This window comes from Argiope bruennichi, chromosome 10 (genome assembly GCF_947563725.1).
Source record: "Argiope bruennichi chromosome 10, qqArgBrue1.1, whole genome shotgun sequence".
Lineage (NCBI taxonomy): Eukaryota > Metazoa > Arthropoda > Arachnida > Araneae > Araneidae > Argiope > Argiope bruennichi.
This window is the reverse complement of record NC_079160.1, coordinates 112,732,110-112,804,198: the sequence shown is the minus strand read 5'-3', so window position 1 is coordinate 112,804,198 and position 72,089 is coordinate 112,732,110. Positions and strand designations below refer to the sequence as shown.

At 28.8% G+C, this 72,089-nt stretch overlaps 2 long non-coding RNA genes across 2 annotated transcripts; both read left to right on the top strand.

The window, feature by feature from the left end:
• The first annotated feature begins 19,817 nt into the window (after positions 1-19,817).
• LOC129988915 (uncharacterized) lies at positions 19,818-25,115 on the top strand. The gene is made up of 3 exons (XR_008785700.1): positions 19,818-19,968; positions 22,224-22,393; positions 24,963-25,115. It is a non-coding gene; the product is annotated as an uncharacterized LOC129988915 (long non-coding RNA).
• A 13,993-nt stretch (positions 25,116-39,108) lies between these two features.
• On the top strand, positions 39,109-47,476 carry LOC129989215 (uncharacterized). The gene is made up of 3 exons (XR_008785738.1): positions 39,109-39,156; positions 43,758-43,936; positions 47,301-47,476. It is a non-coding gene; the product is annotated as an uncharacterized LOC129989215 (long non-coding RNA).
• Positions 47,477-72,089: the final 24,613 nt, after the last annotated feature.

Sequence of the window (72,089 nt, the reverse complement as noted above, 5' to 3'; positions counted from 1 at the left end):
TGGTTATTAATATATATTACACTAGCTGATATATCAGACGTTTCCCGGAATAAAAATACTTTCTTGTACAATCTTTTTTGATATAGAAAATCCCTTTTGTATAAAATACAATATACAAATCACTTTTTTTAAACTTTTTATTGAAATAAAAAATAAATTTTAAGAAATAGTAGTTTAAATAAGGATAGTGGTTAAGTTCAAAATCTTAACGTTGTACACCAAAAGAAAACTGACCTACAAATTTTCTGATTTCAAAATCGCCTGCGTTAAACTTTCTAAGTATAAAAGAAATATTGAGAGAAAAATTACATAAAAATAAAACTGATGTCGTTGAGAAGATAATTAAAAAAAAAAATATGACGGTGAACCTTTTGTTTGAATTAACTTCCTCCGATATTTTTTCGGGGGAAAAAAGCAAAATATTGCTTAATTTCTGGCAAATTTAGGCGATTGCTGTCTATTTCAAATGCTTGCAATATCTTTACATTTCTTGCCTCCATTTGAGAGACTGACTTATGCTTACTTTCTAACCCTATAAGTTGAAATAAATGAAAACCAGGCAAAATGTTACTTATTAAAATGAAACAGAAATTAAAATAATTATTTAAATAAAAAAATAAGTCCCATTTTTGAGTGGAACAAAAAGTATGAGATTATAAATCTGTATGGGATTAGGAGAAATTACTTTTTACTTTTCAATAAGTTTTTAAAATGAGGATATTATTATTATTTTTTTTTTACTCAAATAAATATTTTCTGTTTTTTAGCCTTGTGTGAGGGAAATTTTGCAATCGATTTTAAACTAACTTCCCAATATACTAATGACTTGGCGTAATGCTATTTGTCGATGATGAAAATTTTTAATCGATTGTAAAATGTGTACTGAACAGACACGGAAGAAATCAAGTTGGTACTGCATTGCCATCAGATCAAGAAATATCCTTAAAATTTCCAGTGCATCGGGAATTTGGTTTAAAATAGTGTGTGAAATCTGCACCTCACAGAGAGACAGAATAGAAAATGAATGAATAAAAACGTGTTACTTAATAATAAAAATAGAGGTAGAATATTTCAAAATGAACCTTAATTTTAAAGCTTTTAACTTGTTTTAAAATTTAACAACAATAGTAAGAAATATTGTCTAAACAGGAAATCGATATCATTGAACTGATAAAATTTTTACCTTTAAGATGGTATTAATATATTTCTTGCAATTTTTTTTTTATAGTTATTAGAGAAAAATGGTAAAATTTCGGTTAAGTTCTATTCATTGAATATTTACTAAAACTTTGCTCTTTTTTGGTTTGCTTTAAAATAGACTTAATCTTAAGGAAGAGGTGTGGAACAAACATAAATACATTCATATGTGGTCACAATGGCTTTTATTACTTTTTTTGTATGTGAATATATAAGAGAAATCGTAATTGTTGAAAAATTCAAGATTTTTACAAATTTCCAAGTTTTAGAGTTTTTCCTGAGTCCGAAAGTTTTGATCTCCCCGAGTTTTGAACATTATGTCTGTCTGTCTATGAACACAATCATTCAAAAATGATTTGAATTAGATGGCTCAAATTTAGTTTAGGCAACTATATAGATTTTTATCAAATTCTGGACAAATTCCGTTCACAGAAAGTCTGTACTTGCCTTATCGAGTACAAGTGAATTCTATAATTGCAAAACGCAAAGATATAGGGAGATAAAATTAGATACACAGGTGTTACATCAAAAATACAGATATCAGATCTTGACTGTCTATCAGTCTGCGCATTCGCGTGGATGTAAACGCAGTAACTCAATAAAGCATGCCTTAAATCAATGAAAATCGATACGTTATCATGTGACTACAGCTGTGGTTTGGTGTCAATTGACCTTCAAAAAGGAGTCCAAAATACATATTATCTCTATAGATTCAATAAAAAATGCTAAATTCAAGCCAAAGATCTATATTTTGTAACTATTGTATACTCCATGTATAGTATCCATGTACTCCATGTATAGTATCCATGTACTCCATGTATAGTATCCATGTATACGCCATGTATAGTATTCGCGGCCTCTACCCAAAGTCCCCATAAGACCTTTATAGAAAAATATGCGAGAAAATTTCAGAGAGACTACTCCCTCTGGTTTATATTAAGATTAATAAGTGATGAAATAAAATGAATATTTGTGATTGAATATCTATTGTTTTTATAAAAACAATGTAAAGAAAGTTATTTTTAGGTGCATTGTTTGCTCAATTTATGGAAATTTTTAACCTTTCAGTAAATTATACTTCTAATTTTGGAGTTATTTCTCACTGGAAACCCTACATTGTTGGAATATGTTGATATATACATTGCATTTCAGAATAAATGAAATTTTTTACCTGACTGATACGAACATTTTAGAATGCCGAACAGCTTATGTCAATTTGATTGATAGCTCATACGATTTTTAAAACCAAGAATTACCAAGAATCAAGAGTGTTTTTTCACAGCATTGTATCCTTTATTCTGAATTTTTCCTAAGTTTTTAGCATCCCAACATTTATTAACACACAAAATTTTCTCTTCTTACTTTTTAGTATACGTAGTATAGATAAGTATAATAATCATTTTTAAAAAATTGGAACTCGAGATTTTGACAAATCTGCACATTTTAGACCTTCCTGAGTTCGAAGCACATATTTGTGGAAAATGTCCGTCTGTCTGTCTGGGAAAAAGGTAACTCAAAAAAAGTTTGAGCTAGACAGTTGAGATTTGGTATACGGTCTTTACACCGCATTTTCAGACTTCAGTGAAATGTTAAGTAAAATCTTCCAGAGGCAGTCCGGCTGTTCGAATATAATTTAACACGATAGCTACCAAACGAATAGAACTAGATAGATAAGATACGATACACAGATTTACCATCTGCAATATAGACATCTGGTAAATTTTGAGCCAAATCGAGCAAAGGTTTGATTGTCTGTTCATCTGTACTTTCAGAAACATGTAACAGAAGCCGACATGTTCAGAAACATGTAAGCCGGGATAGCCTGGTTGGTAGAGCGTCGGATTCGCGTCCCTTAGGTTGCGAGTTCGAACCCCACCGGCCGAAGATTCCAAGCGTGCTTTGTGGCTGACGCGCGTTAAATCTACCGTGGTCACGAAGTCCCCCATGTCTAGAGTAATACCACTGGGGGTGCTGGATCAGGGGTGATCGTTCTCTGATTCAGGTCTAAATGACGATATGTGGTTGAGTGAATGTAATGTGTGAATGAAGTCCACCACGTAAAAAGGGTTGTGACATGTTTGTAGCTAAGTCGTTCTCTTGGCCCTAGATGGCGCTACTATAGAAACAAGAGGCGCTCCCCCTCAAGCTTAAATCGGCTGTCTTCGAACAGCGGGCTTGTCCATGGCAACTGCCATAAGAAACAATAACAACAGAAACATGTAAACGTGGCAGTTCAGAAATGCAAGTACTTAAATATCTCAAATTTTGTGAGTATAAGCGCAAATTTTTGTTCTAATCGGTTCTGAAAAGCGTGTCCAAAACACAAATTCGATTTTTGGATACTATTAATCGCGCAGCAAAGATTAATCGCCAAGGAACTCGCCAAGGATGACACGGCAGATTCAGTAAAAATGATAAATCCACACCAAAAGTCAATATTTCTAAAAGTTAATACTGTTGTACTCCAGTGCCATGTGTAAGATGTTCTCTGCGATGATAAGTTTATTAGAGGGTATGCGAGAAAGTTTCGGGAAGACAAGACCCACTGGTTTATGTAGTGAAAACCTGATTCAGTCGCTTATATAAATCAAAACGTATCCACATGCCCAGACTAGTTAAGACCAAACAAATTTAGCAATACGCAATTGAGCCTATCAAATTAAGAGAAGTGAGAATCATCCACGAATTGTAATATAAAGGTATAATTATTGAAAGGGACATTTCATTTCAAAATAAAGATTTACATCAATTCATAATTAAATAAGTTTTATATTGGAATGCTAAGAAAATCTCAACATATCCTTGTAAAATGGGGATTTTAATGGATGAAAAAAGGCACGTTAACTGTATTTGAAGTAAAAAAGAAACGTTACTTTTTGTGTACTATCTACAAGGTCGTTTATTCTCTTATCTGCTAAACAAAAGAGAAATTTAGCTGTCACATTTGGGATAACCGTGCTACCTTTTTTTCTTTTCTCTTAACTGCTTTCTGAACTAAAGATGTATAAAAACATTTTAAAACTTTCTTAAACCATTAGTCTTGATCTCTAATTTTACATTCTTTGGAAACATTACGCTTTAAATAAATATTTGCACATCTGAAAAAAATGTGTCGCCGGTCGGTTAAAAATCCCAAAATATATATATAAAAAATTTTAACTATGAAAATACTTTACAATTAATATCTATATGTAACTGTATACGCCCCATTTTATAATTAAAATCTGAAGTTGGAATTTCTATGGATTTTCACGTTTCAAAACTCCCCTAGTCCGAAGAATACGTTTTTGAAATAGTGTTTGTCTGTACCTTTCAACCCAAATTGTAGATTTCTACCCACGTTTGGACGAAGTTCTTTCGGAGAAAATCTGTTTGTCCCGCTGTTCAGGTACAAGTGAACTCTATAACAACAAAAACGTAAAAGAGTTTGATAAATTAAGTTTGGCAGACAAGTTAAGCATCTAAAGAAAAGATTCTCATTTAATTTACATTTTTTTCGCATGATAAAAACTATTATTTTGCATTTGATAAAGTCAAGGAATGCAAAAACATTCAATTTTTTATTTGGGAGGAGGTGAGGCAATATGAAAAAAAGCGAGGTACTTATGTATTTTCTCTTTTTTACTACGCATGACAGTAAAAATTACATGTTGAATTTAATTTTAAACTCCTCTTAAAATTATCTTAGTTCTTATGTGATATATTTCAGTAACTCTACAAATAAATTCCAAAACAAAAATATTTATATTTGAAAAAGTAATTGAAACTCGAATAGAATGGAATGGATTCTTTTTATATTAAAATTTTATCAAAGAAGTTTAATGAATTAATTTTCTTTTCTTTTCAAGATGATTTAATTTAATTGTCAATTCAAATATTTTCAAAAAATTTTAATTATACTTATAACTGAAAAAAAAACGTTGAAAAACATGCCGGATCCTTTTAAGAATAAATAGTTCGTTACGTCAGAATCGAATTGTAATCAGTATCCAAAACGATTCCTTACAATAAATAATCAATGTTGCCCAAACACAGCTGAATTTTTTATTTATTTATTTATCGTTTGGCGAAAACAGCTGCATCTCAAAATATTGTTTCATAATTGGATCCTTCGCCAAACGATAAATAAATAAATAAAAAATTCAGCTGTGTTTGGGCAACATTGATCTCAAAATAGTGTTTCATAATTGGATCCTTATTGCATGACTCTCTGTCGAAATTAGACTCTTTTCATTCTCATCACATTAAGACTGAAAGAATCCTCAACATTAAAGGCGAAGAATATTCATCATGAAACTCACATAAACAAAAATGATATTTCTTCGTTACTCAGTTCAAAGAGGCGTATTATCATTACTTAGTTTGGCATGCATTCGGTTCTCTTTCGGTTACTTAATATGCCTCGGCAATCGAAATGGACAAGGGACTGTTTTGTCACCTCGGAAAGATCTCGCATTCTTTTCCACTCGTCTTACAGATCAAGGTGAAGGCGACAGAAAGAAAAAGAAGCTTCTTCTCAATCTTCAAGGTCTTCCGCCCCAGGACGAAGAAGCCAGTTATTTCGCATGCTAATTTGGTTACTTTCGGATGGGAGTTCTGATGAAGGTAGCGTCACGTGGTTACACACGTGGCTGCCCTTTGCGGAAGATAATTGTGCTCCCCCCCCCCCTTTTTTTTTTTTTTTTTGAATTGTGAAACGTAAGGTTACGGCCTGGTACCGATATTTTTGTCAGGGACATCAAATGCTTATCATCATGTGATATGAATTTAATTTATGTATAGATTTCTATTATATCTGTTCCATCCATTGGTGTGAATAGTTACTTTCTCGCGTATGAAGAACAGAGAAATGATTGTAATTAACAAAAAAAAGTGTGATTTTGATGAAACTCTACATTTCTGATCTCCCAGAGTTCGGAAAATATATTTTTGGAAAATGTCAGTTTGTCTGTGACAACAATAACTCAAATTTACTTTGAGCTAGATAAATGAAATTTGGTGTATGGTTTTTACATCAAATTTGTACATTTCGGTCAAATTGTGAGCAAAATATATTCAGAGAAAGTCCGTCTGTCCGACTGCTCGAATATAAGCTATAATTATCAAATTTAGAACAAATCCGTCACGCGGTTGACCATCTATCTATCTGCATTTTCACAAAGAATAAACGCGATGACTTAAATATATCAACTTCGACCTGTTTTTGGAGAGGGAACTGGTTACAAATCACTCAAATAATTTTATTAAAATAGTTTGAAGATAAGGTCAAGTGAATATTTTTTAGTTGTTATCTAAAGTTACTCATTCTATGTTATTGTTATCATATTTATTTATATTCGAACATCCGGACAGACAAACTTCCTCTGAACGGATTTCGTTCAAAATCTGATAAAAAGCTACAAATTTAGTTCATATATGAAAGTACTAAATTTCATCTGGCCACGTCAAAGCATTATTGGGTTACCGTGTCCATAGAGATAGGCATAGTTCCAAAAATATTTTTTTTTTTTTTTTAGAATCAGGCAGATCTGAAACAACGTGGAGATTCGTCAAAATCTCACGTTCAAATTTTTTAACGATTACAATACTTTCTATATACTTAAACCGACAATAATAAACTACAGGAAAATAACCGACATTTTAAGAAAAATAATTGGATTTGCTTATTAAGAAGGAATAAAAATCATTTCAACTCTCACTAAATTCATTATTCCCTATTAAAAAAGTAATATGTAAACTTTGAAAATTTGCAAAAACTTTTCTATTATGAATTATAACAGAGAACATTTATTTTGCGTAACGCTATTTTTTATGTTTACTCATTGTATTACTGACAGAATTTTTGCTTTCATTAAGAATATTACAGAGTCTAAACAGCGAGGGTGATCTCATCGAAACTTTCCTACATTAAATTTTCTTTACCCTCATCCCTCGGGGGGAGCACCTCGAAATGAAGATGAGATGCTTCCGGCATGGTGGTTGGATCTGGCACCCTGGAGGGTACACAAATAGGGGGGAAATCTGACTCCTCCCATCGATGACGGGACGTACTCCCTTCGGGAAGGGTTGTACCGTGGCCGGTGATGGCCCTTAGGACTCAACCACAGTTCCCGCCAGTGTTGCTGCGGTCCGGTCATTCAGCCTTATGGTTTAAATCCGTGTGCCTTCGTGGCGGGTCGGAGTGTCAGTTGGTTGACTTACCCTCATCCCTATATAAAAGTACACAAGTTTGTGATTTCAGAGTTCCACAAATAAGCATTTTATGATTCGTAGAATAATAAAGATAAGCAAACATGGATCCGTTTTGGATTTTTTTTTCTATCAAATAAGGCATAAATTTGACTGAGAGCTACAAATTTAGAAAAAAATCACGTAACAAATTTAATGTATCCATATCATTGAGGTTTTAAGATATAGCGTTTGGAATGAAAATGAAAAATCAGACCCACATAAAGCCTTTGAGAGATTTGGCTGAAAATTTGATAAAAATATATATTTCAGAGGCTGAAACTGTATATCAAATTTCATTTATCGAAAGTAGTTCGCTTTGAGTTGCATCTTTGCGTGCGCTCGGAAGTACAAACGAACCTGCAGTCAATTCATTGATTTGATTCAAACTTTGATTTGGATTTGTGGTTTAATACAGGAGTGGGCATTAAGTTGATAATCAAGACAATATGAGGTGACTGCCTTTACTAAAACCTAAGACGCGTATATTAAAAGAAACTAATTGTTATATTCATGTGCTACCCATTTGGCAATGTTGATGTGGAAGAAATAACTGAAAATATGAATTATATATTCACTTTATCTCTTGAGGAAAACGAAGTTTTTCTCCTTCAAAATGACATAATTTTAAAAGCACGTAGTTCAGAACCCAAGAATAACATTTCGAATCTAATAGACAAAGTAAAATATCCTAATTTGAAAAAATTTGCACATCATTTAACATTAGTCTTGGGCTCTAACTAAATGTGTGAATCTGCATTTTCAACGATGAATGGAATTAAGACAGTATATCATTTCCGTCTCACAAGTGATCACTTAGAATCCAGTGCAAGATTAGCAGTTAATAATTGTATACCAAGATATCCAAGGTTGGCGAACAGTACGCAAACTATGTCTTCTACTAACTATATCTATAAGAGTTAACTTTAGATGAAAATGATTTATTTTTTAATGTACCTTGAATTGATTGATATTAAATGCGTCATTTAATATAATTATGTTTGTGGCTATTATTATTAAGTTTGTATCTTGCTAATATTATTATGTTTGTAGTTGTTTAGGTTAATACACATTCCGTATTTATTATTAAGTTATAATACATATTGTAGACCATTTTTATTAGCTCACCATATCTACGCCACTGGGTGGACCGTAACACCCCAAATAATCAGAAGTAGCCCGTACTCTGAAAAAGTCTGCCCACCCCTGCTTTAATACTAAATTGTATCTTTCTAGCTCTTTACATTTTGTAGTTATTATGCTGACTTGCACACAGATTGACAGACAACCTTCTAGCGAATATATTTCGTTCAAAACTTGATATTCACACCAAATTTCCGTTCTTTAGTTCAAAGTATTTTTTTTTCTTTTAATTGCTGTGTTTTCAAACAGACATAGCACCAAAAATGTGTCTTTTTGGACACAAAGATCTGAAATGTGGAGATTCCTCAAAATATCGAGGTCTAATTTTTTGAAGATTGCAGTACTCTGTATACTTAAGGTATGAGAAAATAAAAATGAATCGAATTCTTTGCTTTTGAAAATTGCACAAATTTTATTTATTCAAACAATTTGAAATAATATTCTTGACGATTCTAAAATGCCAATAGCAATGAATACGGTGAAAATATGCATGAATTAAATTTAGAACCAAAAATTATGTTGCCAGACATAAAAGATAAAATCGAAATTTTAACAGTTGTTAAATTATTTATGGAAATGTTCCATTCTCTCGATGTGAGAGATTCGAGTGCCTGTTAATAAAGAAAAGTGTGTTTTAATATTGCTTAAGCGAAACATGTCTGGAAAATATGGAAATCAAAGCCACCGTCTCCGAACTGGAGAAGATGTTTCTAGATCATTTTAAACAAATTCATCTGCATTATTTTCTTACATGCTTCTTTATAAACCACCAGTAAATGCAGTCTAATGAAGGTCACGATAGCAGAAAAACATGATGCCATTTGGCTTACTGAAAAGATAGCAATAGGGTCAGGGATCTTTAAAACAGAATCTAATAAATAAATAAACCGATGTCTTATAGGAAGCCGTAAATTCAATATTCTTTTATTTCAAACTAGAAACTTAATTTATAAGTTAAAACATTGGCATTATTATAAAGATAATTTTTTGAATTTTAACTTAATATAAAAATCCTTTTTGTACGATAATATTTTCGAAAGTTATCGTTAAAAAATGTCAAAATCTCGCTTAGCCCTTTAAAAGGCCATTTTTTTCTAGTCATGGTATATTAAAATATTTTTAGGATTGAGATTAAGAAAAGTGATTCGTTTAGCTTATTAGATAAATTTAATTTGAATAATTAATTAATTTTGGTTAATTAATAACTAATTAACAAATCAAGAAGATCATTTTGTGTGAGATAAGAAACTGAAGCATCTAGGACTTTGTCTTTTTGAAAAAATTGTGAGAACTTATGCCAACCTACATAACTTCATTCAAAGGTTGATGAATTTGGTGGGAAGCATACTTCCCATCGCCCTAGAAAGGCTTAATTTTAATCAATTAAAATTCAATTGAAAATTTAAAATAAATCTCTCCAATATGCACATTCTCGACCTGTAAGATATACTTGTACCATAATTGTTAACTGTAGATCAATAGAGTTAACTAGAGATCTATAGAAAGCCAACACACACATATTCATATTTATTATTAATATAAAAAATACAAAGGAAAATTCCAATAATATTAAATATTGGCATTCAAACAAAAATCTTCTTGTAAAAAATATTTTAAATTGTCTCTATTTGAAATTTTTATCTGAAATAAAAATCTAGTATTTCTTTGAAATATTGCTACTTTTATCGAACGATTTATTTCAAATTGAAAGGAAATTTCTTAACATTTTTGTTCGCAATATGTAAGAGTCTTGAAATTTTAACTGCATCCGTATTCTTGATGACTGTTCACTATTTTAATGTTTTCTTAATTCGGTTACCAATAAATCTTTAAAATTTAATACATTCTGACACTCCATTCGTAACATCATCTGGTATCATGTTTGAGAAAGCATTGATAACAGGGGAAATAATATTTATTACTATAAATTTAAATAAAAAAATTAAATACTGAAATTTTTTAAACTTTTAAAAATTATGGGTTTTAATATATTTAAAAAGTGTTTTTAAAATCATTTTCTTCGTAATTTTTCAGTAAGCCTTAAATATATATTATATGAGATTATGCATGTATTTAAAGTTGCATCTCATATATAATTTTTGTTCCTATTTTATGATAAAAATGTGATATTTTAAGATTTAATTTCCTTTTTCGTATGTGAAAAATCATTTAACTGACTGCTTATTTATACATCGTTTTATCATTGATTCAATGATAAAAGATGTTCAAAATATTTTAATATTCATCTTAAAAAGAAGAAATACTAGTGGATAATAAAATTGAATGTGAAGGGTAAAAATGTTTGAAGTTTTCATTTGTTGCTCTAAATTTTGAAATGTAAGTAAGGTCAGAAAGTGTCATTTGGAGCAAGGATTCACTGATAACAGTGACCTACAGAATGCGTCGGTGAAGGTTTAGCATTCTGGAAAACTTATATTTCCTTTAGTTTAGATTTAGTTATATTAACGTCCTGTTTAAAGCAACACTAGGGCTATTTTGGGACGGATCTCGTAATTTTGAACCGCGGTCAGATGGTGAAGAGGACACCTGAACCGACACCCCCTTCTCCACACCACACCAGCGGGAGAGCGTTGGGTCAGGACCGATTTAGCGTGCAACAGGCCCTCTTACACGACGGTTCTTCGGTGGAATCCGGTCTCGAACCTGGAACCCTCCGGTTCCGAAGTCGAGACCGTACCACCAGGCCACCGCGGCCCCCTTACATTTCCTTTAAACCCCTCTAGAGAAAAATAATGCTTTCCCTCTTTTATCTCAGTTATTTTCTATCATTTGTATTTTTTAAAAATTTCTATCATTCATTTGATCATTTTTCTATCATTTGTATTTTTTAAAAGATTGGAATCAAAATGTTCCTCTCATTATTCATTCCTTATTTATTCGTTATTCACACCTTTATTACCAAATTTGGTATATTTAAGTCAACGCGTTTTTAAATTATCGCGTTCACAGCTTTTGCAAGTAAAAACTGACAGATGAGCGAACACTTGTTGGATATTGCTTAAAACCAAAATTCATGTTTCTAGCTCCCTTCATTTTGTTGTTATCATGTTAACTTACATTCGAACAGCTGGACAGATACATTTTCTCTGAATAGATTTTGATTAAAATTTGTAAAAATCTACAAATATGATGTAATGACCGTATACCAAATTTCATCCGTCTAGCTCGAGGCGTTTTTGAGTTATCATTGTCATAGATAGACAATTTCTAAAACTGTGTTTTTGCGAATTCAGGGAGAACTGAAAAGTGGAGATTTGTCAGAATCTCGATATCGAATTTTTTGACTATCATATATATATATATATATATATATATATATATATATATATATATATATATACGTGCGAGAAATAAACATATTTATTGGTGTAAGATGAAGTTGATTGCATAATAGGGATGCTGTTTTCTTATTTACTAAAGAAAAAATTCTGCAGAACAATATTTATTATAAAATTTTATTTAACATTATCTTTTATTTCTAAATTTATTTTTAATTTTTAGGTTGATGAAATGACGTGGGAAAGCGTTTAAAACTCCGTTTTTAACATTTCTGGCTCCACTGTTTTATGCGCAGCACTTTCATTTTTTCACCATCGATTTAAAGAAAGTGATTATCTTTTTAGTTTTTTATACTCAGCTGCGAAAAATAGGTATTGTTTTGAAGCAGAATGCTTTCGTAGTTTTCCTCTTATACAAAGAATGATGTATATTGTTTTTCTTTAAAAACTGAAAGCCTTTGAAAGTAGAATGAATAAATTTACTAATTGAATTAAATGCAGGGTGGTTATAATTAAACTTCCCCTATAAACAGCATCCTACAATGCAAACGGATGAACGGATTGCAGCAAAATTTGGTATACAGGCTATACACGAGATGCGCTCACGGAAGTTCGAAAAAAAAAATTAGTTCCAAAATGTCCACCAGAGGTTACCTTTTCCGGAAACCATTAATTTTAACACAATAAACGACTAAAACAGAATACAGAAACAACATTAATATTTATTTATTAGTTTCTGATCACTTTGTCATCGAGATACATTAAGTAAAGGTAAGAAAAAAATAACAGTACGCTGTTGGAGAAGAAAAACAGTTCTGTCTGCAGAAACAAGAACAGATTAGGATGAAATCGCACAAGAGGAGCAGCTGGTAATCGTGTCCAGGATGAGTAGGGAAAAGTGCTCCATGGGACCACCCCCATTCACCTGCAAAATTTCAAGTCGATGGACAATGTGTTCATCAGCAAATCATAACTGATCAGTTGTGATGCACATGAAGCATTATGGAGTTATTTAAGTCATTCAATGTCGCAACAAGATACCGTCATCATGACAGCCGGAAACATCGACAAAAAACATGACAACGACTGCAAACGTTTCTTAACCTAATTGTTTTGCATAAAGATTCTTCTTCCTTTGCAAATCTCGACATTTTTCTCCTAGAACTGACATCTTTTCCCGCTTTTACATTTTATTACTCATAATTCTTGTTTTGGATTGTTAATATTTTTTCTGTATTCCGTTTCGATCGTTTATTGTGTTAAATTTAATGTTTTTCCAGAAAAAAGTGCCCTCTGGTGGACATTTTGGAACTAATTTTTTTCCCTCGAAATTCCGTAAGCGCATCTATTTATATAGTATATATGCCAAATTTCGCTGCAATCCGTTCATCCGTTTGCGTTGTATGATGCTGTTCATAGGGAAAGTTTAATTATAACCACCTTGTATAGTGTACAAAATTAAATACGTTTCAGATCATATTTATAAGTAGTAAATGTTTCGAATTGCTACAGTTCAACAATACCAATACAAGCATTCTGTTACTTTATAGTACTGTTTTCAAGGCATACTGTTGCTTTATAATGGTGAATATGGATGAATCACACGAATGAAAAATTATAAAAATTATTACCAAAATGAACTATTTAAGATTCATTTTCTCTTTCTTGTTTATCAACCGATTCTCTGTTTCTTGTATCCGCGTTTTCTTATTTTTATTTTATTAAATAACTAGTTGCCGTTGGTGATCAGCTGGTTCGACGGAGATATTAGTTCTATTTAATTTCAGTTAAATCGTTTAGATAAAACTGCACATCCATTCTTCCATGAAATTACCAGAAATTAAAGCTGTGTTATTTTAATAGTCTTATGTGTGTTCTGTTCATTAGGTAGATGAGATTTTCTAATGGAGTTCCAAAACATCACAGCACTGTTGTGTCCGATTCAATCTATTTAGTGGATCGTAGTTTCATTTTTTATTCGTTCTGTAAACTACATAGATATTAAACAAAATCCTTTTTTAACTTGCAAAATTGGAAGTAATTCAAGGGATCAAATATTCGATAAAATAATGAAAACGATTTTGGTTTCATTCCTTTATTATAAAGAAAATTCTAATTTGAAATATACTTAAAAATAAATTTAAAATTCAATTAAATGTAGATTGATGAATTCTGCAGCAACTAAATTCGCATCGTTGAAAAGATAATTTTTTGACCTTCAAACGATGTAAAAATCATTTTTGTGTGGGAATATTTTCAGAAGTCATAAAAGAAAAACATCAAAATTTATCTTAATGTTTAATTAATTAAAATTTCCAAAATGCGTGGCTTGCATATTATTACACTCCAAAATATATATGTGCCAGCTCAGTATGTACTAACTCTAAGTATAACGATTTGTCTTGTACAGCGTCGAAACACACAAATCTTTATATTTATCATATTTTATGTTTTTATCTAATATTTTCTTCAATTACCACCAGCCAGTGTCCAGCATTAGAGCTAGAAAATCTAGTATATATTAGGTGCTTGCTTGTATTTTGATCATTTTTTCACTTTAAAAAGGTATTCATTGAGAAAATTTGGTACAGTATATATCAATCAAAATGTTTTCCATCATTTTCTACAACTTTTCCCCATTTTCGCCCAATAAGCCTTGCAAATGATTGTCGTCGAATTCTTTTTGGTCCTCCAGGCCGTCCTTTGGCATTGACATCGAAATCAATTAAATCATTGAAACCAAAACCTACAATTGGGATATGACGGAGCAGCTTCACCATAAGTTGCTAAAAGTGTCTGATGGGCTTCGGCAGCAGATTTCTTCAAATCAAACAAAAAAAAAAGAAGCAATGAATGTCGAAAATGCAATTTGGAATGTTCCATGATGGAGGTCTTTTATGCACTGAGTAACTCAATAATACTAAATGAAAAACTTTCAAAGTGATAACAGTAAAATAAATTGGTAAAACCGACAATCATTATCGTTTATATAAATACTTTGCATGTTTACCAATAGATGTCGCTGATTAAAATACATGCAAGCGCCTCATATATCTATTAACAAATTTAATGTTTTAAGTCTATATCAGAATTCACTTCTATGTGTAATTAAATCCACCGAAGTCGTTACCGATTTCACGCTTTATGTTAGCATTAAATCATCTATATGCTGAATGCTTTTCATACATATCTACCCATTTTCTTTTCAGAATAAAGAAATGTTAATGAAAAATAATGTGATGTGTTGTTCGGCATTTTGACTCATGCTTATCTCAGAAAACTCATCTTCCATTTGATAAATAGCTCTATTTGAACAGCAGAGCTTGCCTCGAATGCTCAACAACTGAATGAGCAAGCTGAACAGGTATAATAAATTAGCTGAAATAATAATCATTGATGTGATGACAAAATTATTACAGGTTGTGAAAATAATAGGCTGCTAGCAAGGGGAGTAGCCATATTAAATGCTGATTCTGATTATAAGTGATTGCGTGTCGTTGCATTCTGATAGTACGAGCCCATAATAAGTGATAATATTTTTCAACAAAGAATTACCGTGAATTTATTTAATAGTCAATTATCTCAGTAATTTATAGGCATCTCTTGTTCAAATATGTATTTTTATTATCATATTCTTAATGAATAATATATAATTCCAAATTAAGAAAATCGAATGTTTTTCTTTTTTGTGAATAATCTCAACATGAATCTTTACGACAACGAAATTACTATATTAACTAGAAGGTGTGCCCAACTAGATGGGCTGGTAACCGGTTAACAATATCTTAAATGTGACCGTCAGAGATTAACTAACAGAAGTTGTAGAAGAAAATCTTTTGTATGTTGACAAAATGTTTAAAAAAATAAAAAATAAAAATTGTTATTTGTTACTCACTTTAGATGTAAATATGTAGTAACATTAAAAATAAATAATAAAAGTCTTAGAATACTATAAATTAATCTCAAATCAAATCTCAATCTAAACATTAAATAACTTTGAAACAAATAATTAAAATAGCAGATCTCAGCTCATTAATTAACGTTTTTATAATTAAAATATTATGCTCAAATATAAGGTTTGTTAGTAATCCTTTTATTCCAACCGAATGGAAAATGAAAGGTCGTCGAGCTTGGACACTTCTAAGGAAAAACACTAAACATTTCCATTGTGAAGGGTTTGGTATTCGATTGCAAACACATCTAGCCAGCTAAATTTAACCAAATTTGAGCCAATTACTATTCCGAACATGAGCTTTTTATTTATCAAAAAAAGTAAATACCAACTGCAATAAGACGTTGTACATACTATTGACACAGCAAATTGGTAGAATTAATTACAGCTATCACAGTTAAGTTACAAATATTGTTTTGGAATCGTTGATACATGTGTTTCAAAGATAAAAAAATCATTCTGAGATTGCATGTTGGTAATTTACAATTAATAATGTCGGATTTATTCCAGACAAATCAGACAAATATACCATCATGTAGAATTTCCAACGTCATTTATATATAATAAAAAAGAATTTAGAAAAAAATCTATGAATACAACAGAATTTTCAAAAATATAATAAATCGACGAATATACAGTAGTTAAATCCTATTGGTTTTGGTTTTAAGATTTAAAATTTATAGAAATATTAACAAGAGATATAAGTAAAAATAATTGGAGATATCAAAAGCTCTATCTTATATTAATATTACTAATATCTACTATAAATAAAAACGAATGCATGTGTGTGTCTATCTGCCCATGTGTGAGTGCATATTCGCTTTCTAAAGTTCTTATTTGTTATCAAATATGGTAACATTACCATATTTGATACAGAACTACTTTAGAAGGCAGGATTGCGCATATCGGAGTGAATAATTTTGCAATTTTAGTTAATCGAGTATTCAATAAAATTTGAAGTTTTTCTTCGATAATTTCCAAAAATATTGCAGCAGAAAAATAATTTTTACAACATCGTAAAATTCTAAATATTTTTTTTCAATGGTGCCATTTGTGGCTATATAATTTGTTCTTTTGATCAATTTTAAAAACATTTTAAGCGTGTTTTACAATGCTATATTTTATTGTTGAAGTGAAACACAAATCGTTTGCATTGTTTTTGTTTATATTTAATTTTTTTCCCATTGTTGTTGAGGAAAGCAAGAAGTTAGGCTTATTCTCTCATAATGAATGGGTTTGTATTTACAGAATGATTTTAAAACACTTTTTCAAATTTCAATAATTAAGGCTTAACTTCAAAAGTAGATAGTGAGGAATTTTTTTTAAAATTTAATCCATTTTTAAACACTGTTACGCTTTAATGTAGAATAATTGGTAGAATAAAAAATATGTTATCCCTCTTTTCATTTGAAAATTAAATTCTAATTTTGCATGCTAAATTATTTTTGTTGATTCACAGGAATTTTTTTTTTAATAATCCTCTGAATTATTAGCAAAATTATGAAAAACATTCTGATGTACAAATGAAATTTCAATGACAGGCAATTCTTTTTTTAATTCTTGAATAAAAATACTTAGTTCACCTTAGTTTCACCTAGTAAGTTTTCGCATTAGTTGATGGTTAAACACTTTCATTTTTCAACTTAAAATTCACTTTTGAATGAGATAACAGAAAATTATGCAGACGCATTGCACGATAAACCGAACGATGTGAGCCTTTGAAAATAGAACGTGTTACATTTCTGACAAATTTTGTTTAAAAATACTTTACTGAAGAAGCCATCGAAAGCAAGCTACATAAAATATTTAGTGGAAATTTTAATAACAATTAATCCTAGTGAATCAGATATTCCACAAAGACGAGTAGTGTTAAATAAATAATAAACTACATAAATAAATATAAAACGATAAAAGTAAAGGATGAATAATAACTAATAGAAATAAAATAATAGAATAAAAGAAATAAAATAAAGTTACAGAAATGAAATAAAATGAAACATAATAGATATAACATATATGAGATTAAGATATAAAGTATTTAGAAATGTACAATTCAAAATATGTGAAATTAATATATATTTAACACTTCTCAAAATTTTGAATTTTTGTTAGCATTTACAACTTTACACTATCCCTCAAAATGGTTCAATTATCAAGCTCTTCTTTACAAACCACACTTTTAAGATAATCTCCTAAAACAATATCACAGGGAGTGAGATCTGGGGAGTGCGATGATAGCCTACATGAAAATACACATCAAATTAATTATCCTTTCGTCTGAAAAATATTCGCATGGAATTTATGGTATACACAATTCAGTTCGATTAAGGGATCCATCTTGGTTACAAAATTCTTTTGAAATTTGGATCATTTGTTATGCCTTTCCTTATGATTAATTTCCATCCAGTTCAGAAAGTGTCGAAATAGAAACATTTATCACAACAATATTTATTTTAGAAAATCAAAAATCCTGTTTGCTTTGCCAGAATTACAACCAACAAAAATTCCTCCATATAAACCACTCTTTGTGTTTTTAAGTTATCGTAATAAAGTACACATGTTAAGACAGGCAGATTGCCCTTCGGTGGATTTCATTTATATTTTCTTATAGAAACGCAATTTTACCGTTAAAGCTTCATATCACATTCCATCCTCCTAATTCTGTATGTTTTTGAGTTACAGTGTTCATAGTAATATAAAGTACAGAAATATTTTATGCAATATTAAGGTGTACGTTCACACTAGAAGATTTTTTTTTTAATTTTTACTTTAAAAATCCAGTTTTTTTACAGTAGGTCATTAATATCTGTTTAAACTCATTTTAGTGAGAAAAAATCATATTACACTAATTATTGATTAATTAAATAATATTTAATGAGCTAATTAGACTATTTTTTTAACATGATATCTTAAATTCTAATTTGTACAGACACACAATTCTAGTTGGAAATTATGTCTAATATTAGTCTTCATGTTCTCTGCCTCAATCAAGTTATAAAAATATATAGTTTTTTTAAAGAATTTTTTCATGAACAATGAATAGAAAAAGCCAGATTTTTTTCTGTCATTTTAACTTTTAAATAGCTATTAAAAATTTATTTTTATAAATATAAATTTCATTGAGGCACCTAACATCCACTGTTTCATACAGATTATTTTGATATATAAATAATTGTATTTGGTCAATTTCTTGTTGAGCAATGATTGTTTGAATGAAGCAACATAGTGGAAAAATAAGATTCTTCATAAAATGAGTTTCAAAAAAACCCCGAAACTAGAGTTTTTAGTGAAAATACCTCAAGAAAAATAATTATAACTCGAGAAATATTCCGAATATTGGCAACATCTTGGTATCGTTTGAAAGCTAAAGGATCAGAGAACATTTTGAAGCAATACAAAAAAATATTCGATTTTTTTTAACGATTTTCGAAATGTGTACGTACACCTTAATTGTACTGAAAGACATTGTACAAATCCTAAATAATATTATACAGTATTTGTCAATCCTGCGAAGCCTCTTGCTATCTGGAATAGGGTACGAATTCACAACTGGTTTATTTTTAATTTCAGAGAAATATGAACCATAAGGGTACATCAAAATCTCCAGATAGAATATTTTAACAATATTTTTCATTCCTCTTCCATTTGACAGTTAAGATAGTCAAGGAAATAATAACAGTAAATAAAATTCCGAATGAAAATTCCTAATTATGATTCAATCGTATGAATCATTTTAAATTCCAAATAATTATTAATAAACATTGAATAAAAATGATGATAAACGGGATTCAATGTAAAGGAATCATTAATTGTGTTAATAATGTTTTAGGTTCTTCTCTTGACATACATATGCTAAATTTATACAAGAAAAATCGAACTAAATAGAAAAAAAAATCCACCTCTCACAAAATGATGTGACAAATTCAAGGTTGCTTCTTTTCTTCTTTACAACACGCCCTTTAGGACGAAAATTCCTCTTTGGGGACACTCTTAATAATTAAGATGAGGTTTAACCTTCAAAATCAAATTGCTTTGGGTTGTATTGTTATTTTGGCACCTTGTTTTAGTATAAAAGGCCCAGCCGTGGATAGTTAGGGTATGCTTTCTTGTTCTCGGCCTGAAAAGCGATCATTCGACATGCATTCCCTGGTGAGATATTTTTGATTCATTTAAATTTAATTTTTGAATTTCAGTCGGAAACTCAAGATTGAATTTCAAAACTTTAAGAGATATTTTCACTTAAGCTGACAGCTAAAGATTTTTTTAATTTGAAATAATCCATTAAATTCCTTTGATCTTCTATTATGGCTAATATAAATCCATATTTCATTTTATGGTTTACTTACATGTTTTATATTTTTTATATTTATTTTGAATTTATTTTTGAATATTTGAATTTTCAGTCATTTTTTAGGAAACTCAATTAAACATTATAGTATGTTTAATAGAGTTAGGAAATGAAAATGGATTGTCAAAAAATCTTAAATTAATTTCAGTTGGGAGAAAAAATTTATTTGCTTGTTTAAATCGTTTGCAATTAGGTCAAGAAATTAAATATGGAGCTCAATTTTGGAATTCGAAATTCGATTTAAATAAATAGAAATGCATATCTTATACTAAATTCTTTACTTTAGAAGAATTAAAATCTTCTGTTTTGATTTCTGTTATTAGGAAATTCTCCTTAATTCAAGGAGTTTATACAATATTGTGAAATGTTTATAAAAAATTCGAAAAACTAATTATTCTGTACTTGCGATTTATTTTCAATTTAAAATCAAAAGATTTTATGTAATCATAGTATAGATTTCGAATATTTTTCATATAGATATTTAAATAGATTTCTTTTCAGAATATAAATGTCATGTATTTTTCGTGTAGATTTTCTTTCATAATATGGATTTTGTATATTGTTTCTGCTATAATTCAAGCTTATAGATGCAGAAGAAATACGTTTGCTAATTATAATAGCAACATGTTCCTAATTTTTTTACTAAATTTTCGACAAAGAATTAGATGTGGAAAAGATTTTACTCTTCATTCAAAAATTTTGTAGTTATGTGTCATTAATTATTTTAATTTTTTTAAATTTAATGACTTAAAAAATGATAATCCTGCATTTCAATCACATATTTTCCTGAAAATATTAACATGATGTTTTGATGGGAAAAAAAATTTAATTTCTTTAAAAATATTAACTAACTTTAAAACAATCCAAAAACTTTTGTTAACCATAAAATAAATTGCAAATATATTTACGAGTTCCTCTAGAAGAACTGCACCTGTAATATTACGGACAGTTATAGTTACAAATATCGTATACTTAAAAGATTGAAAATGGCTTTAAAAAACAATTATTGAAAGATTTTTGAATAGCATCGAAGTAATTATTCATAGAAGAAAAAGAAAGATTTCCCAATATTTCCAGTATAATTATTCTTAAATTTCTTATTTCAAAATGACTTTAATTAATGCAATTTATTCAATTAAATTGCAAATTAGATATGTTTTTATATGATTGAATTAAGAAACCTGAAGGCATAAAAATCTGATATTCAGTTTGATTTCTAATGAAATATAACTTCTTAAAGCATTTCTCTAATGAAAATTAGACCTTAAAAAAATTAGGCATTTCAAAATTATTAATCTTATGAGTTAAAAAAATTCTCGAATTCGGTATGAAAAAAAAGAAGATATTTTTTCAGATTCTTTAATTTAAAAATCCTTAACTCTCATTCAATTCTAAAATTTCTCTATTAAAGAATTGTAGAAATCTATCTCTAAATGAAGTGAGTTTACTGGCAGTAATGCACTAAAGTTTTTAGCATCTTTAATTATTGTTCTTTTCTATTACAAAGTTCATTAAATTAATGAATATAACATAAACAGAAATATTCACAGTGCACTCCCGAGTATCCGGTTCGGTATTATCCGGCTTCCGCACTATCCGGCCTGGTTTTCCTTTATCATAATTAAATGAAGAAGGTAAAGCATTGCTTAAGTTTCCTGCATTTCAGTTGGACATCACAGAATTTATGTTAAAATGTGAGCAGTTTATATCCTTTCATTTCTTTTTCTCTAATAAATTCTTGAAACGTGTAGTGCAGTATATAATCATATATAAACTACCAGTACAGAGCTTTCTATTATAACTCGAGGAAGCTGTTTTTATTATTCATCAGGCCGCGTTCATATTCTCTGTGGCTTGAGATAAATGGGGGACTTAGTACTCAATAAAAAAATAAAAAAATAAGTATTAGTGATTTTTTTTTTTTTTTTTTTTTTTTTTTGCAGTAATGGTGGCTAAAATACTTTAATTTCTGAATGAATTTTTACTTTTTATAAAGTGCTTTCTTCAAACACGTTTCAAGGGGAAGAAATTAAACGTTTGCATATTATCTTTTCAGCTTATCCTCCTTGTCTTGGTAGCCTTGGTGGTGTGCGCCATGGCACAGTGGCCCTACAATGCTGGCTACTATTACAACGGCTATGCCGCCTCCCCCTACGCACACAGCTATTATGGAGCCTACAACCCAGCCCTCAACTACTGGTGGAAGAAATGAACATTTCTTTTGAGGTAACTTGCTCCGTCTTCTACGTGTAACGTTAATAATAATTAAAATACCAATGAATATTTTATGTATTCGTTAACTAAATTTCAGGTAAAAAATAGTAATTTATTATTATTAAAATAGGGTTTATTGGAAATGTCATAGCAAGCATTTAAATTATTAATTTCACTACAGAAAGACTAAATAAGCATTCATTAAACCATCTGAGCAAAGAATTAAATTTCATTCGTATTGTGTTTTTCCGTCAATCCACTAACATAATAAAGTTGACTTACAAAGCTGATAAAGGATAAATATATTTCCTCACTTAAAAGAATAAGTTTTATTAATATTTACTTGTAAATAATACAGTGAAACGTTCAGTAGCAAATAACGATCGAAATCGGAAAGGTTGGTTGATTTTTATTATAATGATTTCACTGCAATTTTATTTTACAGAAAAAGATAGCAGAAAAAGATTTTTAATATTCTTAAAAATGCAAGGATCATTTTAATTTTTAAAATTGAATTGTAAACAAAGTCTTTTTACGGAATTTTTCTTTTAAAATTTTGTTCTGAGGCATAATATTTATGATTTTTCCTTTTTCAACTACAGTTTCTAAGCTTTCAAAATAATCTCTTAATTTTTATTGAAAACGATGACCATTTAAAATGATTGTCAACCGATTTATTTAGTTCATAAAGAATCAGAATTCATAAAAGTCTTTGAAAATTATACAAAATTAATACAAATGTTTGAAGACTTCAAGTCGTTTGGTGTTTCTAAAGCAATAAATAAAGAGAACTGAAATAAATTAAAATTCTCCTTTATTGTTCTTAGCTTAAACATTAGTTGAAGTTGTTCCAAAATGTTTCAATATTAAATTTATCCGTTAACTATTGAGCGAAATCAATCTTTTTCTGATAGAACATCATTCCGGGGTTTTCATCCAGTTACATCTGGAAAGAAAGAAAACGATTTTATAATTACAATTGCAAAATTTAAAAAAAAAAGATAAAAATTAAAAATCGTTTTAACAGCTGTTAATATTTATTTCAGAATTGCAGTTTAATTAACGTAAAATAAGAAGGAAATACTGTGCTTATTAATTACAAATTATCAAATAGACAGTGAAACGTTCTTCCCCGACTTTCTAGTATATTTCTACAAGTCGACGCATTTTCAGCAAACTTCTTTCATATAGTAGAGAGAACTAGATGTTTTCCTTCGACTTTCTAGTTTACTTCAAAATGACGCGCTCTCAGTTCCTTTCTTTCATGTAATATAGAGAACCAAATATGCTTTGGTTCCAAATTGGTCCAAACCTTTATGGATATTTAAAAAAATTTTCAAAGAGACGTGCAAAATACATTCATCTAGAGTACAGCATTTATGAGTTCATAGCTTGTTCGCGATAGCATACATACGAATAAACAGACTCACATACACGTGATTTGACCTGAATTCAGACATAGAACTATATAACTAAACCATACGTCGAATTTTCTTTGTCTATTTTTTTAGTTAGATCACACGCACATGGATCGATAAATGAATTCATTTTTCATTAACAAATTTCACTTCCCAATCCAAAATATGATACAAATCCATAATTTTAGATTGAATACCAGCTACAAATTTTATTTATCTAACATTTCTTATTTTCAGTTATTGAATACATAGTCAGACATCGTTTTAATAATGTCGTTGTTGCTGTTTTGAACTGGGAGATCTTAAACTTGAAAATTCATCAAAATCTTAATATTCATTTTTTTTACAGCCGCAGTTTCTTTGTGTTCGTAAGCAAGAAAGTAGAACCAATATTATTATGTTCTTAAAAATAATCTTTCAGTTTTAAAAACCATAGGGACTATTTCATTTTAAAACGACAAACGATAATTTTCTTTCCAGTGAATGACAATGCAAAAATAAATAAATGCAATAAATAATAACGCAGATTTCAATCAATATGACAGACAACAATCGTAATTTATAAATGTTGTATTTTTCAGTGAGTCATTTACTTATCACAAGTCTCGTTTGTGAAAATTCTATACAACGAAAGCTCGAAATACTTCCTAATCATAAAAAAAAACGATTTTTATATTTACTAATCCGTTTACATTATCTTCTATAAAATATAAATTTTACTATAACTTAACGAAGTGCTCGATTTTCTAATTGCAGAAAAATATCGGAAGTTATCATAACAATATTGTATAGCATCTCGTCTATTTAGGTATATTCCATTTTTAGAAATGAGCTTACCATCTTGAACAATATCTTAAAACTTAACATAGTTCTTAACTTTGCAAAAATAAAGATCATTAAAAAATATTTTCAACCGAAATTGAGAAATTAAAAAATTGTGAGCAATCTTCAATGTGGAATTTCCAAAACAGAACTGAATTCTAACATTCATTGCATTATACTGTGTAATTTGCTTAGTTTCGGTGAGATTCTAGAAATAATATAACATATTATCTATTTAAATATTATAAGAATGAAATGTAATTATCTTATTTTTTATTATTATCTTTATTAAATTGTATTTTCTTATTGAAATTTAATCTGGATATCTCTTATATTTTCAGAATTCAAGAGAAATAAGGACCGAACTTGGCTACGGATTCAAAATACTCACCCGTCGAAGAATCTTATGAATTTTAAAATCGCCTTACAGTCAATAAAATTTTATCAAAGATGTATCATTAATAGAATAAATATTAAAAAGATTTTAGATTAAATTTCTTGTCGGCTCTTTATTTAAAGTCTGCATTTCTATTCCAGTATATTTACTCATTCCTCTATTTGAAGTATTTTTCATTTATTTTTAATTCATAGTTATCTAAAATTTTCATTGTGTGATAATTTAAATTTTGCTAAAAATTTTGAAGAAAATATATGAAAATACTTTCAATGTATATTCTTAATGTGCAGTGAACATGAATTTTTAAAATAATTGGAATATTGTGTAAATTAATAAAAAATTAACTAATATTTAACTTTAAATTAATTTTTTTGTTATTTAATTACTATTAATAATTGAAATGTCTTTTGATTCACGAATGTTTTTACTGATTCTAATTTTTACATATAACAGTATTTAACAAAATTATTAATGGTTGATCATTATAATTACTTATTGATATCAGTCAATAAAATTTTGACTGACGATAAGTTCACGACAATATTTTACTGATTCTATCATATTTTCAGTATTAAATAGTTTAACTAATATGATTGATATTTTATTAACACTAATGAATAAAATTTCTTTTAATTTAAAAAGCCTATAAATTAGAATTTTCACTGATTTTAATATTTTTTCCACAAATTATTAGAATCTCAAGCATTTTAAATAGAAAAAGAGCAATGACAATCGGAAATGTTTTTTTTCAACTTTCTTTCATGTTTATAAAAGAGGAAGAAGTTAAAAATTTGTAATTAAAAATGATTTTGCTTTTGCGTTATGAAACAAATTTTTCCCGGTTGTTTTAAATAAAGAGTCTTCTGAATTTTAGAAAAATAATCTTTCTTTTTTTCTGAAAAGAACAGAATATTTTCTATATATGCTTCATAAATGAGAAAACAAAAGGTGATTCACTTTCATAGAATATTTTAAAGAAATTATTGAAATTCATAGTTTCAATCCGAAATCTGAATTATGTCTTGTGCCAAAATATTCCAAAATAATCCACCAGCCAAACTGTATAGTAAGCAACTATCATTCAAATATTTTTTTCAAGACATAATTATGATACCAATACATAAAATGACTATTTGGTAGAATTTTTATTCTATAAAAAGCATACTCTTCATATTCCATGAAAAAAGTATTATTCAAAACAGAAAGGATTAGTTTGAAAGAGAACTCTTCAGACATTGTTGCATCTATGGAGATTTCCAATTTTTACAGAAGTATATTTACGATTTACATTACAAATAATTCTAAGAACAAGATATTTAGAATAGATTATATTACTAAGAAATACTATACTCACTTTTATGAAATGGTTTTTGATTAAAATATGAATATGATGTGAATGTGAAATTTTAAAAGCGATTCGAACCTCTACTGCGTAATATCTTGATTCGTCTGTCTTTATTATTAATTTTAAAAACTCACACTGAATTTTATAGCAACATTAAAATGTATGCAAAATAGCTATTTAATATCATTACAAATGTTTGTAAATGTAATAATTAAAACAATGAAATATATTACTATAAATATTCTTAAAAACTTCTGAAAAGTTTATTAAATCTCAAAAAAATTGGCATCGATGGAAAATGTGAACAAATGGAAGGGTGTGTTTTTTGCAAAAATATCTGCCAAAATTATTACTTTTAACTAAGAATTCCATTAATTTTTTAAATAGGTTTCAATTAATTTTAATTTTTGAAATCTTGATAACCCCTTTCTTAATAAGTATTTACAATTCATGAGAAAAAACAGTTTGCCAAATTTTATAGCTCTGGTTCCATTATTCTGACCTACATGGTAGCGTTTTGGTGGAATTTTTCGTTGTGAATATTGTACCAGTTTGTAGACGATACGCCAACTTAAAAATTTTAAAATATTAGCAATGTTTGACTAGCAAAAATGTATGTTTTTCCACGAAAAATATAAAAATGTTTTTTCAATAACAATACCGTTAACTAGAAAGAATAGTTAGGAAATTAATCAGCTAAAAATTGTTTTAGTATAAAATGGCATAAATAAGTTTGATTTCATTTACACCATAGACACGAATGATAAATGCGCTAGTAAATAAATGTATCTCGCAAAAATTTATGCACTGATTTTTATGGCAAAGGAAAGCTTGCATTTTAGAGGAGACTTTGTAAATATTTGCCTTCCATTTTACCTCTAATAACTAACATAACATAGGAGAAAATGTGCAATAATCACTGTGAATTTCTTTATTTTTAAATGTTTAAGGTAAAAACTGAAAAAAAAATGATGAAATGTCGTACAACTGGATAATCTGAATATCATTCATAATATTTTTTTGTCATCAGTAGCATTTCTAAACTATGTTACTATAAAGAAACAAATGTACATTAAACAAATGCATAATGCTTTTGAATGTTAAAAGATAAAATTCCATATGTAAACATTAAAAATAATTTTGTATGAATATCCTAAATTTGAAATGAAAAGCATTTTGAGAAAAATGCAGACAAAGAAATATTTTTACGATATCCTGTTATATATACTTTTTTAATTTAATTAAAGAGATTACATCTTTTTAAATATATGCTTATTATAAAATTCCAGAATCAGTGAAGTTTCCTCTATTTAATGAAACTGAAAATGACTCAAATTCTGACTCGATTTCTCAATGATACAAAAAGCTTCAGTTCCTTTATAGAAAAACTTCATTTAGCAATGAATTAGCTCGAATTAACAGTGCAAACAGAGCTCCGTAGTACACTCAATGAAACATCAATTAATTATAGAGTACATAAAAGTAACATATATATATTTAGACAGAATTAATTCTTAAAAAGTAGTAGCTGCTAACCTGCACAATGAAATTATATTTTCAAAATAATAGTTATTTAATTTAATATAGATAAGTTTAAAATTTTAAGAAGCATTAAGAAATGCATTACTTCTCACTTTGATGATGTAAGTGCACGTAATTTTCGATTCGTGATCAACATGAGTTATCAATGGTGGCAGTAATTTTATTACTGATTATTCATTTATCAAGAGGAATAGCAGTTTTATACTTTATATTTTTACTATCTCATATTTTGTAAATATTTTAATTGAATTAACTAATAAAAAATCAAGTATAAGGTAAAAAAAAAAAACTTTCTTTTACCAAATATAGTCACAGCAACTCGCCGGACGATAGTTAAAAGTCTAGTCCAGGAATCCAATGGTTGAACATTTTTAGAATCTGGCAATCAAGTACAAAATTTTTAAAAAAAGGCAAACTAAAAGCAAAAACACACATCGAAATACAAAGTTCAAAATAAAATTAAGAAACAAAATAAATTTATAAATATTTATAAAAATATTATGTGACGATAATTAGCAGAAATATTCAGTCTTCTAATTGAGTAATAAAGGTTTTATTATAACTGAATCACAGATGAAATTTAAAACATTAAGTAGAAATTAGAATGAATCAAAGAAAGCAAAAATACAAAGTGTAATGAAGAAACGAGAGTCAATTATACATCCAGGAGATTCAAAAATTCAATACCTATAGTGAACTTCCGAAAACATAATCAATTTCTTTTTCGTGTTTTTGAACCATGCCTTAATCTACTAGTTCACTAGACTAATATTAATTCCTTAATCATGATTAAACTTTTGATTCAAAAATATTTCGAAGCTAGTTTTTAAATAATTATTAAATTCACCCAATCGCAAAATGGCCAAACGATTTTTTTTAATCTGTAACAAAAAAAGTTCAAATTTCAGTGCCAAGTCAAGAAATTTAGGAACAAAAATCAAATATTTTAACATATCATGAGTAGCAAACAGTGTGGATTCAAGAATAAAAATAAATTATGGAATAACTTGTAATTAGTTTGTCATTTATTTTAATTCTAAGAATTTATTGATGAACATGGAATGAAATATTGATCAGGAATGTAAGCGTCAATTACATAAAACTTCGTAATGTTTCAAGTTTGTCTCTTGAAGTACATTAGTTAAATTCATGTCAAAAAATTCAAACTCAGATTTAAAAAAAAAAAAAAAAAAATTATTTCTTCCAAAATGACGTCACAAATTCAAGGTCTTATCTCTTTTTATTTACAGCAAACCCTTTCTGAACAAGATTTCTATTGGGAGATTTTTAATTATTCTGTGAGATTCAGCCTTCAAACTCAAACATCTTTTTATCATATTGTTATTCTACCACCTTGATTTAATATAAAATGTCGAAATGTGAATAATTAAGGTATGCTTTCTTGTTTTCAGCGGAAAAAAGAGATTTTTCACTTGCAGGCCCTGCTGAGTGACATTTTTATTGGGGTAAAATCTAATGTCTGATTTTCATTATTAGGTATTCAATTGAATATTAAGTTTAGACTATAAAATAAAAATACTATATCAATCGTAGTTTTGTAATTTTGCTTGATATATGCTTTTAATAGAAATCTTTGTTCTCTTTAATTAGGTTTGCTTCATCAAAACTTCGAAAAAATAGAAATTTTATTTTTATTAATTTCTTAGATAAATGATAAAGAAATCCTTTAGTTTGTATAAACTAAAAAGTAATACTTTAAAAACTAAAAACTAATACTCTTGAAACTATAAAGATTTAAAATTAAATATTTTTCATGTTAAAATTAATAAAAGATTTCAGAAAATTAATTTAATTTACTAATTACTTTTAGAACTTTTCACTCTGACTTCGAAGCAATTAAAACAGATTTGAATTAATAAATCAGAAAATAATTAATAAACCAGAGGAAACTCTATACTTGAATAAAGAATAAAAGAATTCTAGAGTAAAGAATTGGTTCACCTACCTTATAAAAAGAAATTTTATTATTGTATTAAAATCATAATAGATAAATAGATAAAATTTTTAATGAAAAAAAATCTAATTTTTTATGTTTTAAAAGGATTGGAAAGGTTCTAATAAAACGGAAGTATCCTAGAATAAATAATAAAATAAATATTTTGCGAAATGAGAACGATTTTGATGGTCTTGAAAATAAATATTATCCAAATTGGAGAAGTTCTTACTTACCATTTTAATTATTAATCTTAAAACACAGCAGCATTTTAATTTATTGCGTATTCAAACAGAAAGTTACAATATGCAAAAGAAATTGAACAAAATTTACTAAAAATGGAAACTTGAAAACATTGAAATAAAAAATGAGTCGAATGTTCCACATCTTGGAAATTGGGGGGGGGGGGGACATTTAAAGAAATTGATGCCCAAAATATTACCAAACCTTTTCTTTATAATTTTTTAAATACATTTTATGTTAATTACTTTAGTTTTGATTAATTACACCTAATATTTTTTTTAATTTGCGTAACTTGAGCATAATACTGAAAAGAAAATGAAACTGTTGAATAGTTTGCTTTTTGTAGAAAATAATAATCAAATTAGAAGAAAAATAAAAGCGACTACAGTAAATATATTCAATCCATATCAGCGAAATGCATTTTTAAATAGTCATTTTGGAATTGATTGTCCATTTTGGTAGAAGGAAAGTAAGTTACGCAGCGGCACACCACAAGACTCATCGCAATTACATATTACATAACGAGGAACTATGCTTGTCATATAATTGCTCATCACGTCGATTTTCTCCATTTCTAGTCACCTTGCGCCAGTATGAATTTTTATTTTTTTTTATTTGAACTTTCGTTCGGTTTTGTTTACCATAGTTGGTACACATAAAACGAAGTTTATTGATTTCATCCTTCTAAATTATGATCGGGGATAAATCGTTCCATTTAGTTTAATTATTTTTAAGTCCCATTTTTGTAAAGAAATATGAGAAATATTTTGGAACGGTCCTCATAATGTTGAACCGAGAACGACAACTGAGCTGGCAACTCCTCTTCTATCTTACGCGCCAAACCAACGGGAGGATATTTAGCTCCACACATATTTAACTCGCACCAGAATCACATGACACCAAATCGAGGAGACGAATCAAATGGATAGCTTTAAGAAAATCTGAAATAAGTAGCAAAAAATACTATATGAAATAAATGTGTCAATATTACATAGTAAAATAAGGAGAAAAAAATGCAAAAAATATAATGCAAGAAAATCAAAAAGAAAGTAGTTATATATAAAAAGAAAAGGCACAAAATATAATTCTAAAACAGTTTACAACAGGAAACAAGCATCATGTACTTTTCCGCAACGTCAAGAGAGGTTTCCAGCACTTTTAGGATATGTTTTAATCCTATTGAAGATAATGATCTTTTCTATGAACTTACTAATGAAATAACAACGGAATGAATGAAACCCAACTTATGAAATAACAACGGAAATTCTTCCTTAGTTTATACATGCATATGATAAATTTAAAAATCTTGTATAGTGTCAGATTTCTAATGAAAATGTAGTTATCAAATTAATTGAAATGAATTAATTTCAGATAGTTAAATATTCTACCTATGTTCATAAAACTGGTGAGTTCAAGAACTTTCAATTTGTATGTTTTTTAATAAAGTCACAAACAATACTCTTTGAAACAAGAAGCATGAAAGAAAGACTCCATTTTTTATAAAACTACCAGTGGAAATATTCAATAATATTCATACATAATAATAATATAATTTTTATATAATAATAATAATAATGTGTACAAATATGTATTTATAATAGATAATTAGACCATGCATACATTCACAAAATTAATAAAATTAAAAATATTAACCTAAAAAAAATATTAGCGTGTTTAAAATGGTCGGAAATGTGAAATTAAACTGAACGTCTTATTAAAATAAAGCAAAATACCTGAATGCGCAACTGCGGCTGTCCTAAAAAAATGTAACTTAACATTCATCCCAGTCTACTTTCTTTCTTTCTCCATTTCTACATTTTTATTATCTTAAAATTTCAAAAAAAAATGAAGAGAAGTGTGGGTAATGATTTAAAGGCTAAACACACGATTCAATAGACGTGCTTCAACTCTTTGAACAATGATAGAACACGTGTTGCATAAGCAATTTTTAATACAAATTAAATAGGGCCACCTACGCCATTTTCTTTTTTGAAATTCGATGAAAATCTGGCCTGGTTTCAAAAAAAAGGCTTTTCAATTCTAAATATATAATAAAATAACAGTTTTCAAGGGAATAATAGTTAGCATTTAAATTAAACATAGAAATAAATATTATTGCAATACCATAGCGGTTAATTCAGATTTATATTGATTTTTGAATCGTGGTAATTGTTTAAATCACACAAAATTTAAATTTCAGAAATGATAATTTAGTCAGAAATTAATATGACCTTGATGGAACTTAAAAATAGAAACCTTGTTATCAGGCGAATGACGTCAATAGAGTTTTCAAAATATATTCAGAGCAAAAAAAAATTGTATTTTTTAATTCTTTTAGAGAATAATTGATAAACGTTTGCGTCTAAATACTCTAGTTGAATACTAAAATGATTGATCTTGATTTTGATTTCAAGAGCAACTATCTAATCGTCATTATTATCTCTGATGCCACCGAGAAAAATCATTGCTGCTATTTAAATTTCCGTATTCTAAATTCCCTATGGGTGAAACAGTAACTTATTACTTATTCTCAAAAAAAAAAATTTTTTTTTCATGGAGATTCTTAAAATTATAGAAATAGAGGAAAATGAATGGTAGTTAATTTCTAATAAACTCGAATTATTTTATTATATTTCTGAAAAAAATCGTTTTCACAATTCATTACCTAGCTAACTGTAACCAAAACATTCATTTATATTATCCTTTATGTTATCAGTTTTTTTTATTTATCTTAATACATCATCGATTTGAGTAAAAGAAAAGGTATAATTGAGACTATTTATTTTTACTTCATTAAGACAGTGATATAATGATAATCGATAACTATAAGCTGATAAAAAAAAATACATACTGTTAGAAAACAAAAAGCTTGTTAAATTTTAATTATCTAAACATTCATTTAAACTTAAAATTTGTTGTAAATATGCGTTGAATAAAAATTTTCTGGTCGTTCATTTAAACTTAAAATATGTTTCTAAATATATATGAAATTTCGATTTTTTTATAGTGTTTATATCAATACCTCACATTTTTACAATTTTTTTTCCATAAAATAGTCGCATTTCACTTTTTAAAACACGATACAAACTTGTTTTCCAAGATTTTTTTTTATAATTTATTTATTTAAGTGATATAACTTTGATAAGCTTAGGTAATTTTTTACTCCTATATTTTATTTCCATTTTCCCAAGTTTTTTTAATAAAATAGGCTTGAATTATAATAACAGATTTTGATAAATATAAGGCCTTTACATGAATTTAAGTTCGGATTATAACGTAAATAATCAAAAGAAAAATGTTGTGTAGATTTATTCTTTATTTTTGTGTGAAAACTGCAATTAAATAAGAGTAATGAATCAGTTATATTTTATCAAAATGTGGAAAAAAAATTAAGCAACGTATACTTACTTGATAACTAACTCACCATTTATTTCAATGTTTCCCCTAAAAGTTAGTCACCAACATAAAGCAAACAATAGCAACTTTTCACCCAGCTGCAATGCTCAGTGTCAAGAAGCAGAAAAACCACATTTCAGTTTAAGGCTCCTTTTTGTACTTGAAACTTGCACGTAATTCGAGATTATTGAATAATTTGTGAAACTCTATCACATAGTTGTGTTTGTTGACTCTCTTTTTTTTGCTTATGAAATCAATAAGCATTGATCCTATATCAGTAAATATTTTTTCATTCGATTTTTTGTTGTTGTTGTTGCTGCTGTTCAGCCAAGAAATGATGTCACTCTTATCCAAATAATTTTATAGATTTGGCGCCATTTCAAAAATAATTCTTAATAATCAATATTTCGTATTAAATTGTGGATTTTTAATATAATAATGTTTGTGGGTTTGCATACTATGTGGAAATTTCTAAATGAGAACTGCATGAAGAAAAAATTGTACCAAAATCTGTATAAAGCAGATTAGGTTAGAAAAATAGTATCCAAAGTTAACACGGTAGATAAGTCAAGGTTAGCCATTAGAACAAAAATAGTACGGTAGATAGGTGTCAAAGTTAGCCATTAGATCAAAATAACACGGTATATAGGCCAAAGTTAGCTATTAGATCAAAAGTATCCCTGTAGGTAGGCCAAATGTAGGCATTAGACCAAAGATTGCAAATAAATAGATTAATTAACTCTTGGATAGAATGAGCTTACTAAGAAAGAATTTTTCAAATTATTTTGTGAATATTTCAATTAAATTAATGAAAAAATTAACCTTTTTTTCCCCCACTAACTTCGAATATAATACTGCACAAAAACTATCTTTACACCACTCAAAAATTAAAATAATAATAATTATTATTAAGTCGTATTAATTTTATTTCGGCTCATTTTTTCCCCAAAATAAAGAATTTCTTTTTAAAAAATAGAAATATTTTGCATTGTTTCATTATTAAATTTACATTCCTGCACATTCTGTAGATGTTAAATGTAATTTTTGTGTGCTCGATGTCACTGATATACAACTAAATTTTGAAAATAAAATAAAACAATTAAATCATGTATAAAGTCTTATCAGTCATGGTGTTTTAGGCTAAAGAATTGATTCTCATTTTTATCCCTTTAAATGTTGTTGCCAAATAGTATTATCTTTTTTTTTTTCAATCAGTATGCGAATGGAGTTCGTTGTGGAAAAGTTTTCAATCATTTTAAGTTTTATAAAAACTATAACGATTTTTTCCAGCAAAATTGCCCCGTTTCCCATTTACAACATTTTGAAATGAGTTATGCTTCACTATCATTAATTATTCAAACACAATAAAATCTTCATTTGACTATTTTTACTTTCTCGTAAACAAAAAATACGAAGAGAAAATTTTTAAAAGTTCAGGTAAGACATCTTGAATAGTCTCCGTATTTCAGACTCGCCCGTGCCTGGAAAGAAACTTATATGGAATTTTTTTCTGGCTGTCTCAGAGAATGGTAAAAATACAAGAAAACTAGCGAGTGTAATTTGATATGCTGTCTGAACAAAAAAAATTCAGATCTTTCCAATTTTAAATGAATCTGACAACCAGTTAACTGTTTATTCTTGTGTTAATTCACAATAACCTAGCTTGATATCCATTTACCAAGCCCTCTTTAGCACAAGTTCTTTGCAACAAAATTCTTTATCCTTATTTGATCTTAAACTAAACCAGTAAATGTGTAAATTGTCTTTTTGCTCGCCTGGTCATGTATATGAAAAACAATAATTGAAAAACAAAACGTGAGAGACAAATGAAATTTTGTATATAGTCTCGACACCAGATCCACTTAACCGGACCCAGTTTATCATCGCAAACAAGTCCAAAGTCAAAATGCGGCTCTACGAAGTACGGCACAGAATTTTCTGCAGTAGGAAAATATACGGCAGTCGTAGGGTTAACTTTCCTTCTAACTTACTCTTAGAATACAAATTTACTCGATTTATCTATATTTTTATTTTCTCAGATACGAAGTATAAAAGAAAAAATATTTTAGTTATCGAAACAGATTCTCGAGATTATGGCTAAACTCCACTATTCAGACCATCCTGCGTTTGAATAATGCATTTTTAGAATTATGTCTATATGTCTTTCTGTTTGATTGTGAACACGATAATTCAAAAGCTCTTTGATATATCATGTTCACAATCGTGTTCAGATTTGAATTTAGTCTTTACTCCAAATTTGTAAATTTTTATCAAATTTTAAACGAAATCCGTTTAGAAGTCTCCGTTTTATAGAAGTCTGTCTGTTCGGTTGTTCGTCCCCCCCCCCAGAGGGACACCTCGAAATGAGGATGAGAAGCTTCTGGCATGGTGGTTGTCTCGTCACCCTGGAGGGTACACGAAAAGGTTAGGGTGTGGCTGCTATGATCGATAACGGGACGTACTTCCTTCGGGGAGGGTTGTACCGTGGCCGGTGATGGCCCTTAGGACTCAACCACAGTTCTCGCCAGTGTTGCTATAGCGGCGGTCCAGTCATTCAGTTTTTTATTCCTTCCGATCAGCCTTCGAGGCGGATCGGAAGATCAGTCATATATGTTCGGTCGTCCGAATGCAAATAACCATGATAAGTACAAAATGTTGAGTACAGGCTTAGTGGCAGCAGGGTTGGCATTTAAAATTCAGATCCGTTTTAAATTTGAAGCCAAATTTGACAACGGGTTGGTGGTCTATCAGTCTTTCGCATGCATGTAATTCAAAGACGCAATTTAAAACTGACTTAAGTAAATAAATTTGGTATGTGACGTTGTGACTATATCTGTAATCCTATACCAAATTTTTATTCAAATTTGGTTGAGGAAAAATGCAAAATACATATTTGGTTTTCTGATACTTGTACTTTTGTATAAATCACATACCAATGCTTAATCAACAAAACAATTCCCAAAGATCGATATTGTGGAACTATTATTTGCGAATGAATTGTAATTAAAACACAAATATCGCTCTCTTTACTTCATTATTAAACACGCAACTTTCATGTATGGAATCCAGAAATAAAATTCTGAGCACTCGTGCAGTTCACAATCTTACTCAAGGTCCATAATTGTACTTGCATGAGGAGTAGGTAACACCTTTATTAGAAAATAAGCGAGCAAATTTCAAAGCAATTATTAACAATGAATCATTTATTACAACAGCAAATAAATTAAGAAATAAAATAAAACCTCTGCTGATACAAGATTTATACTATTTGTAGAAAAAAGATTTTTCATTGTAACTCCATACATTATTAATTGTATTCATTATTAATATTGTATACTTTATAAGTACATCAACTATGTGAAAGCTTAATATGACCAAATAAAAAGAGACAAGTAATTACAAGTCGCAAAGTAATAAAAACTCCCATCTTTCACAAAAAAAATCGTTGAAAGTTCAATCAAGTGTTAAATGTTTTTATTTCGAAAAAAAACTGCAAGAAGAAGTAGTAACAATGCAAATTCCATGTTTCCATCTCATATCCTATTGCCCACTATTTCCCAATTTTGAGGAGGGTTACAGTAGTCAAGCAGTAAGTTATGAACTTCGAGAATGGAGGAACCCCGGTCCAAAGCCCTATTACACCAAAGATTTGGCAGGCATGTGGGCCTCGTGCTCATTAAACATATATGTCTTAAATATGTCTATCGAACGTTCATAATAAATGGATCTTTAAAGATAGGATGCCGATTCAGATATCATTCTCGATATCTGAAGAAGACTCAAAATGATGACGCCCGTTCAAAGACAGTCTCATGGTAACTTCAAAATATGATATTTACAAAATTTAACTAATTTTAGAGAAATGCTGCTATTAGTGATTTCTTTAAAAATTTATCTAAAATGAATTTCAACATTTATAAACCTTATAAGAGAATTGTTTTTTTCTAAAGTTTTAAATAATTACTCTTATTAATAATTTCACATTCATGTTTCCAGATGTTTCTGATTTTAATTGTTAAATTCTTAAACTCTAATTTCAAAGAATTTTGAGCCATCAAATCGGAATCACAACAAATCTTGCTTATTTCTGTTGGTACGTAACTCTATATTTATGAAGAAAATTGTAATAAATTGAACATTTGTTTCCGAAAATTTTACATTCTGTAGGCATTTTAAGTTTCAAAAATTTAGCTTAAATCCGAAATTTCTTCAAAAAAAATTTTTTACGTTCTAATATATCTATCAGTTGTTCTCAAGAATTTTCATCGTAAACCGAATTTTTAATGTACTTATATTACTTAAATAGAGTAAAATTATTCATTAATTTTCTACTTCACATGAAGATAGGACTGATATAATACTTGGAAAGGTAGAAAAAGTTAAAAGGAAAGGTGGCAATTTATTTTAAAAAATGCTTTATACATATAACTTCTCCAATAGATTCTGATAGTCAAATTTTAAAAGAAACATCAAAAGAGAGTTAAAATTTATTTTTCTACCTTAATTCCTTAAAAAAGAAATAGAATTCGATTTAGATATAGGAATATCAGGTTGTGCATATGTTGTCATCAAATATGATCATTTTCTTCGAAATGATAGCTTAAATATTTTGAACTTCGATGTACCTCCAGACAAATATGTTTTTCGTTTAAGTTTTTCCTAAAATCTCTTTGAAATCTAATTATTCTGAAAGAAAATTTAGCTTGTCGTGTAAATCAAAATTAAAAAAAAATATTTTAAAAGAAAATTGTGTTTTTCAAAGCTTAAAGACCGCATTGATAACACTTGGCTTCATAATTTGCTCATTTTTTGTAAACCTTAACATTTTTAGAAATAAAATTTTATTAGAACAGTTTCATGGTATTCAAAAGTTAGAATATTGCAAATTTTTATAATATTCTATTTTATAATTAACTAGAATAAATTTGAATATATTTCTTCTACAACATCGGATATTAACGTGCTTACCCTAAAAAAATGGATGACTTTTAAATTTATCGAACGTTTGCTTTGAAAAAATTTCCAAGAGTTTCTCAAATTGAAACAAATGACATTTAACTAATAATAAAAATATTTTAGTATTTTGAGTTTAGAGAATGAAATTCTAAATACAATGCATTCTTGTATAAAATATTCATAAAACAAAAATTTTAAAATTACACTAGATTTCGACATTTAACAAGCATGAAAATTTTCAGAATTGGCATAAGTTTTTTACTCATTGGATTCGATATAAAAAATGAAAAAAGTTATTATTATACCTTTGCCTGTTCTCCTTGCAGGAAACTATAACCACTTTTTTCGGTTGCCTTTCAAGTCACAAACGATTTTCGACAACTGAATGGTTTTCAGATATTAAATTGGAAGTAAAGTTTCGAAGCAAGTAACTTTACACTTCCAAATTTTTTTTGGGTTTCGCAACTGATATTCCATTTGTTATCACAAAAATACAGGAACGGTCTTTATAGATGAATTTTTTTATATACTTTCTCACCTTGAACGTTTGAAATATTTGATTTCGTCTTTTATTTTCAACTTCTTCTATTTCTTCCAACATTCTTTCAAATTGGTATAAATAGGCTTCCGCATAGCTATGATGATCATTGTCTTGCAAAGAATTGCAAAGCGAACAACCACCAACTCAAAATGAATTTCCTGGTAAGTTTTTCAACTTTTCATTCTTTGTTTTCTTCTTAAGAACAATCATCAATTTAACATAATTTGCTTTCAAAAATTTTTAATAAAACTTGTAGAGAGATTGTAGAATTCCAAGTTTTGGATTCATTTCCTTCAGGAATCTTCTACATATATGGACCTGAATAAAACTTTCCTTGATTAAAATCTTTCAGGCAATCTTTAATATTACTTGGAACCGCGGTGGCCTGATTTTAACGCTAAAAAAAATTCTAGATTTCGGAATTTTATATTATTGATATGCATATGTGCTCTATATTTCTTCTATTAATTGTATATGTGCGCTATAATTCTATCTATTCATTTGTATATGTGCACTTGATACACTTCAGATGTAGAAAGTTCAAGCTAACGTTCTGAAAGTTTGGAAAAGGGACAGTGGCCCAACTTTTTTTCTTGTCACCTCATCAAGTTTTAAAGTTACAAGATACATCTCAAAATAGCCCTCGCATTAATTCTAAACGGCATGTTAACATAACTTAATTAAACTTCAGTATAATTATTCTACGTTTTGATGCTTGCTATAGTAATTGATACAAAATGTGTATTTAATAATTGTGAATGGACCGGAGACTGAACCTTAATTTCAAGCAAATATAAGTTTAGTTGTACAATTAAAAGACTGCAAATTCAAATTTCGATGCAAGCGATAATCCATCATGTGTCTAATTTATATTAAAAATTATTAATTATTCCATGCAATGGCAGGTTTTTTCACGAAAATCTTCTCAGCTATATAACGGATAGCAAAATCGTTTGCAAAAGAGCAATATTTTAAACTGTTTGCATTATTCGAATAGAACTAAAAATAGGCTTAAATTACAGAAAAAGTTATTGTGTGTTAATGCGTAGTATTTCAACGAAATATTGCTTCAACTACTATATATCTGAAGCTTATTTCGCAAAATATTTCGTCAATTTTATGTGGCTTTGGCAAATTTCGTGAAATAATTCCGCCAATGGTTAATTAAAAAATTTTCTGAATCCTAGACATTTTCTTGATTGTAATTAGTTTTTAATGACATAAATATAAGTGAAATTTAAGTCCAGTGATTTTATTTCTATTTCTTTTAGAAAAGCCTCGATTTTATTGAAATTTCTTTGAATGAACTCAGGTCTTATATATGCGTTATATCTGTTAAGCAAAGACTAAAAGTTATCATGTGTATTTAAAGTGAAACTTCATAAGTTAAGGTATCTACAAAGTGTAGTTCGCCTAAACATTAGCTCAAACCACGAAATATGAACATAAAGTCCTTTTGTTTTAAAGAAAGTGCGCAGTACGCGAAAAATATTATTATAGCGGACCTTTCTCTGTAAGAGAATCATAATAGTGCAAAATACAATAAAAATGCTAAAATAAGACATGCACATTTATTTCTTTTTTCATTATTTAGAATTTCTTTTATAAAAATACATATTCGAAATGAACTTAATTTGCTTACGCCTTACTGACTGGATAATATAATTCTGAACTTCAGGCATACTGCCATTTCTGCTGAATAATATTCATTAGTTCGAATTCATCGAATATTTTTACTCAAGAGCCAGAGATTCTTAATACTTTTTATTTATTCAGCTTACGACTCTTTATACAGCTATCGAAAAGATAGGAAGAAAAATACACTTTCCTTAATACTTTCGTCAACATTATAACGATAAGTTAATTAATTTTCATTCTCTTTAAATATATGCTTTCTGTATTTAATATTTGTTCATTAACATTGCTCTTCAAAACATTTCAAATGTCAATATATTTATTATAAAACATATTCGTTTTACTGGACTTTTTTCATAGAAATAATTACCTAACTGTTTAATAATGAAAATTAAAACTTCTAAAGCCTTTCAGATTTTGTAATTTTTTCAAACTATAGTGTTGTGGAATTTTGGCTGATTTGAATATGATTAGGCTACAATATAATTTCGATTTGCCCAAAAATGCAAGTGGTGAAAAATTTGATCAAAAAATGAATTCAGAAAAGAAGTCTATTATTAAATTAAAAGAGAGTATAAAAGATTTATTTTAAATATTAATTATTTTGATAAATACTGCATTGTTAATAAATAAATAGTAAGCAATTTTAATAATAATAGTTTTAATAAATAATACATAATTTATAAATAAGTAATAAGCAATTTTAATAAGTAGTGTAAACATTATAATTAAAAAAATTTGTACTGTAAAACTACTTTTTTTAAAAATAATTTAATAATTTTAATAAGGAAACAATGCACAACCATTTGAATGCAACATTTGATCAATAAAATTTCAAAATGAACAGTATTTTCAATTTGTAAATAATTCAAAAAAAGTAAAAAGCCTTATTTAATTTCATTCTACAACTTTAAAATTCTAATAAAGAAAAGGTGTTAAGAATTATTCTACTGCACACACTAGAAAAAGATATTTTAAGTAAGAAATATAATTCATAAAATCAAAAAAATGTTTACAAATTTTGATTATAACATCAAATTAACTAAAATAAATTGGAATTGTAAATATCGTTTTGTTGAAAAATGAAAAGACTACAAAAAAATTCGAATTATTCCCTAACTCTAATAAAAAAAATTAATGTTCTATAATTTAAGATAAAAATAATAATTTGAGATAAAATAATCAGATAAGAACAAAAAAAATTACTTTTAATTAAAAAAAGTTTTTATTTAATTCAAAGCAAGAATTAAAGTTCAATCAAACGATTTTTTTTATGAATATATTTGTTTTTTTAAAAATTAATGCTTAAACTTCATGGTAAATATAAAATAAATGTCTCTTGTTATCAATAACAAAAAATGTAAAAGAATTAAAATTTGTTGAAGGTAATAAAAAAATGAGCTCTATTTTCTTTTTTTTATTTCCTCACTAATAAATAACCGACCTTAACTTTTTTTAATCTCAACAGGCTCTTAGAAAACTTTAATCTTTAAAATCGATGTGCATAAAGAATAATTATATTATAATTATAATCTGATTATATTGAGAGTCGTTTTATATCATATGTTACCGCCACGAGATTATATCTGGCCAAAAGTAAATATTTCTCTTATCACAAGTAAGTGCGTTTCAAAGAATATATTTGAATAATTTTACATGTTGCTTTCCTGGGAAAATCTTTCTTGTATTACGTAGTTAAATAACTAATAAAACTCATTTCATATTCGTACTCAATGCATGAAAATTAGTTATGCTTGCAGAAAGTTAAATGTATACTTACCCTTCCGAAGAAAACTACTTTGTTATATTATTATGATTTTATAAAAGTTTTTATTTTAGATTCATTTATTTATTTTCTTTGTTATCATTGTTATTTATTTTTATTACTTTCTCATATAAGTAGAGTAAATATAATAACTGTCGAAAAATTCGAAGGCGAGATTTAGAAGAAACTCTGCATTTTAGACTTTCCTGAGTTTTAAAAACATTTTTTGAAAATATCCGTCTATATGCTTGTGACAAAAAAAAAAACTCATAAACGCTTTGGTTTTTATACCAAATTCTAGATTTCTATCACATTTTAAGAAAAGTCTGCTCAGATGAAGTCTGCCTGTCCGGCTGTTCGAATATAATTTAACATAATAACTACAAAACGAAGAGAGCTAGATAGATAAAATCTATACACAGAATCAACATCTACAGTTTAAACATCTTTCAAATTTTGAGCCAATTCTTGCAAATGCTTGACCGTCTGTCAGTCTGTGCTTTCAGAAACACGCAAACGTAATAATTCAAAAACGCAATGGCGTAAATATATCAAATTTGGAAACTATAAGTGCAAATTTGTGTCAAATTTTTGTTTCAATCAGATGGTAAAAAACGTGTCTAAAGTAAAAATTCGATTTTTTTATATATACTCTTACCTTATGCCAGGGATTAATCGCCAAATAACTCGCCAAGGATGATACGATAGATTCAGTAATAATGCTAAGCCCACGCCAAAAAATATTTCTTAACTATTGTACGCTGGTACCACGCAAGGCGTTCTCGGAATATCACCTTCATTAGAAAGTATGCGAGAACGTTTTGGAGAAACCACTCCAATAGATTAAATTTAAATTCTTTCAATTTGAAAAATTTCATATCTTAAAAAACGAAATATTTCACAAATTGTATCCTCGTTTTCTTATGTTTTAGAGTTCTAAAATTTTGTGTAATAATATAAAGACAATTTATTATTAATATTTTTCAAGATATAGTATTTTTAGAACTCAATTATCAGTTAATCGCTTCATTTTAATTAAATTTTGATTCCATGTAAGAGGCGCCACCTTGTATTTTAATCTAAAAACTATTTATTATTAGACTTTGTAATTCATGATCATGAATTATGAAATATATTCAAGATCTAAACAAGGAAAAATATAAAAATAAAATTTTAAAATATGCTCTTATTAATGAATTTAAAAGGAGTAATTAAAAAATATGGAATTCCAAACAAAATTATAAAGCGAGTGACGCTGAATACAGGAATCTTTCTAAGGGTCAAAAATTTTATTTTTACTTTGCAATTCATTAATATTATGGTTTGCCAAATAATTAATATTTCTGAACATTCTTTTTCTAGTTCACCCTTCTTATCGTCGTCGCCCTGGTGGCCTGCTGCATGGCCCAGTGGCGTTACAGGTCTTCCTATAGCAACCCCGGAATGTCCTATCCTTACAACAACTGGAACTCACAGCCAGGGTGGAACATGAACAGAGGTTATTATGGCCAGGCATGGTACTGAATGTCGAACGAAAAAATGTGAGTTAATAATTGTGTACATTCTTCACGTTATATTCTTGTGAATTGAATGAAATTATTTAACATTAACAAGAATATTATTTTTCAAACTTTGAAATTTATTTTTTCACAGAATTAAGTTGATATCACTAATCAGTCATCACAATATGATCGTATAGGAATCAACCACTTCTAGGGATTGCAATACCGGTATACCGGGATACCGAATACCGGTATTTTGAGCCATTTGTACAATTTCGTAATACCGGTATTCACAAGTTTAAATACCGGTTTTTCGGTATTTACTAGAATTTTTTTAAATTGTCTCATCTATATGTTCAGGTATCGCGAACATAGCAAAATAGTATACGTTTTTGTTTTTATGCCTCCCTAACGGGCGAAATTAATTAGTCAATTAATGGCTTAAATCTAAATTAGCGAAACATGGATTATCCCTGAAAGAAAATATTGTATCCATAACGACTGATGGGGCAACAATTATGAAAAAAGTTGGAAAGTTGATTGGTGCAAATCAGCAGTTGTGCTATGCACACGGAATTCAATTAGGAGTAATAGATGTATTATACCAAAAAAATAAAGAACGGAAGAATCCAAATACTGTGGATATAGAAATTTCGGATTCCAACTTTGAAGAGAGTAAGAGTGAGAGTGATATTGACAATGAAGATAATGACAATGTAATTCTTGAAGAAGATATTGCTAATGAGGATGAAATATTAACCTATCGAGAATTGCTTCCTATAATTTATAAAGTTCGAAAAATTGTTAAGATATTTAAAAGCTCTCCTATAAAAAGGATATATTACTATAATATATACTAACTGAAAATAAAACAGAATATATGTTAATATTAAATTCTAAAACACGTTGGAACAGTTAACTCCTTTCGACTTTAACCTGTAAATTAATTTTTCATATAGTGAATTCGACTTAATATCCATAACTATATCAGCTCTCCTTCCAATAAAACTGACTATTGAGGAATTATGTCGGTGAGATTCTAATTTATTAACAGCTAATGCAACAATAAATTTCATGTTGCAGTCACTGAAAGAACAGCACACATCACTATCTGAAGAATTATATATTACATTGAAAAATCGTACAGAAGATAGGCATACCTAAATAGAAAATGTCTTATGGTATTTACATAATTATAATGATTTTAAAAATGAAAATGAAGAAAAGAAAATAACCAATTCGAATCTGATTAAGTTTATAGTAAATTTTCTTAAAATTTTTTACCCCCAAACCTATCCACATTCAGAAGAATTCGGTTCAATTATCAAAGATTATGATGTCACTACTGTCGATAGTGAAAAGGAATTGTCTCTTGAACAAAAATTAGAGTTAGCGATAAATAAAAAAAATTCAACGAACCAAAATACAATACAGAAATCAGCTATATCCAAAACCATCCGACGAGAAATCGATTTATTTGAAGATGAAGGATTTAGAGGTAAATACTTGGAATAAGTATATCGCGCATTGCTAACAGTACAACCAACTAGCGTAGATGCCGAAAAAGCGTTTTCGACAGCTGGTCATTTTTGCACAAAATTACTTTTCAGGCTTAATGACAGTACAATTATGTTTTTTAAGATCACATTTCAAAAATTTGTAATAGTATCACAGACTGAATAGTGATATTTACACTTTTTTGTGATTTAAATAAATAAGATATTTCTTTACTTTTTTGTGATTATATACTGTTATAATTTATAAGTCACAAATTATTTTTTGTAATATTTACACTTTCTAACAAAACTGGTAAATAAAACAAAAAAACATCTGTGTTTTCTTTCTTTTTCTAAAATTTCTAATACTGGTATTAAAACCGGTATCCCGGTATTAAGATTTAAAAAATACCGAATACCGGTATCGAAATTTTGGTCCGGTATTGCAATCCCTAACCACTGCACTTAAAAAGGAGCTTTTTGGCTATTTTTAGCTATACGTTATTATACCATATGAATTTCTATTGGAATTACATTTTCTGCTATCTAAATAGTTTTCTATTTTGGCATTTGTATTTAATGTCTGTTTTAATATAATTAGCGTAAATGAGAAAAATTAACTGAAAAAAAGTATTTGTTAAGGAAAAAATAATAATAAATTAATAATTAAGGAAAATTAATTATTAAAAATAATAGCATCACAAAAATAATTTCAGCTTCAATTATTTGAGTGACTATGAAAAATTATGCGAACTTTAAACGTATTATATATTTAAATATCTGATATACAAAAAAACATTTAGCAAAAAAATATCTGTTAAGTCCAGATAATCTTTGATTACTTTAAACATTCATATTTTTTGGCTTATATTAATATTTTCTTTTATTAAAAGGTGATAATTTTATTAACATTTTTAAAATCCGTGATTTTTTGCACAAATTGCGACACTGTGCAATTAAAAGTATTTTGTACTGAAAATCTGCTTTTCACCGGATTCTATAAGGTTTTTTTTTTTTTTTTTCAAATGATTTGTATTCAAACACAGCTCCACGGTTTCATTTACTTATAATTGACATAAGTCTTCTACTTTATCTGATTTTTGTTCTTCTATTTTAAGTGTACTTTTTATTAAGAATATTAATCTCTAAATTAATAGTTTTCTTAGCAGTAATTAATAAGCTTTAAATTATTCATTTATTTCCATTATTATAAAACATTTTTCGAATCTTCAAATGTCTTATCTGAAACAAAGTTAAATTGATCACGTTATTGTGTAGCATTCTTAATCGGCAGTCTTAACTATAAAGCATTTTCTTAAGTATTAGGTTTGTGTAATTTAAAAAGATTATAATAATGTTATTTATTGCACGCTGGGTATTATCAAGATTCGATTAAAATATTCATAATAAAAGTGCTTTTAGTTATTGCTTAGTTAGTGCTTTTAGTTTAGGCCACAACAACTGACTTCTAAATTATATTTAATTAAATGTTTTTTTAGATTCTTACAAACTTAATTATACACTGTTAGCTATGTTAAAGTAATTGAATTTAAAATTTTAATATCACGCAATTCATGCTTGAAAACAATAAAAATGAAACAACTTGAATAAACAACTTGAAAACGATAAAAATGAAATTGCCAATTAATGATGTCTAGTTATAGTTTATAATACTAGATGGCACTATACTTACCGAATAGCACGAAGGCTGAGCCAGTGCATTTCTCAGAAATTATTAAATGAAAAATTTTATAATTTATTTCAAATCTAATAAATTATAAAAAGAGTTTGATCATTAGCTGTTTATCAGAATTTGTTGTTTTTTTAAATCAATGAAAAATGCGTGTTAAAGATGGAGAATGTATTTTTAAAACATCATAAACAGTTACGATTTTTTTTTTTTATAGGGACTGAACAATGGACCGGACTTTGAAATGGACATGATTCCAGCTTCTTTTCTTCAGTTTTCTACTCACTTTTATTAACTTGCATCTCGAGATTCTAATGCCAGTTATTTCTTTATTGCATCTTTTTATGTAATTCTTTAAAGCAAAATAAAATAAATGTTTTTGTTTTTCTGAAATATGATGAATTCATTTTCTGATTTTACACTTTTCTTGAAAAATAGATAAAGGATTCACTCCATTTCCTGATTATTTAAGTAAAGAAATAAATATTAATGAAGAATGCTTATTTTTTAAAAATAAAACTTATTTTTGCAGGGAGAATTATGCTAAAATAATGCGAATAAGCGTTTCTCTAAATGCAGATTTTGATTATCTCTATCTAGAACTATAGTCTATACATAGCCCGTCTATAGTTGAGATAAAATATACAATGAAAAGATATTTTACCTTTTTTTCATTTCACATCTTCATTAAATACATTTTTCAAGCTTATTTTAATTTCCTTTAACCAAATACTCTTTGCTTTGATTCTTGATATGAAATAATATTTAAAAAATAATATATTAAAGATCAAAATGAAATTCCACTTAACATATTGATTACATATTACTGATTCTAAGTTGAGTTGTTATATCGTTAAGTAGAACATAAACTTATTATTTTATTAGATACGATTGGCTACGAGCTGGTTCATTAAGAAAATTGATTGCGTATCATATAAATTAAATCTCAAATGTTGTTAAAATTTTCTTCAACCATTAAGAACATCGTTTAAATTGAACAAGAACTATTTTAAGAATATTTTTGTACCGGTTCTATTCATGCTCCAACCTAATATACGGCTCCCGTTGGTATGGCGCGAGAGTTTGGAGAGGGGATGCCAGCTCAGGTGTTGCCTTATACGAAGGCAACACCTGAGCTGTTTGGTACTGTACAAATTTGGTTGTAAGTTCATGTACCAGATTTCAATCTCGTAATCTGATAGCGGGTCAAAATTACGAGGTCCCTCCGAAAATATCCCTAATGTTGCTCTAAATTTAGCTAAATATTATATTTAAGGCTAATAACTAAATATACTTAAAGTAACGTTAATATAATTAATAAAGAGGCGTTAATATAATTAAATTAAATATACGTATTGTGATTTTTCGAAAATTTAAATTTTGAAATACAGGAGGGAATGATCAAAAATTGTTCGACAGATAAATTGATTCTAATCGATGAAAATGAAATGTCACGAAGAAGTATAAATTGTTTTTATACATCAATATTTTCGAAGACTATTGAAGGAAAATTTCAAAATATCAATTAATTTTAATGTAATTCAAATTTTAAATATAATTTCAAACCAATCATTACATGTTACAAATTCCCACTTTCCATAAAATAGATCGGCCAAATTTGGTAGGTTAAATTCATTAGTATGTCTGCTAGAGCGATAGTCTGTACCAGGCACGTGAGCGTATTAGCCTTGACGTATATTATTAGGAGAGATTAAAAGTGCATCTTCAAGTAGTTATTTTATTGGTTCGAGCAGAATCACGTGAGATATAGCAGAGCAATCGAATAGCGATAAGATTAGTGAAAAGGAAAAAAATCTCGAAATAAATAGAAGAAATGACTTTAATGCATCAAGAATGCTTTGTGAAACAGCGAAAGCAGTCTCCTCAAAATTTCCTCCCGTACTTTCCAATAAATTTTTTTTATGCCACTCCTTCCACATAAAATTATGGATCTTGAGTAAGGGGACGACTATTTTTCATGGCATTGGTGAACGATTATTATGAAATATAGATCTTTTTCATAAATCTAGCATTTTTACTGAATCTCTCTTAAGAATATGCATGCTGGGCGTCTTTTTTGTCGATTATAATTGTTACCAAAATTTCACACTAATACAATTATATTAAATCATTGTGTTTTTGATTACTACGTTTATATACTTGTGAAAATACAGACAGACGCGTAGTCAACCTTTTGACAGATTTAGCTCTAAATTTGATATTTTATGCCACATTTTATCTGCATAGCTTTTGGCGTTTTATAATTATTAAGTGTACTACCTACTTGAGTCAAGCAACCGGACTGACAGTCTTCTTGTGAATATATTTCGTTCAAAATTTGATAGAAAACTACAAATTTGGTTGTAAGTTCATGTACCAGATTTCAATTGTCTAGCTCATAGTGTTTTCGATTTCTCGTATTCACTGACAGAGAGACACACATGATGCCAAAAATGAGTTTTCCGGACTCAGGGAGATCTAAAACTCGAAGATTCATCAAAATCTCGAGTTCGGATTTTCCTCAATACTTCCTCTACATCTAATTTACGATAACCACACAAGGCTCACCTAATTAAAAGCATTCATATTAAATTTGAATGGCCGGACCACCGCGAAAGCATTGGCGAGAACTAAGGTTGAGTCTTAAGAGCCATCACCGGCCACGGCACACTCCTTCCCGTGGGAAGCAAGTCCCGTAATCGGAAGGAAGTAGCTGACTCCCACCATTTCTGTATCCACTCGGATGTCGAGAACCAACACCATACCAGAAGCTTCTCTTCTTCATTTTTGAGTTGCCCCCACCAGTGACAGTTCATATAAGATAAAATAAATTTGTTTTGTCAGTTTCTATTCACTCAAGAAGTTACTAAGCACAAACGCAAACTTGTATAACTTTTAACGCTGCTGTGAAGAATTGAAAAGCAAATATGAGGGTTGACCAAATGGAAACTGGACACTTGCGATTGCCTCAGAATGACTGTAGCTATAACAGCTCCACGTGGATGTAAAGGGTGGTAGGAGGTGTCACTGCATACGGTGTTCAACAGTGAAAGCTATTCGTGATAGACGAAATTGATCGAAAGTAAAGTCATGCTATACAGGCATACGTCTAGATCGGAACCACTTGGGGTAGTACGGTTTCTGATTCTACGATTGCATTGAGCCACTCATGATTGATTTCTTTCCCCAAAGGTGCACTATCAATTCTACACAATGCTGCAATACTGTGACAAAACAGCGGAAATCAATCAAAAGCAAACGGCCAGGCTTTCTTACTTAACAAGTGATCCTTCTCCATAACAATACCCGCCCACATGTCTCTCATGAAACCCGGTGCAATCCGGATTTGTCACCCTGTGACTTCCCCAACTTTATGCCACTTAAGGTGTATGTACACACTTGAAACATCGAAAATCGTTCAAAATATCGAATATTTTTTTATTGCTTAATAATATTTTCTGATTCTTTAGCTTTCAAACGATACCAAGATGTTGCCAATATTCCAAATATTTCTCGAGTTATAATTATTTTTCTTGAGGTGCTTTCATTGAAAACTCTAGTTACGGTGTTTTTAAAACTCATTTTATGAAGAATGATATTTTTCCACTATGTTGCTTCCTTCAAACAATTATAACTCAACAAGAAATTAACCAAATACAGTTATTTATATATCAAAATAATCTGTAGGAAATAGCGGATGTTTGGTGCCTCAATCAAAGATATATTTATAGAAATAAATGTTTAATAGCTGCTTAAAAATAAAATTAAAGAAAAAATCTCGCTTTTTCTATTCATCGTTAATGAAAAAATTGTAAAAAAAAAACTATATATTTTTATAACTTGATTGAGGCAGACAACATGAAGACTAATATTAGGTATGATTTCCAACTAGAATTGTGCGTCTGTACAAATTAGAATTTAAGATATTATGTTTCAAAAAATAGGCTAATTAGCTCATTAAATATTGTTTAATTAATTAATAATTAGTGTAATATGGCTTTTTCTCACTGAAATGAGTTTAAACATATATTAATAACCTACTGTGAAAAAACTGGATTTTTAAAGTTAAAATTAAAAAAAAAAAAGTCTTCAAGTGTGTACGTACACCTTAAGAGAGAGTTACAGCGGATACGCTTCCATTCGGACAACGAAACGAAGGAAGCTGTGCAAGACTTCCTCACGAATCAACCACCATCTTTCTACGCAAAGGCAAAGTCTTGCTACCTAAACCGATGGGACATGTGTTATAACGTCCATGTTGATTTCTGTTGATTTTCAATAAAGGTGTTCTTTTCATTCAACTTGACCGCTTCTCATTTGGGCCACCCTTACATAAGCCCACAAAAGCAGTTGTAATAGTAAAAGAAAAAGCGTTAGTTATTTAGAAGTTTGGATAAATGCATCCCGGAATTTTCACATCTAATTTAAAGGATCCTCTTCTGAACAGGAGAGATATTACTAGAGAAATTACGGCGAAATTCCAAAGACTTTTTGAAAATATCGTTTAGAATGCCGTTGGAAACATCGATTTGAAATAACTATATAAACTTAATGTTACCAAGGCTGATTATATTGCAAATTCAATGTAAATGAAAGTACTAAATGACTACTTGTTTTTTCAAACATTGGATTAATCACAAACAGATGTTTAGAAGGTCTTCTAAGAATTATAATCCTTAAGATTACCACTCTTCAAACATAAGATCTTACATTAAGTGTACCTACATTTGATTTTTAAAAAAATGGTTAACGGATTCACATTAATAGACATGTCTGGGAAAAAAATAAGAAAATATGCCATCTTTCGATTCCCAATCAATTAAGCACAGCCACCGCTAACATTTTTTTATTGATTTTTGAGAAGATATAATTCATTAACTGAAATGAGTGAGGGTATCCTAACATTGGTACGGCTCATTTTATCGCTTCTCATAATCACGTCCTTCGATGATATATGCAAATGAAGGGCCCATCTCTCATTTCGCATGCGCGGTCTGCCTTTCTCTTTGTCTGAAGGTTGTGGAAAATAATAGAGTTGAGACATCCCGCCTGGGGCATCTTAAGGAGGAGGCAAAGGGGAAGAGCGACCTTCGTTCCAACGGCTATCATCGCTTATTATGCATTCATTATTTTCTCATCTTTCTTTCGTGTTCTTATTCTTTGATTGTAATTACAATAATGCTAGATTTGGAAAGCAGCATCCTAATAATGATTCCACTTTTCTTCACCGGGCGTTATATGATCTGATGATGTTGTTCAAAATGGTACCGATAGCTAGAGTGCTATCACAAAATGAAACCCTCTAATTTAATGTTGTAAAATTTCTTTTTACTTTCTCTTATATGTAGTATAGAGAAAGTATAGCAATCCTCAGAAAATTCGATCTCAAGATTTTACCGTTTTAGATCTCCCTGAGTACAAGAAAAGCATTTTTGGAAAATGTCCGTCTGTCTGTCTGTAACTCAAAGATAACCCAAAAAAAGTTTTAGTTATACGGTTGAAATTTTGTATATTGTCTGTACACAAAAATTGCAGATTTCTATCAAATTTTGAGTAAAATCTGTTGAAAGGAAGTTCGTCTGTTCGGCTGCTCAAATATAAGTTGACACAATTACAACAAAGCGAAGAAAGCAAAATATATAAGATTCAGCAAACAGATTTAACATCTATAATGTAGACTCTGCCGAATTTTGAGCCAAAACCAACAAAGGGTTGACCATCTGTCGGTCTGTATTTTCAGAACATGTAAACGCCATAATTTAAAAAAGTAGTGACTGAAACATATGAAGTGAAATTTTGTAAAAACAAAGTCTAGCTTTGTGTCAAATCTTTGTTTTAATTGATTGAGAAAAAAGTGTCTAAAGTACAAATATGATTTTCGGATAATGTTAACCGCTTGCTAAGGATTAATCGCCAAAAAACTAGCCTAGGATGGCACGATAGATTCAGTGAAAATGCTAAATCCACGCCAACATTCCTTAACTATTATACGCCAGTAACATGCAAGGCGTTTCCTGAGATAACAAGTTTATTAGAGAGTATGCAAAAAAGTTTTGGGATGCGAGCTGGTTTGTTACAGTTATTTGAAACTAAGTGAAAATGCAGTAATCTCTGTTCTCGAAAAAGGTATATTTAATAATGGTCCCACCTTCTTTTTTTGTCTAATGTTGGATAACCTAACGATTCTGAGCAATACGCTATTGAAATCGATGTCATTGTCCCTAAAATAAACACCACTTTCATTTACAACCTACTAAAACTCTTACAACAGAACCGAAATGAATTATGAGGATTAAATGAGGATTAAATCTGAAATGAGGATTAAAAAAATTATAAGGGGGAAAACAAAAGGATCAGAAGGCCTAAAATTAGTATAAAGAGGTTGTCAAAAAGAACTACATGCAGAGAAATAAATAATAAAATAAAAATAAATAAATAAAAGATCACATTCATGGAAGTTCCTTCGATAGTTCATTGTGATTAAGATAGTAAAATATTTGTTTCAAGGATCAAGCCAAAATTCATTGTCACATTTACAATTAAAGAAGATTTTTAAGGCAGATTTAGCTATTTCACGTAATTCTGCTCGTCTTGGATGTATTGGGATCAGTAGCAGAGAACATGGTGAAGAATGGGGATTTAAGACTTCTATAATACAAAATAGAAAAATCAAAAGGCATAAAAATAATATTAAAAATTTAGAAAGAAGAACTATAAGTAAAGAAATAAAATAAAATCCCACGTTTATGAAATTTTATTTAATAGTTCTCTATGATTAAGATAGAAAAAGATTTGTTTCAAGGATCAAGCCAAAATTCATTGCCACATTTACAATTAAAGAAGGTTTTTAAGGCAGATTTAGCTATTTCACGTAATTCTGCTCGTCTTGGATGTATTGGGATCAGTAGCAGAGAACATGGTGAAGAATGGGGATTTAAGACTTCTATAATACAAAATAGAAAAATCAAAAGGCATAAAAATAATATTAAAAATTTAGAAAGAAGAACTATAAGTAAAGAAATAAAATAAAATTCCACGTTTATGAAATTTCATTTAATAGTTCTCTATGATTAAGATAGTAAAAGATTTGTTTCAAGGATCAAGCCAAAATTCATTGTCACATTTACAATTAAAGAATATTTTTAAGGCAGATTTAGCTATTTCACGTAATTCTGCTCGTCTTGGATGTATTGGGATCAATAGCAGAGAACATGGTGAAAACTGGGGATTTAAGACTTCTATAATACAAAATAGAAAAATCAAAAGGCATAAAAATAATATTAAAAATTTAGAAAGAAGAACTATAAGTAAAGAAATAAAATAAAATCCCACGTTTATGAAATTTCATTTAATAGTTCTCTATGATTAAGATAGTAAAAGATTTGTTTCAAGGATCAAGCCAAAATTCATTGTCACATTTACAATTAAAGAAGATTTTTAATCAGATTTAGCTATTTCACGTAATTCTGCTCGTCTTGGATGCATTGGGATCAATAGCAGAGAACATGGTGAAGAATGGGGATTTAAGACTTCTATAATACAAAATAGAAAAATCAAAAGGCATAAAAATAATATTAAAAATTTAGAAAGAAGAACTATAAGTAAAGAAATAAAATAAAATCCCACGTTTATGAAATTTCATTTAATAGTTCTCTATGATTAAGATAGTAAAAGATTTGTTTCAAGGATCAAGCCAAAATTCATTGTCACATTTACAATTAAAGAAGATTTTTAATCAGATTTAGCTATTTCACGTAATTCTGCTCGTCTTGGATGTATTGGGATCAGTAGCAGAGAACATGGTGAAGAATGGGGATTTAAGACTTCTATAATACAAAATAGAAAAATCAAAAGGCATAAAAATAATATTAAAAATTTAGAAAGAAGAACTATAAGTAAAGAAATAAAATAAAATCCCACGTTTATGAAATTTTATTTAATAGTTCTCTATGATTAAGATAGAAAAAGATTTGTTTCAAGGATCAAGCCAAAATTCATTGCCACATTTACAATTAAAGAAGGTTTTTAAGGCAGATTTAGCTATTTCACTTAATTCTGCTCGTCTTGGATGTATTGGGATCAATAGCAGAGAACATGGTGAAAAATGGGGATTTAAGACTTCTATAATACAAAATAGAAAAATCAAAAGGCATAAAAATAATATTAAAAATTTAGAAAGAAGAACTATAAGTAAAGAAATAAAATAAAATCCCACGTTTATGAAATTTCATTTAATAGTTCTCTATGATTAAGATAGTAAAAGATTTGTTTCAAGGATTTAAGACTTCTATAATACAAAATAGAAAAATCAAAAGGCATAAAAATAACATTAAAAATTTAGAAAGAAGAACTAGAAGGAAAGAAATGAAATAAAATATAAATAAAACGTTTATGACATTTTATTTGATAGTTCTCTATGATTAAGATAGAAAAAGATTTATTTCAGAGATTAAGCCTAAATTCATTGTCATATTTACAATTTAAGAAGGGTTTGTAGAACACATATCAATAGCATTCATAATTCTCTTCGTTTACTGGATCTATAAAAGTAAATTAGCTAACGAAGCAGACGATGCGGAGGATATCATCTCTATCTGTTAGGAATTTCATTAGTTGCTTAATCTGTCTTCATTTAGAATTTTCTTTCATTTTAGAATACCCTTCTTTGCCCCGTATTTATCCTAACTAGGGGTTGGTTTCCTGATACTGAGGGTTTTAATGAAGGGTATAGATAAGGCTGAATATAGAATCGTCTAATATCATTGCATTGCATTTATCTGCTGAATTGAGATTCAGTCTCACGATGAAAAACAGTACCATTTTCAAAGCAAACATTATATTGTTTTCTCCCACGAAATTGATACCAATCTTCACTTTTGATAGGAATTTCTGTTTGTTTTATTTATTTCACAAGCATATCCTTCAATTTATCAATCTGCGAGAAAAAATTTTAATAATTCTTTTTACATTCTCGTGTACGTAGTATAAAGAAGATATTATAATCGTCAAAAAATTCGAATTTGAGATTTTGACGAATCTCCATGTTTTAGATATCCCTGAGTTCGAAAAATAGATTTTTGGAAAATGTCCGTCTGCCTGTCTGTGAGAAAGATAAGTCAAAATCACTTTGACCTAAACGGATGAAATTTGGTATACGTTCTTCACACCACATTTGCAGATTTCTAGCAAATTTTGAGTAAAATCCCTTCAGAGGAAGTCTGTCTGTCCGGCTCTTCTAATATAATTTAACTACAAAACGGAGAGAGCTAGATAGATAAAACTCAATAGTATAGTAAATTCCCCAGTATAGATACTCATAGAATTTTGAGCCAGATCAAAAAACGGGTTGATCGTCTGTCAGTCTGTACTTTTAGAATCATGTAAGAGCGATAACTCAAAATCACAATGACTTCAATATATCACATTTGGTATATAATTTTGTGACTACAAATGCAGTTTTATGTCATATCTTTGTTTCAATCGTTTAGGCAAAACGCATCTAAAGCAAAAGTTCAGTTTTCGTGTACTATTAACTAATTACATGCCAGGGATTAACCGCCAAATAACTCCCCAAGAGTGATGCGATAGATTCAGTAAAAGTGGTGAATTCACGCCAAAGGTTACTATTTCCTATTGTACTTCAATGTTAGACAGAGAGACATAATGTCGATTTCTTTATGCATTTAGTAAGGACTAAAATCTGAAGGTTCATCAAGATGGCGTGGCCTCATTTTTCGATGAATGCGGCATTTTCTCATTTGATATTTAAGCTATGAGAAAACAAAAAGATTATCTAAAATAAAGTACTATACGTTAGTAAAATATTTGCCGTTTTCTCATTAAAAAATGTGGACGGTGCATAAACTCAAACAAATATATAAATGAAGCAAAGAAACGAAAAATTTGTATTATACAAGGCATGATCATTTCTTTTTTTAAAAATCGGAGGCAATATAGCAGCTAGGCTTGACTCGACCCTCTTTATTTTATCATTAAAGTTCACTCTTAAATATATAAAAGCGATAAAGTGTATATAAAAAATGTATTTGATGTATTGAAATATGCGTGTGTGCAAAAGCAGCAAAAACTTAATGAAAAATACGAGGAAAATGTAAAGGGGCATTTGAAAAAAAGGTTAATTTATTCTAAAGATAGAATGCTGAAACATACTTATTTTCCTATATAACCCCCTTCAACGCACTTTTCCCAACGTTTCACAAGTTTTTTTAATTCCGTCGGAAAAAAAAGTTGTATCTGTAACCAATTTTGCACCGCATCAATGACTTCTTCATCGGTTGCAAATCTTCTTCTCCTTAACGCTTTTCTCAATGGTTCAAAATCTAAAAATCCCTTGGAGTCAGGTCTGGACTGTATGGTGGATGTTCCAGCACTTCGAATCCCAACTCCTTTATTGATTCGGTCGTCCGTTCGGTAGAATGTGGCCGAACGTTATCTTGCTGCAGGATGACAGTTTTTCGCAGTTTTCCACGACGTTTGGATCTGATTGCTTGCATTCGATAAATAATTTCCTCAGGTTTAACGTCTTCTGCAAACAAAATGCAAATTAGTGCCCTCGTTTCCTCCTTGGTGCAGACTGACAATGGAATGTCATATTTAATGGTCTTCTACCCTCCAACGACTAACGTGAGGATAAGAACACCGCTTTATATAGAAATGTTCTCGAATACACTAATCCAGCGCTGGATACTGTATCCAAACTCTGTAAAGAGAAAAACTCTAAGACTCTAACTGTAAGAGAAAAACTCTCTGTTACCAAACTCTGTAAAGAGAAATTGTAAAAGTCCCTTTACTTCTTGACTCCCCCCCCCGGGGAGGGCTCCTCGAAATGGGGATGAGATGCTTCCGGCATTATGATTTGATCTCACCACCCTGGAGGGTACACGAAAAGATGAGGGTCTGGCTGCTCCCAACGATGACGGGACGTACTTCCTTAGGGAAGGGTTGTACCGTGGCAGGTGATGACCTTTAGGACTCAACGACAGTTGCGGCGGTCCGGTCATTCAATATTTATTAACCGTGCGCTTTCGGGAGGATCAGAGAGTCAGCGCTATGACTTACTTTTTAATTTTTCCTAGTATTATTGCAAAATATAATAAATATTGTTAAAATGCTATTAATATTGCTGACTATTCATACGGAAATTGTATTGGTATCAGTGTAAAGACAGCTTTATACTGATAAATACTTGAAAGTAGTATAAAAATTATTTATGTTCACTAATATAATCCGAAGTTATTGAGGAAAAATGTCAATACTTCGATTAATCTCTAATTAAAGTTTTTAAAAAGCCTTTTTTCAAAACCTACAACTACTACTGTACTGTACACAATTGCTGCTGAGTACCTACTACTCAAGAAGCAATTGAGTGCTACATTTGATATCACTAAACCCAATGTTCTACCCTATCGAGCGTTTTGAATACATATTACATTTTTCATGTTGAAATTTATAAATTATATATAGCTGTGCTTTTTAATATATTAAAATTAAATAAAACAAATTTGTATAAATTATTTGTGTCACTTTTCGTTAAATATTTTCCTGTGGCTATCAAAATCCAAATTAAAAGATTTGCCACTTCTATATAGAATGTCATGAAAAATTTCAGAAATAAACAGACTAGAAAACTTTAAAAATACAAAATTTCATCAAAATATTTTGCGAATTAAGTGAGAAATTCGAAATATGTCAATTTTATTTTAATTATGTTACTGCTGTTTTGGTGGGCACCAGATCCTTTTGTAGGATTAACTGCGCCAATTAACAATTTGAGAGTACAGCTCTTTTCTAATCATTTTACTGGATAGATTATGAAATCATGAGGGAAAAACAAAACAAAAGATGCAAGTGATTAGTATACAACTTTTTAGTCATTTTAAAATCTAAATTTAAATGCTTTAAATTTACATATAAACTAAGAGATACGCATTATATTACCGATTTCATTCCAAGGTTAAGAATCCTTTCAAATTTAACTTCTTGTTGTTTCTGGATTTTCCGTTTTATTAGGGCGTACAATTAAATTTCATATTCTCAACAAGTATTGAATCTCTTTTATTTAAAAGAATCATGTTTTAAAGCAAATCATTATCTTGATTTGCAACAACTTTTTAACTATTTTGAATTTTAATCCATAAACCAAGTTACGAAATAGCTAAGAAGCTTATTATATAATGGCAAAACAACAAGTTAGATTGTTGTAGAATGAAATTGTTCTCATGGATGAAGGTCCTGATACTGCTTTGATTCCCCCCTCCCTAAAGATGATTAAATAAAACTTTTGTCACTTTTAAAGCATGCATTGATGCAACACTTGAATGCTCTGGCTTAGAAGTAGTATCATTATTGATAGTCGATCTTGAAATTAGAAACAGTATCATTATTGATAGATCGGTCTTGAAATTAGAAATAGTATCATTATTGATAGTTCGGTCTTGAAATTAGAAATAGTATCATTATTAATAGTCGTTCTTGAAATTAGAAATAGTATCATTATTGACAGTCAGGCAAGAAATTAGAAATAGTATCATTATTGATAGTTGGCCTTGAAATTAGAAATAGTATCATTATTAATAGTTCGGTTTTGAAATTGGAAATAGTATCATTATTGATAGATCGGTCTTGAAATCAGAAATAGTATCATTATTAATAGTTCGATTTTGAAATTAGAAATAGTATCATTATTGATAGATCGGTCTTGAAATTAAAAATAGTATCATTATTGATAGTTCGGTCTTGAAATTAGAAATAGTATCATTATTGACAGTCAGGCAAGAAATTAGAAATAGTATCATTATTGATAGTTGATCTTGAAATTATATATAATATCCTTATGGATAGTTTGTTTAGAAATTAGAAAACTATCATTATTAACAGTTTGTTTAGAAATTAGAAATAGTATCATTATTGATAGTTGGTTTTGAAATTAGAAATAGTATCATTATTGATAGTTCAGTTTTGAAATTAGAAATAGTATCATTATTGATAGATCTGTCTTGAAATTAAAAATAGTATCATTATTGATAGTTGGTCTTGAAATTAGAAATAGTATTATTATTAATAGTCGTTCTTGAAATTAGAAATAGTATCATTATTGACATTCAGGCAAGAAATTAGAAATAGTATCATTATTGATAGTCGGTCTTGAAATTAGAAATAGTATCGTTATATATAGTCAGTCTTGAAATGGAAGATAAACGATAACTTTCAAAAGTAACTTAAAGCATTAAATTATGTTATTTTTAAAATCTTGTATCAGTTCTATTTTTCATGTACATGAACATTCGAATGGATTCATATCTTATGACTTCGAAACATGATTGAAAATATAACTGTATGAGTAATCCGTTTTCTAATTGTGCTTTTGTACCGTAATTTCATTTCTTATTTCTCACGAAAACTGCAAAGATAAAGAACAGAATCTTTCATTTTCAGGTTTCAATAATGAAAAGTGTTATCAAGCTCTGGGTAAAACAATGAAAAAGTTCCGTTTTGTTGAAATAATGAAATTTATTAATCAAAATTATATAAAAAATACTTTAAAAAATTGTCAAGATTCAAAAATTGCCCCACAGTTATTTAAAAGAAAATATTTTAAATTTTAAAAAGATGTAAAAATTATTTTTGAATTACAATATTTGCGAAAATCAATAACAATAAGTGCCAAACTTTTGTTTGATTTTTAATTAAGTTAATTTTATTTAATTCATTAATTCAGATTTCAGCTAAAGAAATTATCATTATCAAAAAAGCTGTCGTTAATTTCAGATAACTAATTAATTTAATTAATTAAGATTTCGAAAACTAGTTACGAAAGAAGAATTCGTAATATAAATAAATATAATAAGTTCGTAATATAAATAAGTTATTAAAATATTAATAACTTAGAAAATTAATGTAGAAAATTTTTGCTCTTGATATACGGGGATTTTCCATCACCATTCAACAGCAAAGTACGTGAGTTGTTCTTTAAATTAAGCATATAGCAATTCGACAGTAATGAAAAAAATGAAACGAACAGAAAAGGAAGAAATTAATTTTATCAACAGAAATCTATAACTATGTTACTAAAATGTAAATTAGCTAATTGTATTAAAAACACCCAGAAAATTTTCCAATTTTTTGCAAAAGAGAAATGTGTTGTTTCTATGGCAGTGTTATTTTACCATAGGCCCTCTATAAGAGTACTTTCTATGAATGAATGAAGCATGAAAGCGAGAAAGATAAAGCAAAAACCGAAGAATCAGATATCAAGTCCTAATCACTGGTCCGATTTTTCCAATTTTTATTTTATGTAAAATTCATGACATCTAGACACGTTATCAATGGTTGCTTGATTCTCGACCATTTAGGAGGAAAATCATTTCTTCACTGCACATGTTCCGAGGGGGGAGGGCGTAACAAGATCACTCAAACCCAAGCATTTTACCGATTTCGCCAATTTTTATTTCATATGAAACTAACAACCCTAGAACAATTATCATTTATTACCTGTTCATCTTCATTGGGGGTGAATTTCAGGAGAAATCTTAAAAAAGATTACTTCAATATATAAACTCCACGGGGAAAAAACCTTGCTTATTCTTTCCTCTATAGTTTCGAGAAAAATCGTAAATAAAACCTTGACTCAACTCATAATGTAAGTAAATAACTATAATAATAACAACAAAAATTATATAACAGCAAAAATAATATAACTAGAGCGATTCTGTCAATTAATTTCGCCATTTTGCAATCATAGCTAACCAATCAGAATGCTTTAATGATGAAAGTTTAATTTAAAATAAAAACCAATAAACTTTCTTTTGTAGTATTAAAATTCAGTTTATCAAAGTTGTTTGACATGACAAAATTAATATATTATTAACACAGCGGATAACAGCTAATGGTCGAAGGCGATTAGAAAATTATTAAAATGTAAAAACCAATCAATTCAAAAACACAAAAAGAATTCTTAATTTATTTCATAGAAGAAATGTGGAGGTGCTTATTTGTTTGTCATTTCATAATAATGCGGAATACAAAGTGTTCCGTTCATTTAATTGAACCTCTTCACTTCTCTTCTACAGGATTGAATGAATGAACCAAAAACATTTAGAAAAAGAGAAAAAGTAATTAACAGAGATTTTATTAATGAATTATTTAAATGTAAAATAACCCAAATGAATTACTAAAATGTAACATAATTAATCATGTGAAAAATGACTGGAAAATTATTTTATTTATTTTTAGAAAAAGAAAGGTTGTGTTGTCCCTATTTTTTCACTTATTGTGAATTTGTCATTTGAATAAAGGAACTCAAAATATTCCATTCACTAATTCGGATGCGCATCTTCCATTATAATGAATGTGGGAAAAATACAGAAAAGGAAGAAAAGTATTTCGAATAATAAAGATAATATATTCATATTAAATGAATAATCAAAATGCAAAATAACTAATAACTAGAAAAACATCTAAAAAAATCGTTTGCATATTTCAAAAAAAGAAAAATATTGCCGTATTTGTAACAGCAACAAAAGTATTCCATTAATTCAATCAGGCGTCCCACGATCAATTCTCAAATGCATGTCCTTATGTCAAGCATTATTCCCATCAGATTAGAGGGTTGTCGAGGCGATGCAGATAAGAGGATGCTTGTCAACAGCGCAAAGGGGTAGAAAAGAATTAACTTGATGGTCAAAGAAAAAAAGAAAATGGAGGGGAATGCCAAACTCACTTTTCCTTCTGCCAAACAGCGGCAGAAGGAAAAGTGAGAACTTAAAAAAAGAAAAGTAGAAAAAGAAGAAGAAAAAGAAAAGAAGTGGACTTGAAAAGGTGGATGAGAGAGGGTTGCAAAAAAAAAAAAGATGGGAATTCCGTTTTCATCTTTGAAGGACTTGAGCTAACTGATTCCCAGGTGTTGGGTGTGGTTGTAAAAATTGGGCTAAAGAAGAACAATTGGAACCTTCTTCAAGGACGCCGGCACGTGGGCAAGCGATCAAAAAACAAAAATGAGATCTAATAATCAAAACAAAAATATATTTCCGGTAATAGAAACACGTGTTCGTTTAGTAACGTATCAAATTAAAAAATTTCTAATACTGTGTCGTAATAAATAATTTTACATTAACAAAAATAAAGCTATTGATAAAAAAAAATATTTGTAAAAGTTATTTAAAAAAATCATTATTTTCTGTGCTTCCAAAAATAAGCTAACGATAATAGATTCCTCTTTACATTTTAATACATATGTAATTTTTAATTAAAAACATTAAAAAACCCGATACATCAAAATAGAAATGAATTAATTATAAAATCAATAAACTTTAATAAACGCCTCAGAAAATTAAACGTCCGCTTTTATTTTAAACACTCATTTTTGAAAGCTATAGAATATATTTTATCAGGATCAAACGATTTTGATAAAATATATAAATCGTTTGCAGTAAACTAAATTCGTCGATATTTAGAACAAATTAAAAAATTTTATAATTTAGGTGTAAACAAAAAAATCTTTTGTATTATTTAATAATGCCCGCCTTTTGGAGATCAGCTGTTTCGCCAGAATTAATGCTCTTTAAAATTTTAAATTAAAAACTTCATGTTTTTTAATAGTTTCTTCGTCACAATATTTTTAACCTTCAAATTTAGATAGCATTATAATTTATTCATATTTGTATAAAGTTCTTAATCTATAATGTGTTATGTATCTTTCTAATTTTCTATCAGCTTCCATAAAATTTCAACTTTAAATAAAAATGGAAATGATTAAAATGCCATTAATATATATATAAAAAAAATTCTTTAACCAAGTATTTTTTTAAAAAATATATGAATACTGGAAACAGCGTTATTCAGCATTTAAGTCTTATATACACTACAGAATAATTTTCATCATTTATGCAATATCTCGAGAATAATTCAACAAACATTTCTCGGATTCATTATGAAATTCAGTTTTTAATCTTACTTTCAAAAGGATTTAAATGACGCGAATAACAAACAATATTTTATTTTGTTTCTGTCAAATAAATATACTTCAAAAAATTATGATCTATATTTTCTACAGTCCTTTGTTCCTAAGGAATATTATTCTGTGAAATATTCTTGACACCGCAATTTTTAAATAAGTAAATGAACGTTTCTATCTTTTGCTATCAAATCTGATGGATTTATGAAGTTTTGAATAGAATAGTTTAGAACAATCAATATTTTCGTAATTTTAAGCCAAACAATCTTGAGAAGCCCTGGGCGGAGGGTATCATTTTTGAAACGATCGATGAAATAATCTAAAATCGGCAGTTTTTATTGAATAGTGATATTAAAATTTTCATTTATCAGTCAGTTTTAGTGACAAATTTAGTTGATTGGAGTGCATGTCTTTTTATTATAAATATTAGTGCCACAAGAATATTTTGTTAAATATGATTCTAAAGCAGAGTATCTAAATAAACATTTTGAAATTTATTAAAGTATTCATTGAATGAAGATGCATAAAGTATAGCCGGAGTCCTGACCTAGGTGTAGTGCGTCTTCCCCGTGATCTGGGAGTTCCAGTTTCGAGTCCTAGTTCGGGCATGGTTCTTTTTTATCCTCCGTTCTACTTGTGAAATGTGTGAGTGTCATCTTCACATGAGCTAGAAATCAGCTTCCTGCCCTCGGGTGCTCAGGGGCCCTTACTTTCAGAAGCTACTACACAAACTTGGCTTAAATCGCTGACTTTGTCAGCGGGCTTGTCTATGGCAAGCACTATAAGTAACAACATAAAATGGAAAAAATAAGACCAGTATGGTATTGTCGGCATTTATCCCATAGCTTCGGCATGATACCAGTGCGCTATCACTGGCCGACACAATGTTAACACCAATGCAACAATTTGTCCACTTAACGATAATGAAAATTACATTCAGTACCGTTAGCAATGCGATCTTCTATTGGTAGTTTTTTAACTAATTATCGTCGATGTTTGTTAAGACGGAATATTCGATAATTCAATGCCGGATGATGAGAATATACTGCCATAATTCAAATTATTTTATTTATAAATTCATTTTCATTAAGGAAATCACTTATTTTGAAAACAGATGTCGGCTTTAAATCGTGACATCGACGTCACTTCGAAATGTAGAACGGGAATAATGCACTTGTTGTCTGAGTTATGAAATATTGCAACCCAGACAGATAATGAAGCGTCACACCCATCACGGGATGATACAATTCACTTTATCGAATCAAAAATGCACTCACTTTTACTTTCGCATACGTGTAAACAAAGCACCTTTGTTATCATTTCGATGTCCCAAGGCTGCAAGATAAATCTACAGTTCCGTTCAATGAAACTTTTGTTTGAAATTTGATAAATGATGTTTACTTTCTGTGAAAAGCAATTACCTTTCAAAAGAGAAACTTACGTATTATTGCTTCAACAGGCATTCTACATGGGAATGTTAAAATAACATTTTCTTTTACAAGAAGTCAGTGATGGATTGGCATTCCACACTATAAGGGCCCTCTTTTAGTAAACTGATCAATTTAGTCTCACATTTCAACATACTTAACATGATGTTAATTTATTATTATTTTTTTTAATTTTGTAAAGATACATATTAGGGTTTGACTGTTTTTCAAATCCGGTTTTAAAAAACCGGTTTTTTAAAGTAAATTTGTCGCATTTGAAAACTGGTTTTTAAATTAAGAAAACCGGTTCCGGTTTAAGAAATTCATATTATTATGTAAAAATTCATTTTTGTTAATTTTTTTGTTAAAAATTAATAAGTTGTCTGGAAAGATATTGTCTAGGATATTTCCAATTTCTTATGTGGAAACTGATTTTGATGAAGAGCAAATCGAAGAAACTACTCATCAGAGTAATGCTTTTTTAAAAGAAGCCATGGAAAAATCAATTCAAAAGTTTCTTGAAGACCCTCAAGTAAAACTTACAAATCCAAAGACCCTGAAAGCTGAATTTTCATCGTTTGAGGCAACGAATAAAAGAGGGCCAAAACTTAGTTTTATTATTTGATGCCATGAAAACTACAAAACCAAACTCCGTAACTAGTGAACGAGTATTTCTGATTTCAGGCAATATTGTGCCCGAAATAAGAGCAAGACTTAACCACCGTTCAGTGGATATTTTATGTTTTTTTTAAATCCTATTTTCTTAGGAGAAATTAAATTTAGTGAAAATAATATCAATATTATTTGAAATTTTTGTTTAAGTTTTCGTTATTTTGTGCAAGTAATATGTATATGTAAGCCTTAATTTTTTTATATATTTTTTGACTTTGGCTTTGATATTGATTTCGATTTTTGTTATTTTATATAAATTATATAAAATATTTTTACCTATTTATTTATTTTTTTTTTTTTTTTGTCAAAAATTTGAAAACCGGCTAAAACCGATTTTTTGGAAATAATGAATTCAAAAACCGGTCTTTGTATAAACCCTAATACATATGTTTTTATTTATTCACTAGTAGCCTGAGGCGACCAACTAATTCGGCAGGAATATTAGTTATATTTGTTTTCAGATAAATCTTTCAGATATAAGGTACTTGTTCATAATAACAGCTATCAAAAAGAACCAAGAAAAATATTAATTAAATACGATTAAAAATAAAGATAGATAAAAAAATAGATGTTTTGAAATTTTTTCCCCTACTTTTCTATTATATAATAATCCATCTATATCTATATATCTATAGATAAATAGTAAGATTTTTTATTTTATTTTTGTTGTTATATTTTTACTTGTATTTTCTCTTTTGTTGTGTGTGTATATGTCCAACACTTCCATGCTTTTTTATGAGTTCGAGAACATAAGGCAGCTGAAAGGTTCTCTAAATTTATTGTGGAAATTTAATTTTCCATCCGAGATTAATTTGGAATTGTAACCGATAATAATGCGAACAAAATCGCAAACAATACTAATGTTGTCGGAGATATAAATATTTTGCTATTAATTTTGTTATTAGAGTGGAAGACAAGAATTTTCATGAACCATGCTTTCAGTATTCGCAGATTAACCAGATCGGAAGCGTTGTGGTGGCTTAATGATACATTTGGGTACGAAGTATTCCAGATCCCGATTCCAACACGATTCATTTTGCTTTTCAAACCTCATTCCGCTATTGTAGAGCTAAAGTCTGCAGAGGAAAATAGCTGCTCAAGTATCATCCTCGTCATATGATCACGGTTCAGGATAATGAGATTTATTTCTGAATAAAACACATCTGTTGTATCAAAATCGGTCATCAATGTGATGATAATAATATAAATCATTTGACTGAATACTATATATTTAAACAAATTTAATTAAAATTAGTTTTTTTAAAAACATATTTATACAAGTGTATTAAAAAGCATATATTTTTTAACTTTTTGTCTTATTTAAAATCAGGGAATTCCTAGCATGTGAAGTTCAGTTTTAGTTGTATTAACGTCCCGTTGAAAGCAACACTAGGGCTATTTTGGGACGAACCCCGTAATTTTGAATCTTGATCAGATAACGAGGACGACACCTGAGCTGGCATCCCCCCTCTCCACACCAGCGGAAGGACGTTTGGTCATGACGAATTTAACGTGCAACAGACCACCTTGCACGACGGTTCTTATGGTGGAATCAGGACACGAACCTGAAACCCTCCGGTTCCGAAGCCGAGACCTTACCACTAGGCCACCGCGGCCCTTCCTAGCAGGTGAAATCACAATCACGTATTAAGTATGCTAAATTTTATTCATCTAGTTTGTTAAATGATTTTGAGATATCTTATTCTTATACGATTTCAGGATTTTTTTTTTTTTTCCTTTCTTTTTGGTATCAAATATACTTAAAATTAGAAGATTCATCAAAATCTCGCGATTGAATTTCAAACGCTTGAAAGAAACTGAAAAGTTACTCTTTTAAATATACAAAGTCCTATTACGTAAAGAAATTAATAAATTTTTAAAAAATAAAATTATTCTATATTTGTGAAAATTTCAAAAAATATCCGTCCTATTTACATGAGCAAGATTTGACTCCATTTTTATACTGAATGCGAAAGATCAAAACATTTCATGTAATTATCCTTGTTCTTCATTTAAATTCTGTCCTCTAAGATACTAGAAGTAATAAATTTTGTTGGTGCTTGAATATGAAACTTTTTTTTAGCTGCTTAATTCAAAAAAACTCACAAATGGCTAAGTGGAGATAAGCTCTATGAGAAACAGGAATGACCTTGAAACCGGATTTGCATTCCTTTTTCTTTGTAAGAAATTCCATAAGATGCCTGCACTCTTTATTTTGATGAAATACTATAGATTTATATCTTTTACTGTTTCGAGTTGACAGTCATTTCTTAATTATTAAGAACAAATTATTGTTTCCATAACATATATTTAAGTATTTAAAGTATATTTTTCTTATTTTAGGCATTCGCTACATGATAAAATCGTCACATCCTCATAAAAATTCTAAACACACACCAACAACAGATCTTTTAAGAAAATCTAGTACATAAAATACACAATGAGATATGAATGTTGACATCAAACAATTCGAAATCGATTTTGATGAAACTCCACTATTCAGACTTTCCTTAGACAGAAAACTGTGTCGTTTTCGGAACTATGTCTGTCTTTCTGTGAACACGATAAATCAAAATTTTGAGCTAGATGGATGACATTTGGTAAGTGATTTTAGCACCGAATTTGTAGAATTTTGAACGAAATTCATTTGCAAGAATCAAAAATCTGTCTGTATGAGGAAACATTACAAGCCATAAAGAACTAGATAGATAAAATTTAGTACACAGTGTCATCATCTAAAGTGTTAATTCGATATTATTCGAAAATATTTTTATTTTATTTTTAGCAATTCTTTTCACTGTTGCAATGATATCCAGTTTTCAAAAAACTTAATTACCTTCAAAATTTTAAAAAATGTAACCATTTTTCCTCTTCTTTCTTTCATTTTTAAAATTTGAGGAAGAATTATTATATTCAATATGCTCAGCTTAAAAAGGAATGCTAAACAGAAGTAACAATACCTCAAAAAGTATTGTGCACTTAATAGATTAGTCCGTAAAATTATGTTCTTAATGATACTACTATCTATTGATAATGACTCCATTAAAAAGGTTCATGTACATAATAATTAGAACCAGTGTAAGGCTATTAAAGTAACACTGCTTTAATTTCTATCACAGGTTCATAAAAGAATGTCTTTGTTGAAGAGTTATTGAGCACTAAATTATGCATAAGATATTTATTAGAAAATAAATACAGAAATAAAAAATCTTGGAAACAAGCTGTAGCAAGTTTCCCAGAGAATTAACAGAAAGCTAAGCCATATTTCCAAAAAACACAAAAAATGTTTTTGTTTTTTTAAAAACTTTTTTTTACATTTATTTCCAGTTATAAAAAAAATCCCTTCATCAGTATCAGAATAATTTATAAAACTGAGACGTAAAATGCAAAATGATTTATGTATTTGTTCATTATTTGTAACGAAATTACCATTGTTGGCTGGCAAACCCTCTCTTAAATTACCGGTTGTCATATTAAACAATGCCTAACTCTATCTCATAGACAACCATAGTATCTCCTTTTTTTCTTTGCCTAACCTCCGTGATTTATTTACGGATGAAACTATTAAACGAACATTTTTTTCCGCGTCATAAAAGACGTGTTCATTTATGCGTGTTCTTAAAGAATGTCGTGTTACTTATCAAGCTAACATTTCTGCTTTCTTTGTTTCGGTTTTTATTTTAATGAATGATATGCGGATTAGAACACTTCAGGTAAAATAATTACAGAAATACTTTAGTCACTACTTAATATTTTATTTTAATGAATCAGTATCAAAGAGTTTTGTTTTTCTGGATCAGCTTGTTTTGGCGAACTCAAAATGAAATTTGAAGTCAAAGTACATTGTTAACCTTTGAATAACACATATTGGATTTTTGAAATAGTGGGGTATATAGATATCAAATTTTTAAAAATAGATGCAAGAAGTTTTAAATTATAAAGGAAGAAAAAATTTTAATTTAAAATTATCTAATACTATGATGCGATTGGTAAATGATTAGCTATTTAATAATAATAATATTTTTAGTTTATCAGACTATTGGTCAATTTCTTGAGCTTCGCTGAGTTATATAAAGTCCGGTTTTAAAGCAATACTAGGGCTATTTTGGGACACACTTCGTAATTTTGAACCACTCTCAGATGATGAGGATGACACTTAGCTGGCACTCCCTCTCCTAACTTCCGCATTATACCAACGGGGGGAATTTCTTGAGAAGTTATACTTAATTAATAAATCATTCAGATTACTTTACATAGACCTTTGGGCCAAGAACTCAGAAACTTAACATGTATTCAATGAAGAAAAGTTTTTCAAATATATAATCAAAATATGACCGTTTTCCTTTAAAAGTTTGGTAACTTATAAAATATTATTGCACGAAATAATTTTTACCTCAATATAATATTTTTAAAAATTAATTTTTCAGTAATATCTATTTTATTTTCAGGCAGTTTTTTTTTTAACTTCAATAATACGAGATTTGTCCTGGATGCTCAAATCCCCCCCCCTTTTTTTTTTACTCTGTTCTAAATAAAGAAAATGCGTTGCTACGTTTTCCAACTATAGAATTTAAATTAACATAAATAGGTTTCAAGAAAATATTTAATTTTGATGAAAATTAAGTATACCGAAAAAAAATCATTCTTGGATTAATGTCCTTGTATATCTTGATTATATTTCATTGTAATTGTCTTTTAAATTACTTTTATTGGAATTTAATTGTAAGATTGGAGAAATCAGAGTCTTAATTTTATACAAATAGACGTTCACAAAAGCGATACCCAATTTATCCTTTTGAAAATATCATAGAGGAATCTAAAATATGAGGATGAGAGGCTTAAAGTATGGTGACATTTGAGTATAGAAAGGGTGGTAAGATTACCTCCTACCGAAGACGAGAAGACTTGCCTCTTACGGGAAGGTTTGTAACTTAGCCGGTGATGGCTCTTAGGATTTTCCCATAGTTTTTGTCTGTTATTTTGGTGTTCCGAATTATTCAGCTTTTTCTGTATGGCTATGGGAGGGGCGGAGTAGAATATATTAATTAGCCTAGAAATATATTAATTAGCAGTTATTCCAAATAGTTAGAAAATATTCCAAAATGACTATTACACTGTGATCTTACATGCAAAATATAACATATTGTATATAATATACATATTATATATAATATACATATTATATATAATATACATATTATATACTTTAATATACATATTATATACTTTAATATACATATTATACACGTTAAATATAACATATCATATACATTTAATATAACATTTTATATACTTGTATATTTTCGTGAATATTTCCGTCTCAAGATTATTTTATAAAATTCCCAAAGGTATATTAACAGAAATGTCGAATACTTTTGTCAGCAAATTTGCTTGTTTTCTTGTAAGATGAAGATAATGAATAAGAAGTGTTATTATAAAAATCGCAATTCCCTGGCTAAAAGTAATAGGATATCAAATAATTGATGAAAATATTTTTAAATTAATGCTAAAAGAGTGATTAAAATCAACTAGGATAATATTTTCTAAACTTTTCCAATACGTTTGTTTCTGTTTCCTCGTTAAATACCAAATTTTTCCTCGATGAAAAAATTCAGCAAGTGCATTTTCCAAAATAGTCAAAAAATTTTGTATAAATTAAATAAAAAATAAAAAAATCACTTTTTGGATTTTCGAAAAATAAATTGAGCCGACTTTAATAAACACAATACTCAGATGGATGGATATTTCTGTTAAGCACTGTAAAATTTCTCGAAATGTGAATTAAATAGCTATATCATGAGGCTCAGTTCAGCCCCTCATGTCTTTGCCTGCATCAATTTTCATGCAGTTTTATGATTTTATGATAGAAGCTACTGAAACCTCAGTTTACAAAAATTATGAAATAGGAAATGGAATTAAAAATCTAGAAGCTTTA